Here is a 60,948-nt window from a genome sequence, read left to right as displayed (position 1 = left end):
CTTTTCATCCTTTGCAAGTTAAAAAAATCGCTCCCGAAATCTCAATTTAATAGGGTAAAGAGTATTGTAATTGATGATCAATTACTTACCGTGCGATTAGATGAAATGCAGGAGAAATGCAGGGATCCAGGTTACCCCAAAAAGTTGTTGCAGGAGCAACGTAAGGAGGTAGAGAGAATTGAGACTAACAAAAAAAACAGGAAGTCGTGATAAATAACTGATTGATCGTATTCCCTTTGTTTCCAAATTTAATACCCTTAGCTACAATGTGTCAGCTATTGTCAAGAAACATTTTGAGAGAAGGTCTCCCAAATGTAACTAGTTTTAAAGAACTGCCAATTATGTTGTATAAGAGAAACAAAACCGTAGCTTCAACACTGGTTAAGTCAGATTTGGGCAGTCAGAAAATGAAAGAGTGTGTTACGGACTGTTATAAATGGTACTTTCCCTTGTCTAGGCTGCAACTGTTGCTCTAATTGCCAGAAGGGGGATACTGTACATTATCCCCGTGAGGGGACCCCCATTAAAATACGTGGGCCTCTAATTTTGTTGTATACACTAGAAAATGCCCGTGTGGCCTGATATACGTTGGACAAACCTCACGCCCCATTAGAGACAGGATTAGAGAGCACAAATCTGCAATTAGGACCAACAAAACAGATCAAGCAGTTGCATCCCATTTTTTAGAAGCCGGTCACGGAGTGCATCAATTGAAATTTCAGATAGTTGACCATGTTCCTATTCCTAGACGAGGAGGAGATCAAATTAAATTATTACTCAAAGAGGCACACTGGGGACACTTGCCCCATATGGGTTGAACATGGACTGCGATCTTCAAGCCATTTTTCGTTGGAATATGTTTTTAAATATTCTTTTAATTTGTTTTTAATGTTATGACTTACAGATACTGTGAATAGGCGACAAAGGGTTAACAAGTACAATAATTATCTATATTGACATTTTTATTGACATTATAACATTATGCATGCAAATTGTTTCTAATACTGACATGTGGCCAATAGGTGGCGAAAAAGTTGTTCTATAAAAGGGCTGTATGAGGCAGTAAATAGTTAGCTTGAAAAAAGGCCATGGAAGGCCTGAAACATTGCGGACCAGGTCATTTTGCCACCTCAACAACTTATGCCATAAAATTGTCATTTAACATGTTTATAAGCTTGTTCCCATTAACTAACCTGGAAGTACTGTTGCTCCAGTCAATATCTGGGTAATTAAAATCCCCCATTATCATTACTTTCCCCAAATGAACAGCCTTTTTCTATTTGCATCAGGAGCCTCCTCCTCTTCACTTACATTAGGGGGTCTTTAGCGACTCCTACAATTTACTTTCTGGAGCCTTTACAATCGGTGAAGAACTCCACCCATAAGACTTCTGACCAGTCATGTGACTCATTCAGCCATGTTTCGGCCACAACAATCACATCATATTTTCCGTCCCACACCAGCACCTCCAGCTCTCCCATTTTACCAGTCAGACTCCTTGCATTTGCAAACATACATTTAATACTGGTACCATACTGGTACCACATGTGCTCCTCCCTATCCTTAACAGTAACCCCAAGAAGATCGAGCCAACAAAGTGATTGAGATGACATATTTAGTGTTTTTGTCTAAGTGTTCCAAGTCTGTGTCTGTTCTTCAAGCTGACAGATTTTGTACAAGAAGCTTAATTTGTTTGCAAAGAGACATATTGGGCTGTATACTGGTAGTAAAATGAAAAATTTGTCAGGAAGACTTAGCTTTCACCTTTAAATATATGCACAATATATCCACTGAAAATGCTAAAATTCCTTCATTGAGCAGAGAGTAGCAGAACAATGTAAATGCGATGGAAAACATGTTTTTGTACCTATTTTATGTTGACAATTTATACACTTACTGTTCCAAAAGATAGACCCGGGAGAGAAATACTTATATAAAACATAAGTCATTTATTATGGGCAATAGATAAAACAAAAGTCAAATGTGGGCGGTACCATGGCCCAGTAATATAAATTCTAAACTTGGATATAAAAACAAATAATAAAAAAAGTTCGTAAAACAAAATATAAGGCCTGCCCTGGCGGAACTCCTTCATGATACAGGCACTTAGTGTGAGGGTTACTGGTTATACAAGGGGCCGGCTGCATTGCTCTATTAAGGAAAACTGGATCACTGGGGGAATTCCAGCAAGTTGTGCCCCATTCATCCCTATGGCAACGGGGAGCAAATCTCACACCAGTATCTGAGCTATCAATCAATATGTAGCCGTGTGCCATAGGAATTATGGGCCATTTCATTGCTGTGACGTCAGTCAAAAAAGGCAGCGATCCCCCATAGTGTACTTGCCCATAACAAACAGCAGCCTTAGGCAACATCAACAATACAAATAAGAATGGTAACAAAATGTGACAGCAACATGGTGGAGTACAACCCTGGGAGTGGGGGACAAAAGGACAGAGGGCCTCAGTAGAAACAGAAGGACAGAGGGAACGGAAGAAGAACAGACATTACATCTCTACTCCAGGCCTGGAAAAAGAGTGAGAGTTACCAAGAGAGACAGAGGGCCCGGGGGGAGAGAGACAGAGGGACAGAGAGGAGAGAGACAGAGAGGAGGCTTGAGAGGAGAGAGACACAGAGTGCCCCGTAGGAGAAAGACAGAGGGCCCGGGAGGAGAGAGACAGAGGTCCCGGGAGGAGAAGAGACATAGGGCCAGAGAGGAGAGGCAAAGGGGAAAGACACAGAGTGCCCCGTAGGAGAAAGACAGAGGGCCCGGGAGGAGACTTGAGAGGAGAAAGACAGAGGGCTTGAGAAGAGAGAGTCAGAAGGCCCGGGAGGCGAGAGTCAGAGGGCCTGGGAGGAGAGAGACAGAAGGACAGAGTTGCCTGGGAGGAGAAGAGAAATTCTCTCTCTACTCTTGGAGCAAACAGAAATAGTGGTGAAAAAGAAAGTGCTAAATCTCTTGAATTTTGTCCTCTACAGGGCAAGAATGGATTTAACATTTTAAATGCCTGGAAATGTAGCATCTACTAGTAGATTTTACAGTTCCAGGTTGCACAGTTATCTCTACATGGGCCACTTTGCCCACCTTCTTTCAGTAAAAAATGTCTCTCATGGACTCATCTCTTGCCATGGATAAAGGCCATGGATAAAGGCCCCCCATGGACCCATCTGCCTCCAGGGATCAAGGTCCTCCATGAAACCATTTACTGCCAGGATCAAGGTCCTCCACTGACCCATAGCCTTCCAGCTCAAAGTCTCAGCTATAAATGATTTCTCATAAAGCAGCTGTACTCTCAAAGGGCTGTACTCCCTTGTACCGACAAAGTAACATGATAGAGACTATATAAATATGGGGGTGAAACATACAATTAGTGTTAATGACCTGCTTCTTCTCTATGTACGTACAGACGTAAAAGGGGGTGAGAGGGCAAACATGCGGTCATGGTGCTTTTAGTGTGTTCCACAATTGGAAGGAATGAAGTAGAGTCGCCAGAAGTTCATATCAACCCACCTGATTATAAGCCTCTGATTTGCTGCCGGGATTATGTCCATTTATATCTCAGCATATAGGGATTGTGTGGCCAAATGTCCATCTGTCATTATTGTGTTAACATCTCCTGAGGCAAACGCTGTGCTTATTCGGTATCAGAGAGATCCCAAGGCTCACCCTTGAGTCTTTTTGCTGGAAGATAAATCCCCCAGTGTGTTGACTATTTCACTAAAGGAAGGTCGGTCCTTGGGGCTGGGGGCCCAGCAGCGCTGCATGAGTCTGTAGACCCTAGAGGAACATCCCTCTGGGGCCGGAAGCTTTAGGGAGCCATTCTGTAAACCTAGGGAGCAATAGACAGCACATTCCATTAGGACTTGGAATAAATAAGGTGCTAAAGGATGGGAGTAGTGAAGGAAATACTGGACCTGGAGCCAGCCCCTCCCACTGCAAGGTGAAACATAAAAGAGCTTTGGGACCTGGAGTCAGTCCCTCCCACTGCAGGGTAAAACATAAAGGAGCTATGGCACATGGAGCCAGTCCCTCCCACTGCAAGTTGAAACATAAAGGAACTATGGGACATGGAACCAGCCCCTCCCACTGCAGAGTGAAACATAAAGGAGCTATATGACATGGAGCCAGACCCTCCCACTGCAAGATGAAACATAAAGGAGCTATGGAACATGGAGCCAGCCCCTCCCACATACTCACTCCGCCAGTTACCTACCAGCAAGCACCTCCTCATCAGGCAGGGAGGTATAAGGCAGCTCCCCCAGGGTAAAGACCTCCCACATTAGCACCCCAAAGGACCAGACGTCTGATTTGGTGGAGAAGTCATCATCCTGAACTGCCTCGGGAGGCATCCAGCGGAGGGGCACCTTGGCCTGTCGAAGGGGGTGGTACTCGCTTGGAGGGAAGAAGTAAGAGTCAATATAAGATTACCATTCACTCAATACGGGGTAGAGGGGGTATTACTCAGTGCAAGAGAAGCAGTTCCAGTCAGCATTACATTCCCAGGCATCAAACACAGGGGGAGTGGGGCACACATGTGGTTAAAGGAACAGTAACACCAAAAAATGTAAGTGCTTTAACGTAATGAAAATATCATGTAGTGTTGCCCTGCACTAGTAAAACGGATCTGTTTGCTTCAGAAACACTACTATAGTTCATATAAACAAGCTGCTGTGGAGCAATGGCGGAAATTGAAAAACGGCTATATGGCACAGGTAAACTAATGGATAACGGATAACACCATTAGACAGACAGAGCTTATTTGCTATCTGCTGTGTAACCTGAACCTTTTCTCCTTTGAATGGCTGCCCCCATTGCTACACAGCAGCTTATTTATATAAACAATAGTAGTGTTTCTGAAGCAAACACACCAGTTTTACCAGTGCAGGGCAACACTACATTATATTTTCATTACTTTAAAACACTTATTTTTTGATGTGACTGTTCCTTTAACACTAATGGGTACAGGACCCCCCCTATTTACTCCCACAAGTATAAATTAGAAGCACAGCAGCCAGAAATTAAGAGCCCCCCCCCACCCACCGTGTTCAAGTCCCACCTGCTGTACACATCCTTGCTCAAGCCCAGGGCAGAAACCTTCACCAACCGCTGGGCACTGACGAGGCAGTTCCGGGCTGCAAGGTCCTTGTGTACAAAGCGACTGTTAGACAGGTGCTCCATCCCCAGCGCCACCTGAGAACAGAGAGATACCTGCACACAAATAGGGGTTATACAAGGGGGTTATACATGGGGTAGATGCTTGGGTTACAGGTAATGGTCTGAGTCCACACACAAGTACACTGGCACAAGCATCTGAGCATTGGTATGAATAGAATAAAAGAAAAATGTGTTCCACTCCATCCAATAATAAATCTGCCTGTCTCAATAAGTTTTACAGGGTGTCACCTACAGAGCATAAACCATGGCTAATGCCCTCACATCTCTTTGCTTGAGGCACCCATACCCCCCCCCCACCTTCTTAATGGGAAGGGAGCTGCTGCTGAGCCTCATGGGAAGGAAAGCTGCAAGGACAGGACAGAGCCCAGTGTTGCAGAGGCTCATGGGAAGGGAGGCTGCAGGGACAGGACAGAGCCCCGTGTTGTGGAGGCTCATGGGAAGGGAGGCTGCAGGGACAGAACACAGCCCAGTGTTGCTGGGGCTCATGGGTAAGGGGGGAGAAACAGGAGAGTGGAAGGGGTGGGGGTGCTGTGCATGTGGGAGAAGTGAAATCACCTTGTGCTTGGAGCTTAAGGGCTTCGGCTTCTCATCTTGGCTCCTGGAAATCCGCAGAAACTGTTTCAGATCCCCCTGCAATATAAGAATGTGGGTCACTCCTTACATATTAACTAGCACCACTAAGCACAAAAGAAAGTGGGGGTCACTGCTCCCTACAGCACCCAAAGTTTAGTACCAATGGCACGTACTAGCAAACCCAAAGCAAATGGGGTCAGTGCTCCTTACAGCACCCACAGGTTAGTAGCACTGGCATGTACCATAGGAAAAAAGTAAATGGGGGTCAATGCTCCTTATAGCACCCAAAAGTTAGTACCATTGGTCTGTAGTCAGATAATTACCACTGGCACTTACCATGGAGCACAAGGTGGAAGCAGGGTACTAACATGACATTTACGGAGAAGCAGAAAACAAAAGATTGGATACATGGGCAAAATCAGAACCCAAAACCTGCTCACCAGGTCAACATATTCCAGGACAATGTAGTGTGGTTCTGCCTCTCGGCACTGCCCAAGCAGGCGCACCACATTAGCGTGGTTCAGTTTGGAGAACATGTCTAATTCCCTCCTGAAATCCATCTGAAGCTGTTCATTCCGGGTCTGAAGTGCCTTCACCAGAACCACCAACTCCCCTGCAGCTGAATCCGCACTGGGAGCCTTAGCCAGGAACACCTCCCCAAATTCACCCCGACCTGCAAGAGGCAACACAGAGCGTTCATTTAATACACTAATACACAGTACAAGGAGTACAGCCCCCAATATTAATAGCAAATACAGAAAGCATGTGAAATGCAGGGGCACAGTACCATCTAGGAGAATACAAGGTTCTGGGTTCTATAGAGTACAAATTAAGGAGACACAGTACCATACAGGGGAGTATAAGGTTAATGCAGAACTTAACCCTAAAAATGAATATGGCTAAAAATGCCATATTTTATATAGTGAACTTATTGCACGAGGCTAAAGTTTCAGTCAATATGAGCAATGATCCAGGACTTCAAACTTGTCACAGGGGGTCACCATCTTGGAAAGTGTCTGTGACACTCACATGCTCAGTGGGCTCTGATTGGCTGTTGAGAAGCTAAGCTTAGGGCTCGTCACTAATTATCCAGCAGAAAATGAGCTTCCCTGGCTGTAATATAAGCTGATGCTACAGGTTTGCTGATTATTCAATTCTGATGCTAATTGCACTGGTTTCTGTGCTGCCATGTAGTAATTATGTGTATTAATTATCAGCCTTATATTGTGACATTTCTATTCTATATGTACTGTATATTGTGAGTGGGTCCCTTAGCTCAGTAAGTGACAGCAGCACAGAGCATGTGCAGTGAATCAGCAGAAAAGAAGATGGGGAGCTACTGGGGCATCTTTGGAGACACAGATCTTTACTGCTAAATGGCTGTGGTTGCCTTGGGCTGGTACAGAAGCACAAAACATAATGTACAATATTTCTAGCTATTTCTTTATTTAGGCTTTAGTTCTCTTTTAAAGGGACAAAGCAATAGAGAAATACAAAATTAAAGGGTCACGGTCTATACAGGGGTGCAAAAAGTTTATGGGGACACAGTACCAGGGTCAGGAGGATTTTGGAGACATAGCTTTGGAGTTAAGGAGAGAGAATGCCCAAAAGGCTAGTAGCCACACTCATTTGCATTCCATACCGAGGGTTGTGATTGGGTGTAGGCTGGCACGAGGGAAAGTGATCTTGTCGCCAGAGCTGTGTCTCTTGTTGCTCAGTGTGGTGAGTGGAATCTCTTCAGGGATTTCAGCCGTGGTCTGGCCATTCTGCAGCAATGTAACACCTGGGGAGAGACTGGGTCAGCTAACTGTGCCAATATAGCAAGTACCACCCCTGCTGCCCAATGATTGGGTGACAATACAGCAACTAGACATGATGAGTGTTGTAGTTCAGGAATGCCTAAGTAAATAGAAGCTCACCATTCAGGCACTCCATTTCTGGCTCATCTCCCTCATGCTTGTCAAGTCTCCGAGACTTTCTGCGCTTCTTGCAGTACAACATGAGCCCCAAAACTATGATCATGTAAGTGACAGCAGCAACAACAGAGAGAACAATTGTCTGGATCAGTTTGTATGGGGAATCTGGCTCACTGGCTCCCCCTGGTGGCTTGTCTGTGAGTAGATTGGATTGAAAAAAGACCAAAAGCCATCACAAAACACAAATCCAAACTAACTCAATGCATTCATGTATGTAAACTATAGACAGACCAATCTATACTAATTGTACATGAAAGTGTCACTATAGCTTTGGATATTATACTTGTTCAAGAAATCATCCAAACCCCTCTTAGGGCAGAGACACAAGGTCAGATTCGGGGAGATTAGTCGCCCGGCGACAAATCTCCTCTTCTTCGGGGCGACTAATCTTCCCGAACTGCCTTCCCACCGACTAGAATGCAGGATGGCAATTGGAGCGCTTCGTTGTCCAAAGTCGGAAAACGAAGCGCCCCGAGTGCCATCCTGCCGGCGATTTTCATTCTAGCCGGAGGGAAGGCAGTTTTTGGAGATTAGTCGCATTATAGTCAATGGGCTTCTTTTGTATGTGTGTTTTGTCGCAGTGAATGTTTCTGCCGGGAATTTTCGTTGCAGTTTCACGAATTCCGCACATGGTGAAATTTGGAATTTTGCCACGAAGAATCCATTTGTTCATCACTACTTCTCATAAAAGGCAATTATTAGTCTGGCAAGATCTGTTACCATGCTGGCTAAAACCCATAGTGATTTTCAATGTAGTCCAGTATCTTATCCCTTTTTCCCCCTTCCAAAAGCTTTCCTACCACTGATGTCAAACTAAGTCCTATAGTTTTCACTCTAAGAACAGGATCCCTTCGGGTTCTATTAACAAGTAAGCCTTTATTAAAGGAAAACTATACCCAAACAATGTAGGTCTCTATAAAAAGATATTGCATAAAACAGCTCATATGTAAAATCCTGCTTCATGTAAATAGAAAGATTTTAGACTTACCGGAAAATCTTTTTCTAGTAGGCCCGAACTGTCAGTGCAGACGTCAGGGTTTTGTCTTCATTCACCTCTGGAGGCAGGACAGAAACTTGATCTTTTGCTCTCATGGTCCCTCCCACTGTATATATGGCTTGTCTCCACCTCCACATCTCAGTTCCGTTGTAAAGCTCAGCCGGTGGAGATAGTACAGATAGAAGGAAGATGAAGAGACACAGATAGAAGATAGCGAGAAAGAAATCCCAATGCCCATACTAAAATCAGCCTGGGTGGGACTTACTGCACTGACAGTTCGGGCCTACTAGAAAAAGATTTTCCGGTAAGTCTAAAATCTTTCTTTCTCTAGTCGGCCCTCCTGTCAGTGCAGACGTCAGGGGACGTCCAAAAGCTTTTCCATATCCAGGGTGGGCACGTACACTTGTGAACTGATTTTAGTCCTATTGTGCAACTGCAGCCTGCAAAACTTTGCGGCCAAACGTGGCCGATGTAGAAGCATGAACATTTAACTTATAAAACTTGATGAACGTATTCGGAGAAACCCAAGTAGCTGCCTGGCAGATCTGTTCCGCTGTAGCCAGATTCTGTAACGCCCACGAAGTGCTTTGTGCCCTTGTGGAGTGGGCTTTGACTGAAAACGGTCTTCCACTACCGCTGTCATCATAAACTTTGTTAATAGTATCAACGAGCCAACGTGCTATAGTCCTCTTAGACACAGGGCGTCCCTTGTGTGCGGTAGCATACGAAACAAGCAAGGAATCGGAATGCCTAAAGGTCTCTGACCTCCTGAGATAAATACGAAGTGCCCTAACGACATCCAACGTATGCAGTTTTGCTTCCTTATCATTCGATGGGTTCGGGCAAAAAGAAGGTAAAATGATATCTTGGTTCATGTGTCGTTCGGAAACTACCTTTGGAAGAAAACCAGGGGTGGTCCTGAGGACCGCTTTATCTTGGTGTAACGTGAGCCATGGCTCCCTGCAGGAAAGGGCTGCTAACTCAGAAACCCGTTTTGCAGATGTAATCGCAATTAAGAAGGCAACTTTTAGTGATAACCACTTCAGCTCGCACGTCGATAACGGTTCAAAGGGTGGTCGTTGTAGTCCCGTGAGAACCAAGGGTAGACTCCAAGTAGCCAAGGGTTCCCGAAGGGGAGGTCGGGCTCTAGTTACTCCTTTTATGAAATGTTGTACAGTAGGATAATTTGCCCATCTCCGATGAGTCAGAGCAGTCAGCGCGGAAATCTGAGTCTTCAGTGTACGGAGAGCGAGTCCCTTTTGGAACCCGTCTGCTAAAAATTCGATAACTTGAGTGGAATTAACAGAATCCCAAGGAATATCCCTGTGAGTGCACCAGGTAATAAAAGTCCTCCAGGTCTTATAGTACACCTTTGAGGTGGACGGCTTTCTAGCTTGCAATAAAATGTTCACTGCCGTCCGTGAGAAACCGCGCTGTAAATACCAGTTGGTTTCAAGAGCCACGCAGTCAATCTGAGCATTGCTACATTCGGATGTTTGATTGGCCCTTGTGTTAGTAAGTCTGGACGTAGAGGCAATCGCCACGGAGGGGCTATGGATAGTGTGATGAGATCTGAGTACCAAACTCTGTTTGGCCAGTCTGGTGCAATTAAAATGGTAGTTGTGTTGGATTGTTTTAGTTTTCTGATTACCCTGGGTAGAATCGCCAAGGGTGGGAAAGCATACACGAGGTTGAAGTCCCATGGCACCACTAGGGCGTCTATTAGGAACGCCTTTGGGTCTTTCGTTCTGGTGCAGTAAAGGGGAAGTTTTTTGTTGATTCTGGAAGCGAACATGTCCACCTCCGGGGTTCCCCACCTTCGGGTCAGCTGCTGAAAGAGTCCGTCGTGCAAGGACCACTCTCCCTGGTCCATGGATATCCTGCTCAGGTAATCCGCTTCCCAGTTCTGTACCCCTGGGATGAATACTGCGGAGATGTTGGTCACCGTGCTTTCCGCCCAGGTGAGTATGCGGGAGACTTCCTGCATGGCTGCCCTGCTGCGTGTGCCGCCCTGTCTGTTGACATATGCTACGGCTGTTGCATTGTCTGACTGCACTCGTACTGCCCGGGACTGCAAGATTGACGACCATCCCTCCAGGGCTAGAGCAATAGCTCGCAATTCCAGCACATTGATGGGTAACTTGCTTTCTTGAGTTGACCAAATCCCTTGGAGAGTCAGTCCGTGGTAAACTGCACCCCAGCCCCTGAGGCTCGCATCCGTCGTCACTACTTCCCAGGAAGTGGTCTGGAGGCTTCTCCCTTGTAGGAGATTTGGCAGAACTGTCCACCAAAGGAGCTCCTTCCTCGTCGCTTGGCAGAGAGGGATAATCTGTTCCAGAAATTGATGATTTCTGTTCCAGTGTCTGAGAAAGTTGTGCTGCAGGGGTCTGAGATGAAACCTGGCAAAGGGAATGGCTTCCAGCGCCGCCACCATCAGTCCCAGGAGACGCAAGCAGTCCTCTGCCGAGGTCTCCTCCTGTTGGAGAACTGATAGAGTGGTCTGTTGTAACTTGAGGGCCTTGTCGCGTGTCAAGTACACCTTTTGGACAGCGGAGTTGAATTGCAGGCCGAGAAAAACAATCGTCTGACTTGGGGTGAGCGAACTCTTTTTGTGGTTGATCAGCCAACCATGTTGTGTGAGCACCTGCAGACACAAGCTGGTGTCTTTGTGTGCTTGTTGAGCTGTGGGTGCCTTTATCAAGAAATCGTCGAGATATGGGATAATGTTGACTCCCAGAGACCGGAGGTAGGCCACAATGGGTACGAGGACCTTCGTGAAGACGCGTGGAGCTGTACAAAGACCAAATGGCAGCGCCGTAAATTGATAATGAGCTTCTCCTATGGCGAATCTGAGATACTTTCTTGAAAAAGGAGAAATGGGTATGTGCAAGTAGGCGTCTTGTAGATCTATGGACGTCATGAAGATGTCCGGTTCCATGTTTGCAATCACCGACCGTATTGATTCCATCCTGAATCTTTGTATCAGTATCATAGGGTTTAGGGGCTTTAGATTCAGCACAGGTCGGAAGGAACCTTCCTTTTTGCGAACTAGAAATAGATTTGAGTAGAACCCCTTGTACCTTTGTGACGTGGGAACCTGCTCGATTACCCCTGTGAGAAGTAGCGTGTCCACAGCCCGTTGGAGTAAGTGGAGCTTGTGAGGAGCAGTGGTCGATGGAGTGAACCTCCCTAGAGGAAGGCAAGGGGAAAAAGGGATCTTGTATCCTTGTCTGATTATGGATAGCACCCAATCGTCTGTCACATGTGTTTCCCATATCCCGATGAATTCTTGAAGCCGGCCCCCCACGTGTTGTGTTCCGACTCGTTGTGGTGAGTCAGGCAGAGTTAGGTTTGGTAGAGATAGGCTTTCTGGTATTGCGTGCCTGTTGCTGCCAGTTTTGCCTTCCTCGTCTGGCGGTCTGCTCTGTTGAGGGATTTTTGTTGTAGGTGCGAAAGGAACGAAAAGGTCTCGATTGAGAGGACCAGGATCTCTTGCCTGTGTATCTATTATTTGGTTCAGATCTGGGTCTTTTACCCGTGGGCAGGAAGGTACTCTTACCTCCAGTTACTTCAGATATGATTTGTTTTAAATCAGGACCGAAAAGCGAGTCACCAGTAAACTTTAGTGACAAAAGTCTCAGTTTTGATGCGGTATCGCCTGTCCAGTGTCTGAGCCACAGGGCTCTGCGAGCAACTACCACATTTGCTGTAGTTTTTGCAGCAAGCTTTGTGACCTCCATTGATGCGTCTGCCAAAAAGGCTATGGCAGTAGACAGTCTTTCCACCTCCCCCTGTAACTGTTGTTTGGTTTCCGGGGGATGTCGTGCTAGCTCCTGTGCCCAATGTTTAGCCGTGCGGGCTAGGCCTGCTGAAGCTGCTGCAGGTCGAAGCATTGCGGCTGCCTGTGTGTAGGATTTCTTTAGGATAGATTCCATACGTCTGTCTAAGGGATCCTTGAAAGCCGCTTCCTCCGCCGGTAATGCGGTGTAGCGAGATAAGCGAGCAACCGCTGAATCCACCTTTGGGGCCTTATCCCATTTCTTTTGGTGCTCTTCTGGTACCGGATACGTTTTAAAGAATCTCTGTGTAAGTGCAATACGGCGGTCTGGTTGTGACCACTCAGTCTCAATTGCTTGTGTGATGGAATGAAATATAGGAAAGGTTAATTTAGATTTTTTGTGAACACCTAGTAGCCTGTCTGCCTTTGAGAGGACAGTTGTTTCATCCTTGATTTCCAAGGTCTGCATCATCTCTCTTAATAGTCGCTTTGCGATCTCTGGAGTGGCTGCGGGTGTAGGATTTTCATTCTCAGAGTCTGACTCAGAATGTAGCTGTGAGTGATCAGAGCTATCTGATTCCTGACATAGTTCCTCTCCTTCTGTATCAGAGGCTTGTCCCTCCTCAGATTCTGAGGAGTGAGATAATGTGACATGTGCTTTACGCTTGCTAGTTGTAGATTTTTTGGGTTCCCTGTGAGTAGGGGGTGGTTGTACTGTTTTCATAATCCATTGGAGAAATTCTCCAATTTGAGCTGGCCCCTGATCAGATGTCTGGGCAACAGGTTCATTGTCCCAGACTATTGGGATGGGACTCTGAGAGTGTCTCTGAGGCGTAGTTTGAGAGGGAGTATGTGGTGCTGAGGTAGCTTCTTGCGGAGGTAGTGACTGAATGATCTGTGGGGATAATACAGGAGGATCGGTTGGTAAGGAAGGTTTGGGGCTGGGTTTGCAGTCAGAGCAATAGTTGCGCTCAGTTTTTCTGAGGGAATGTTTGCATACCTTGCATTTAGGTAGCTTTTCAGGTCGCTTCTTCTTAACTGACTTAACCACCTCTCTGAGCTCTTGAAGAGAGTCCGTTTCCTCCATAATGACGATCGTTATGTTTTACCGCCAACTATGTAGAGTTCCGTCTCTCACCGCAGTTTCTACAGTATGCGCTGTGCGTAGCGCGCGCTGACGTCAGCACGCTCCCTTCTATGGCGCGAAGAGAACTGCTGCGCGCCTATCTGGCGCGTTGCTTAGCAACCGGCGGCTCTCCCGCCTAAGAATTCTCGGCAGTAGCCGTCCATTTACTCACATGCTGTTCAGTTAAGGTCAGTAGAACGGCAATATCGTCTTTCTAAACTATAGAAGGAGACGCCAGGTCCTTGAGTCCTTCCCTCAGGGTATCCCCATAAACAATACGGTTCTGTGCGTCACACCCAAATAAAACAAGGCCCATTGCAGTAATAGCTGCAGCTCTGCGTGTCATATGTGCCTCTAGTTATGGCAGCTCTGCGTGCCGTATGGGGACCTCAAAAAGGCAGCTCTGCGTGCCGTATGGGGACCTCAAAAAGGCAGCTCTGCTTGCCAAGAGTCATCCCTGGAAACGGAAGCAGGCAGCTCCGTATGCAACCTGAGTAGAAGAAGGGCAGCTCTGCGTGCCCTAATGTAGAAAAAGGTGGGCAGCTCTGCGTGCCACATGATAAATAAAGAGGTGCAGCTCTGTGCACCCGAAGTGTATAAAGGGCAGCTCTGCGTACCCTAACACTGTAGTAGAGCGACAGCTCTGCGTGTCACCAATTCCAGACAAGGTAGCTTTGCGTACCTGAATAATAGAAGTTGAATAAGTAACTGAAAACAATAAATAATAAATAAAATAAAAAACAAAATAAAAAATAATAATAATGATGTCCTTAACCTCCGAGGCAGGACAAAGAACTGAGATGTGGAGGTGGAGACAAGCCATATATACAGTGGGAGGGACCATGAGAGCAAAAGATCAAGTTTCTGTCCTGCCTCCAGAGGTGAATGAAGACAAAACCCTGACGTCTGCACTGACAGGAGGGCCGACTAGAGAAAAACCATTTTCATAATAATATACTTTTCTAGTAGTATGTGCCATTGGGTAATCATAAATAGAAAATTGCCATTTTAAAAAATAAGGGCCGCCCCCTGGGATCGTAGGATTCACTGTACTCACAAACATACCAACAAACCATACATGTTAGGTCACATGAGCCAATTAACAGACAGAGTTGTGTCTTTTGCTTCAACATTTCTTCCTGTTACAGTTAGAGCTGCAGTATTTCTGGTCAGGTGATCTCTTCCTGTTACAGTTAGAGCTGCAGTATTTCTGGTCAGGTGATCTCTTCCTGTTACAGTTAGAGCTGCAGTATTTCTGGTCAGCTGATCTCTGAGGCAGCACACAGACCATCATGAAATGGTGGCTCAAGGCAAGAGATGTAAAAGGGCAAGATTTACTTAAATATATATTCCAGTTTGGTAAGATTCTTTAATATGCCACTTAATATGATATGAACTATCTGTTGCTTAAGTGTTCATTTTGGGGGTATAGTTTTCTTTTAAGCTGGTAATACAACTGTAATAACAGCCCATTTCCCCAGCACTTAGGCTGCTCTCTTACCCACAACATATAGAAACGTGTCTCGGTGCTTGATGTCACAGGCATTTCCAGCAATGCAAGCGTATTTGCCAGCATCCTCATTGGTCACATGGTAAATGACTAGTGAGCCATTTGGCATAATCTGTATTCTGAAGAGAGAGAGAGACTGTTGTTAGAAGCAGGGCAGTAGGGGGCCCAGCAGGTGGTACAATGGGCAGAGACAAGAGGGAATAGCAGGTGAGTTCCAGTGAAATAGGAGGGCAGTGAAGGTGAGTTCCAGGTATTGGGAAAGAGTGGACAAGCTCTAGGGAACTGTTGATCCCAAGGAATTGCATTCTTCCAGGCTGGCATTTTATTTGCTACAAACATGGCTCTCACCGTGGGTAATGCTTGATATCCACCATGACGTCTCTACTTTGCCACTGGATGTGTGGGGTAGGGTCGCCTCCTGCTTGGCAGTGCAGTACCGCTGTGTGGCCCTGATACACAGTCGTGTTCTCTGGTTCTATCTTGAAGCTGATCAGGACTGGAAAAAGAAGGAGGAGTTAGACACTAACACAAGTAACTCAACTTGCCTTTTATAGGTACAGAGACTAACCTGCTACAGTCAGGTGCACGGCTGCTTGTATCTTCCCCTGCTGGCTGTTAGAAGCAATACATGTGTAATTCCCAGCATCCCTCCGGGTCACAGGCTGGAAGTGAAGGAGGCCTGCATTAGACTCCACGTGTGCAGGGAGGTCACTTCCATCTGGTGCAAAACAGGAAAAGAATGTGCTAAAACATTTAAGGGCCCACCTACAAGTTAAAGAAAAGAAAATTGGTGGCCACGGAGGACCCCCTACAAGTTATTAAAACATTAGTGGCCAGGACCCCCCCTACAAGTTATAAAAAAAAAAAACACATTAGTGCCCGGGTCCCAACAAATTATTAAAAATAATAAAAATACAAGTTTTATTAAAAAACTGGTGGCAAGGGCCCTGATGGTATTTTTTGTAGTACCATTTTGACTTTGTGTAAGACAAAACTCAGTAAAGGAAAACCTTTAGAAATAGTCAGGCAATTTATTCTCACATAATACAACATAACAGTTTTGTCTGGGTAAGCTGTTGGAGTAACACACAGAATGTCAGCCAAGGACTTACCAAAGACACACCTCTTGGTCCAGGCATTATATAGCTTTCAGAAGGCTTTTACAATAAGTGTGACAAGGGTTTCACGGAAATACCATACATAGTCTGTCTCCTCCTTGTACAATTAATGTCCAAATGATTTACTTAGTCTTACATGTTATCAAAGGAATGTTGTAACATACTGTGCCTAGCTCCAACAGTCCACAGTAGACCATTCGCCATAATAGTCCATCCTGCCTTGGGCCATATAGCGTTATGGCGTCATAGAGGGTGGGGGTGACAAATATCAACCCTCTGACACTAGCCATTCGTCCGTCATAGGAATTGGACCGTTCCAGATATTTTTATATTTACAGCCCCTATAAGTTATATAAAATAAAAATCAGTGGCCAGGGCCTCTACCTCAGCTGGAGAGTTCGGGTGAGCTCAGGTGTCTGTCTTCAGCTTTCCTGTGCTCTGATTTGCCAGTGAAGTGTAAGTCCCGGTAATGCAGTATGGTGATTGCATAAGCTGGAGGGGAGGTTCAAACTTCACCCATCCAATCACTATGCGGCTTAACCGCGACTTACAATTTACTGGCAAATCAGAGCAGTTAGAAGATGCAGGCTCCCACCCACTCTCCCTTCTGAAGTCTCCAGCTCAGTGACAGCGGGGCCAACTATCCATGGCCGAGCCCCCCTTAAAGGGATTCTGTCATGATTTTTATGATTTCTAATTACACTGTTTACATTACAAATAATTCAATCTACAATATAAAATTTAATTCCTGAACCAGCAAGTGTATTTAGTTGTAATATTGGTGTGTAGGTGCATCTCAGGTCATTTTGCCTGGTCATGTGATTTCAGAAAGAGCCAGCACTTTAGGATGGAACTGCCTCCTGGCAGGCTGTTGTTTCTTCTACTCAATGTAACTGAATGTGTCTCAGTGGGACTTGGCTTTTACTATTGAGTGTTGTTCTTAGATATACCAGGCAGCTGTTATCTTGTGTTAGGGAGCTGCTATCTGGTTACCTTCCCATTGTTCTGTTGTTAGGCTGCTGGGGGGGAAAGGAGGGGGTGATATTACTCCAACTTGCAGTACGGCAGTAAAGAGTGACTGAAGTTTATCAGAGCACAAGTCACATGACTGGGGGCAGCTGGTAAACTGACAATATGTCTAACCCCATGTCAGATTTCAAAATTAAATATAAAAAAAAAATCTTTTCTCTTTTGAGAAATGGATTTCAGTGCAGAATTCTGCTGGAGCAGCACTATTAACTGATGCGTTTTGAAAAAAACATTTTTTCCCATGACCGTATCCCTTTAAGACAGGGATCCCCAACCTTTTTTTACCTGTGAACCACATTCAAATGTAAAAAGAGTTGGGGAGCAAAACAAGCATGAAAAAGTCCCTTGGGTGCCAAATAAGGGCTGTGATTGGCAATTTGGTAGCCTCTATGTGGACTGGCAGCCTACAGGAGACTCTACTTGGCACTATACTTAGTTTTTATGCAATTAAACTTGCCTCCAAGCCTGGAATTCAAAAATATGCAGCTGCTTTGAGGCCATTGGGATCGACATCCAAGGGGTTGGAGAGCAACATGTTGCTCACAAGCTACTGGTTGCAGATCACTGGATTAAGACCTAAAACCCTAGGGGCCCGGGACAACGCACCCCCCTGATAGCGGCCCTGGGTAGCACAGCAGATAAGGCGTAAGGGCAACAAGGTTTAGATGAGGTGGTGGAGAACAGGTACAAATATGCAGCTTATGGTAACGTGTCAGTGAAAATGAAGTGAAATGTGATGATGTTGGGATTTTATTTGAGGGTTTATGTGGGTGAAGCCAAATAGCAAATCAAGCAGTTCTGTAGATTATGGGGTTGCAGATAATGCCGACTTGCATATAGCAGGTGAGCGACATTCCTTTCTGCGCTTACATGGTTTTGGGGGAAAGGGCGGCACTTATGTGCTGATGGACCAAAGGGGTGCCAAGTCAGTACCTACCACCTTTAATCCACTGTATAGTGGGCTTCTCACGTCCTGTGGCAGAACAATGCACTGTTATCGCCTTATCCAGCTCCATGCACTGTTGTGGGCGGGGGATTGGAGTGAACTTCAGATTTTCTGCAGGATAGGAGGTGGGTGGAAGAGAGAAGAAGGCAGCTATTAGCAAGAAACACAGCAGGTGGTGCTATACGATATATTATATTAATAGAATGTTAATATTTGCTCATGCTTTGCTTACCTTGCACTTGCACCCGGGCCTGGGCATGAATAGAGCCGGCAGGGGTACTGCTCACACATCTGTACACGGTTCCATCATACACCTCTACCTGCAAGATCTTTAGCGTCCCATTAGGAAATACCTCAAAGCGAGAATCCTACGGTATGAGATGCAATTTCATTATATACAGCACAGTGATATAAACCCACCCCAGGAACAGGCTGGGCAACCAACCACTGATGGGCACTGCCACCTGTACCCACAAACACTGGGATACAAGGGAATCATGATAAATGTGCATAGGATGTAGCTCTATTTACCTTGCTGATGGGGTTGCTGTTACGGTACCAGGTTATGTTGGGTTTAAGAGACGCTTTGCTTAGACAATGCAGAAATCCGGGTTTGCCCTCCTCCATCAAACTGTCTGTCGGTCTCTCCAGCCACTCTGGAACCGCTACGAGGGATTGCAAGCATGTGGCTCAGTAAATGGAAATGGATTATGTGCATTCCCTTTATCAGCTTAGTTACTTTTTCCTGTACTTCCTTTCTTTCATTAATGTGCTTTATATATTTATATATAATGATCTTATACCTCCTAATCTGCCTCTTCTCCAGTGTAACCAATTCCGGCCTTTCCCCTTAGAGAACTAAACCCTAAAAATGAATATGGCTAAAAATGGCATATTTTATTTTATATACTGAACTTATTGCACCAGCTTAAAGTTTCAGCTTGTCAATAGTAGCAATGATCCAGGACTTCAAACTTGTCACAGGGGGTCACCATCTTGGAAAGTGTCTGTGACACTCACATGCTCAGTGGGCTCTGATTGGCTGTTGAGAAGCTAAGCTTAGGGCTCGTCACTAATTATCCAGCAGAAAATGAGCTTCCCTGGCTGTAATATAAGCTGATGCTACAGGTTTGCTGATTATTAAATTCTGATGCTAATTGCACTGGTTTCTGTGCTGCCATGTAGTAATTATGTGTATTAATTACTAATCAGCCTTATATTGTGACATTTCTATTCTATGTGTACTGTATATTGTGAGTGGCTCCCTAAGCTCAGTAAGTGACAGCAGCACAGAGCATGTGCAGTGAATCAGCAGAAAAGAAGATGGGGAGCTACTCGGGCATCTTTGGAGACACAGATCTTTACTGCTTAAGGACTGTGGTTGCCTTGGGCTGATACAGTAGCACAAAACATAATGTACAACATTTCTACCTACTTCTGCTTTAGTTCTCCTTTAACGGAGCCCTTCCAGTCACCTTTTCTATTTCATTAATATTTCCTTTGAACATTGGAACCGAAAACTACACGGCGTATTCTAGATGGACCATAACCAAAGCTGTGTAAAGGGCAAGAATGACTCTCTCTTCCAGAGAAGCTATACCCCATTTAGAACAGGACGATACGTTGTTGACCCCTGCAAATGCCGATTGGCTCTGCTTGCTACAGCCATTTATTACCCCACAAGTACCCCCGGGTCCTTCTCCATCAAGGACACATGAATGAAAGTGTTTTTGGGGAAGGTACGTATGGTTATAAGGCTAAATGCTAGCACGGAATTGCTAAGCGATAGTCCTTAAATGCTATGGTTCTCTAATATGTGGAGCAGCATTACTCTTTATGAACAACTAGATATAGAAAATATAATTCTGGATCAAGTGCCTTTGTTGCTTCTCAAAAACAACCTCACGTACAGCTACAGAGCTCATGACAAGACCCCACCCAGGCAAAGCCTTGGATTCTGGCTACTCTGAGGAGTCCTGGAGCCCAAGCCTGGGGAAGAGAACATTGCTAGGAAAGGGAAGGATATTATGTAGACTCTTAAAAGAGAAAGAAAGCTACTGAAGACATTACATGCCCTTTAAGAAATAGAAGGAACCAGATATTTGAAATAAAGGCCTCAAAAAATAATCTGTGGAGAGGATGCCAGGACCTACGAGGACCACTAGAACGAAGTACCCAATGGGCAGCCAAGATGAACCAACTGCCACCAGATTCTCTCTCTATGACTAGGTTAAGTGCATAGAAAGGGCATAAATACCAACCAGAGGGGTGCAATAGTTTGGGAAGGGCAGAGAACCTAGTATTATCCAAGCTCAAAACCCTGGGACTCTACAAAAACATGCCAACAGCCCCAGTAGGGACACTTAAACACAAAGGATTAAGCACTTACTCGCAACAGTGATTTGCAGTTCTTGTCTGCGTTCACCAGCCTTGTTGGCAGCATGACATATGTATTGGCCGGAATCCTCCTCAATAATGGGCTTGAATACCAACTCCATGCCATCCTGATAAACTCTGCCCTCAGCAGCGACTCGCTTTCCATCTCTCTCCCACCAGACGCTAGGTGGGGGTATTCCTTGTGGACGATCGCAGGCAATGCGCTGAACCAGGTCTGCTGTTAAAACTCGTGGGGGGAGGGGCCGCATTTCATCTATATCTGCAAAGTAAACGGGACGAACACAATAGAGAAATCACTGATAGGAGAAGGGCTAAGAGACCAAGTGGAGACACATGGGAGCACTAGTGGGACTCATACGGTGTTCAGGAGTAGTAGGGACACAGCACAATGTAAACAAAGTGAGATAAAGAACAAATGGGCAGGGGAGGCAAGAGATCAGAGCACAAGTCACATGACTGGGGGCAGCTGGGAAACTGACAATATGTCTACCCCCATGTCAGATTTCAAAATGAAAATATATAAAAACGTGTTTGCTCTTTTGAGAAATGGATATCAGTGCAGAGCAGCACTATTAACTGATGCATTTTGAAAAATCAGGGGGCACCGTTAAAGGGGACGAGGCTACAAGATTTTACCTGCCAGATGCAGAGAGGCCTTGAGAACAGCTTTCTTGCCGCTATACCCTGTGCCCACGCAGCTATAGACCCCACTGCTACGTGGCCTCACCGAGCTGATGAGCAGGGAACCATTCTGGAACACAGTGATGCTGCATGAAAGGAAAGGACGGGAATGAGATGGGATAATGGGGAACACCAATGATGATTGGAAGGGTCTATGGGAAAAAAAGCAGGCAGAACTGGGGTAATGGGGAACCTCAGTGTTTATATAACGACTGGTAGGGTCTATGGAAAGTAAAGGAGGTAAGATATGGGATAATGGGGATTATCAATGTGAATGTGCTGGTTGGTACGGTATATGGAAAGGAAAAAGCAAGATGAGATGGGAAAATGGTTACATTAGTTTGTATATGCCAATTGGTACATTCCACACTCACATATACAGGTATTGGGGAGAGTACCATTTCACACAGCCAGAGGGGAGTGTTGGACTTTACCTGAATTAAGAGCAGACGGCTGCATTCCACAACGAATACCCGATTCTCTGACCCCCACCTTCTACACTGTTATACTGCTATCCTGGATCACCCCTAACATTTCAGTTGGCTTCCACAAGAGAAAAGCTCAGGGAGCTGGGGCAGAACTCAAGAAGGCACCATGCAAGAGAGCTACCCTAAGGGGCAGATGTATCAAGGGTTAAATTAGACTCGGAATTGTTAAAATTTGATTTGTGTTTTTTTTTTTAAAAAATTCGAATTTCGAGATTTATCAAACTCTGACCCTTTAAGAACTCAAATTCGACTATTCGCCACCTAAAACCTGCCGAATTGCTGTTTTAGTCAATGGGAGATATCCTGGGATGAATTTGGAGTTGTTTGCTGCCTTCCTGACATTCAAGGTTTTTTTTAGGGAAAAAAAAAACTTGAATCGAGTTTTCGGTTCGATTCTATTCACCTGAGTTTAGAAAATTAGATTTTAAAAACATTTTGATTTTGAGTTCAAGGGTGTTTTAAAAAACTCGAAGAATCATGGGCCCATGATTAAATGCCCTGGTGGGTACGAAACGCGTATGGTGGATGGAGATGCAAGTATACAATTTTTAACTTTGTAAAATAGATATATTTTTTAACTTAAACTTTTCTGGTCCTGTGGATCAATTTGAGTGCCGGACAGCCCTGTTCTTTCTTCGAATTTTCTGGCGTGCTGCTCCCTAAAGCTGGGGGTCTGGGGCCAGAGGGTTCTCATCCAGTCACAGACCAGAATCCTACCAGGTACCCACCGACTCTTGTTGCTAAGAGGAACCTGATCTTCAAAGAACCATTCCTGGCTAGGGGGTGGCGTGGCACTGAACTGACAGTGAAACATGGCGTCCTCGTTCTTATTCACAACCTGATCCTCTGGAATCACCACGGCCTGTGGGAAGCTCTCGTCTGGGAAGAAAGAGTGTCAGTTACCCACTTACCGGATTTAGTAGGAAACACAGTGACACTACTGTTTATAGAAACCCACAACACAACTTGGCTCTCACCTATAATACTCAGGGTGAAGTTGCGATTGCTGCAGACAGACCCAGCTGCATTGTGGGCGCAGCAGTAATACTCCCCGCTATCATCTGCTCCTGCGCTGTGCAGAGTGAGTGTGCGCTCCTTGTTACTCAACGAGGTGGCCTGCCCATCATCCGCTAATGGGGTCCCATCTCGGAACCAGTGACAGATTGGACTGTGAAAGAGAAACAGGAAAGAGAAATGGGTTACTAAGCATGCAGTGCAGATCTGACTACTGGTGGTGCCACTTACTTGCCTTGTGCAACTTATTTAAAGGAGAAATTTACCCCCAAAATGAATATTTAGTTTATATTATATTAAGTGACATATTAAAGGAAAAGGAAAGTTGCTTCCTCTTGGGGGTGCTGGTGCTCCTATCAGCAGAAAACTGCACCGGCCCGGGGTTATACCAGTGAGCACCACAGAGCGATCCTCTTCTGGCTTCTTCTTTCTTCAAATTTCCCGGGGCAAACACATGCGCCGTTGAACGAAATAGGCGACTTTTTTGTTAAAGTTCGGCTTTTGGTTCTACTGCACAAGGGCAGCCGTGCAGAGAAAGCAGAAGCCAGAAGAGGATCGCTCGTGGTGCTCACTTATATAACCCCCAGGCCGGTGCAGTTTTCTGCCGATAGGAGCACCTGCCTGGGGTTTTAGGTAAGTCAATACAATCACTTGGGGGTGTCTAACATTTGGCAGCCCCAAGTGCTCAACTACTTTCCTTTTCCTTTAAAGAACCTTACCAAACTGGAATATATATTTAAGTAAATGTTGTCCTTTTACATCTCTTGCCTTGAACCACCATTTCGTGATGGTCTGTGTGCTGCCTCAGAGATCACCTGACCAGAAATACTGCAGCTCTAACTATAACAGGAAGAGATCACCTGACCAGAAATACTGCAGCTCTAATTGTAACAGGAAGAGATCGCCTGACCAGAAATACTGCAGCTCTAAAGCTGGCCATAGACGCAAAGATCTCATCATACGAATCAAGGATTCGTACGATTTTCGGAAGGTGTGTGTGGAGAGTCCCGACTTTTTTCGCCGGCGGAGATCAGTCGTTTGGTCGTTCGGACAGGTAAGAAAATTTCTGGCGGCTGCGGGTAATATCTCTGCGTGTATTGCCGATCGTACAATTTTTTTAGTGGGAGACTGTCACTAGCTTTGTCTATCGTACGATTGCTGTCAGGGGCAGAACATCGGCTGATCTGTTCTTTTACTACTTTATTTGGTCGGAATGATAAGACTTTGATACAAATGGTTAGTGGCAGGTCGGGAGATGGGAAAGTCCGATCGTACATTGATTCGTACGATCGGATCTTTGCGCCTGTGGCCAGCTTTACTGTAACAGGAAGAGACCACCTGACCAGAATTACTGCAGTTCTAACTAACAGGAAGAGATCACGTGACCAGAAATACTGCAGCTCTAACTGTAACAGGATGTGATCACCTGACCAGAATTACTGCAGTTCTAACTGTAACAGGAAGAGATCACGTGACCAGAAATACTGCAGCTCTAACTGTAACAGAAAGAGATCACGTGACCAGAAATACTGCAGCTCTTAAGGTGGTCATTCACGGAGAGATCCGCTTGTTTGGCGATGTCGCCAAACGAGCGGATCTCTCCCCGATATGCCCACCTTGAGGTGGGCAATATCGAGCTGATCCGATTGTGGACCCTAGGGCCCAACGATCGGATCCTAACGGTGGCTTTACGGGAGGTCGGATCACGGGACGGCATCAACGAACAGATGCCGCGATCCGATGGGATTTTTAGTCCCATCTGATAGAGATCTGGCTGACGTTCGGCCAGATCTCGATCGGGGGGCGCCATACAGAAAAGGCCACGGTCCATCGTGCGTCGCTCGATTTCTCCTCCCTGGCTATCTCCTATAAGGAAAGCAGGGAGGAGAAATCGCGCCCTGCACAATGGATCGCTTTTCTGAAGAGGAGTACAAGCGGAGTTTCGGTAAGTTATTTCTTAATAAAGACTTAACGATTTAAAAGTTTAATTTGTCATTGTGGTTTTTTTTTTCTTTCTATACTAACGAAATTTAAAAAAAAAAAAATTATGTTACTGATCCTTTAAGTATATGAGCTTTTACATGGGTTTATTATTGGGTCCCTGTCTGATTTCCAGTGTAATGCAATGGACTCCTTTGTATGTATGCACAGTATAGCAGGCCAACGATTACTCATATTCTCAGACTACTGGTGTTAGGTATTAGGGGCAACTTAGACTCATGCATAGCACACAGTGCCCTAATGGGAATCCACGAATGGTACAAATATCCTCCGTAACTGTAACGTGGCAAGTACTTACCGTGGGTGTCCATCTATGTGGCATCTCAATGTGACCCGAGAGGAGCTCTGGATGTCGCTGGCACTAGCCGGATCCTGCAGCGTGACACGGCCGCTCTCTATCCCTGTATGAGAAACACACGTGTAAGGGAATTAGCATGTGGGTGGAGCTGGATGGCTGAAAATGGATGGATGGTGCTTTTCACAGATTAAAAAGAGTCCAGCAAATTAATTGCAGGGATCAATATAGACCCCCTAATGTAAGTGAAGAGGAGGAGGCTGAGCTCCTGTTGCAAATAGAAAAGGCTTCTAGGGGCAAGTAATGATAATGGGGATTTTAATTAACCAGATATTCACAGGAGCAACAGTACTGCGGGGGCAGAAACTATTTTCCTTTTTTTTTTAAAAAAAAAAAACACATCAGTTAATAGTGCTGCTCCAGCAGAATTCTGCACTGAAATCCATATCTCAAAAGAGCAAACAGATTTATTTAAATTTAATTTTGAATTCTGACATGGGGCTAGACATATTGTCAGTTTCCCAGCTGCCCCAGTCATGTGAAACCTGACTGTATGCAGTGAAATTCTCCCTTCGTTTACTGCTGTGGATAGGAATTGTCAGACGGTCCCTAACTGCTGAGCAGGGAAACAATCATACTTATGAACAGCAGGGGGAGCCCCCGCCTTACTTCCCAGCCATGCAGAACTCAAGCAGCTTTGTTTGTGATGACCCCTAAGCAGCCCAGACCACACTGAGCATGTGCACAGTCTTGGTCTTGCAAAGATGTATAATAAAGTTACAAGATGACAGCCCCCTGTGGCCAACTTTGAAAGCATAAATCATTTGTTTGATTAGGCTTGTGGTGCAGTAAGTTCATGTTTATATTTAGTATACAAAATACAGAATTTCTCGTCTTATTCTATTTTAGACTTTACATGCCCTTTAAACAAGTAGTGTTTCAGGCTGATTTATTGAATATTTCTGCAAAAACCCTAATAATTCCTCCTTTACCTTCCACTTCCTGATCCCTGAATTCCCAGGCTGTGCAGGGGAGCCGGCGGCTCTCAGCACTGTAGGACAGGAACCAATCAGCAGCTAGCATGACCTGATAGGGAACTGAAGTCGGTCTGTGCTTGTGTGACTGCAGGGCTGTGATTGGCTGCCCCCCTCCTACTGTGCTTCTGGCAGGGACCGTTAGGACACGCCCACCCCTCATTTGAAACACAGAAAGGGACCAGAGAACATCCATAGGGAGCTCCAATAAAGGGGTGATTTTTAAGGATAATATTAATTTTTAGCACCATGTAAAAGCAACACCATATATTATTTATAATTGCCTACAAAATTAGGGTTTATTCATTTATCCTATATGTCTCCTTTAAGTCATTAAAGGAGAACTCCGGCTTACAAACCAAAATCCAATAAAGAGGCCACATAACACAGAAACCCCTAATATACCCATAACAGTTACCTGTTTCTTTAAAAGTATGAATAAATGGCATTTTCTATGCTGAAATCCAGCTGTGTAACAGTTCTTCTCTTTCTGCATCATTTGAAATCCTGGCAGGGAAGGAGGGACTAAACACTGATGTTACAAATTGTAACAACTTCTCCACAGCTTACAGACAGCATGCAGGAACTACATAACCCACAATGCATTGCACTGGGATGTTCCTTTCCTTATTGAAATCACATGTGCAGGGAATTGTGGGGTTTGGAGGATGCAAGCTGAGGACAGATGGGATACAAAGTATCAGTAGTCAGACAGATCAGCAGGAGAGCAGGGGGCTGGGCTTAGGGAACTGGGCTTAGGGAACTGTTCCAAACCACCAAAAATCATGAAAAGTCTGCATATTTTTTTAATTGATGTATATTGCAAAGTTGCTTGAAATTATGTTTACTTTTCAAAAAGCTTAAGTTATGTTTTTGTGGAGTTCCCCGTTAATGAACAAGTTAAAAAAGTGGACCCAATAGTGAGGGGCCTCACTAAGAACCCTACTCCGAGTAGAGCATGTTCCAACCATGAGCATGTGCTAGCTTGAGTGCCCTGGTTTGTAAAGGTGTTGGTAGATAGTGCATAATTAGAACCATAGGTTACTTTGGTTCACTAAACGGAGAGTCATGGACAATTAATTTGCACATAGTTGTAATTGTTGTCCAACTTCTCTGACTGCAATGTACAAGAACTATAGCGGCACTCACACTTGATGTTGAAGGAAGCGATGTTGCTCCTCCCCTCTTCCCCTGTGGACGGGTTACGGACAACGCACTGGAAGGTCCCGCCATCTTGTTTTCTGTCCACAGCCGTGAATGTCAGACTCCCGCCATCTTGGTATCGCCTCTCCGTGTCACGTACTGGCACCCCATTCTGCAGCCACTCAAACTGCAATGCCACAGGCTCTTCGACTTCACAGCGCAGTATGGCACTCCTTCCATGCAATGCATCCTGGGAGGACGGCTCTTTAGTAAATATGATAGCCGCTCTGGCGCTCACCACTGTAGAGAGAAAGAAATCTGGATTAGAAGGGTCCCTGTGTGCAACTCTCACATTAGTGTACAAACACACACACTGACAAAATATTTACCACAGAAAAACTCACCTAATTCCTAGTCATTCCTATGGCATTTTTAGAAGTGTATTTATCAAATGGATCAGATATACTGGCCGTATTGTATCTTTGGCCAGGAAGCTCTTCCCCAGCTTGTATTGGGCAATGCCCCACTGATCAGAAAAACTACCAGGTCTGCTGGGGCCCACAAGGTGGCTGGGGGGGGGGGGCTTTGGTTAAAGGAACAGGAACACCAAAAAATGAAAGTGTTTTAAAGTAATAAATATATAATGCAGCGTTGCCCTGCACTGGTAAAACTGCTGTGTTTGCTTCAGAAACACTACTATAGTTTATATAAACAAGTTGCTGTGTAGCCAGGGGGGCAGCCATTCAAGCAAAGGATACACAGTAGATAACAGATAAGTACTACTATAGTTTATATAAACAAGCTGCTGTGTAGCCATGGGGGCAGCCATTCAAGCACAGGATACACAGTAGATAACAGATAAGTACTACTATAGTTTATATAAACAAGCTGCTGTGTAGCCATGGGGGCAGCCATTCAAGCACAGGATACACAGTAGATAACGGATAAGTACTACTATAGTTTATATAAACAAGCTGCTGTGTAGCCATGGGGGCAGCCATTCAAGCACAGGATACACAGTAGATAACAGATAAGTACTACTATAGTTTATATAAACAAGCTGCTGTGTAGCCATGGGGGCAGCCATTCAAGCACAGGATACACAGTAGATAACAGATAAGTACTACTATAGTTTATATAAACAAGCTGCTGTGTAGCCATGGGGGCAGCCATTCAAGCACAGGATACACAGTAGATAACAGATAATCTCTGTAGAACATAATGGCGTTATCTGTTATCCACTATTTAACCTGTGCCATAAAGCTTTTTTTTCAATTTCTATAAATAAATTGCTACACAGCAGCTTGTTTAAAAAAAAATATAGTAGTACTTATCTGTTATCTACTGTGGCTATACAGCAGCTTGTTTATATAAACTATAGTAGTACTTATCTGTTATGTACTGTGTATCCTGTGCTTGAATGGCTGCCCCCATGGCTACACAGCAGCTTGTTTATATAAACTATAGTAGTGTTTCTAAAGCAAACACACCAGCTTTACCAGTGCAGGGCAACACTACATGATATTTTCATTACTTTAAAACACTTTAATTTTTTGGCATTACTGTGATTAGAAGTGAATCAGAAGTGGGTAATGCAATGAGGGGCTGATAATGGAAGGGAAATCACACTGATCAATAGAAACAACTCCCAGCGCTGGGCCACAAAGATTTCCTGTAGAATTGAAATAAGAGCCAGGGGGCTGGAGGGGAGAGAAACAACAGGTAAAGGACGGAATGTCAAGATCAATCCCTACCATTAACTCTTTCTCTGCCAAACCAGGCCACTGACAGACATGCATGCAATTAACACGGTCATTGCCACACACCCCAAGTAACCCTTTCTCTGCCATGCTAGGGCCTGGCCCATCTATTATTCCTTTCAAGGTCATAAAAATGCTGAACTACTAACCCCTTCCCTGCCAGAAAACTATCATGACCAACAGTCATACAGAGAATAGTAGGTGTATATGTATAGTCTGTGTATATAATGCTATTTGTACAAGAAGCTTTTTGAATTTTCTGCCTCACGCACCAAAAGAAAGAGGCCCCTTCTCTACTCAAATAATTAGTACCTCCCACCGGCTGCTCTAGAAATGCCACCAAGTAGTATTAACTCCTTCAATCCCTCAAACCACACAGCAGCACATAATCTCGTCTCCCAAAAGACAAGGCGGTCACTAGGTGAGCAGTAGTTATCCCATTCACTACAAGTAAACTATAAAGGACGGCAGAAGACTAGAAGCCATAGGCCAAGCACCAACTTGGAGCCAGAATCTGGCCAATGATGTCACACATTGCCCAAACTCAGTAGGACAGGAGCCAGAATCAGGCCAGTGATGTCACACATTGCCCAAGCCCAGTAGGTCAGGAGCCAGAATCTGGCCAATGATGTCACACATTGCCCAAACCCAGTAGGTCAGGAGCCAGAATCTGGCCAATGATGTCACACATTGCCCAAACCCAGTAGGTCAGGAGCCAGAATCTGGCCAATGATGTCACACATTGCCCAAGCCCAGTAGGTCAGGAGCCAGAATCTGGCCAATGATGTCACACATTGCCCAAACCCAGTAGGTCAGGAGCCAGAATCTGGCCAATGATGTCACACATTGCCCAAGCCCAGTAGGTCAGGAGCCAGAATCTGGCCAATGATGTCACACATTGCCCAAACCCAGTAGGTCAGGAGCCAGAATCAGGCCAGTGATGTCACACATTGCCCAAACCCAGTAGGTAAGGAGCCAGAATAAGGCCAGTGATGTCACATATTGTCCAAACTCAGTAGGTCAGGAGCCAGAATCTGCCAATGGTTATATACAGTAACATGGACGCAGGCAAGCCAAGACAACACAAAATACGGAAAAAGAAAGCACGAGTTAATTCCCAGCATGTCTTCCTATACAGCAATGTCAGTAAGAAAGGCTCAGACAAATAACAAGGAAACCCATAGAGGCCACAACACGTTGATTTGCCATGAGAGGTCACTGCCAATTTAAATCTCATTATATGGCAATTGTGGGATTAAAGTGCAGCATTTCTCTAGTTTAGCAGCAAAAAGAGGGGTCAGTAGCTCCCATTATAACCCAATAAATGGGCCCCGCTCCCCTCTCATGGGGCCAGATGCAGTGAATCGGTGCTCTATTTATACCTTTTATTTACTTACAGGTAACTGATCCCATTACTGGTCCTACCGGCCCAGCCCTTCCTCCTTGCATGGTAGTGTGCTGCTGCCTAGTAACCCTCCCATATGAACAACGGTACAGGCTTGTCTGCTCTCCCACCGACTCCCAGCCCCTTGTACAGAGGGAACCTCCTTTAGTACTGAGCCAGGAGAGCAAAACACGAGATACGGCCCCTGGGCCTCCTATACTGGGGGACTTTCCTTTAGTATTGAGCCAGGAGAGCAAGACCAGAGATACGGCCCCTGGGCCTCCTATACTGGGGGATTTTCCTTTAGTACTGAGCCAGGAGAGCAGAGCATTGTACAAGATGAAGACCCAATAAGCCCTTGGGCCACAGTGGCTGCAGGCAACTGTTTAAGAAATTTCCTTTCATTAATGGTACAAAAGAGAGCAAACTCTCAGTCCAGTTGCCCCAGGGGCAGTAAGATTAATAAAGAAGGGCGGCTGTGCAGGACAGTAAAACGCTGGGCAGATTGCAGCCATTAAAGCAGAACAGGAAGCTCTCTCTTTAGATGAAAGGGGAAATGGGCGGGGCAGAGGAAGGGAGGGAGGGATTAAAGCTGCAGTAAGTATAAGGTAAGTAGAAGCACAAGGATATAGCCTCCAGTATCCCCTGTACACTGACTCAATACCTCACACACAACTTTACCCACTCTCTTAACTTTAATTCCCTCGGTCCGGCATTCGCATCACCTGGGGAATTAGAAATGCACTGTAAGTTACCCACAAGGACAGCGGCCCGGGGGGTCATTTTCTGAGGCCACGTGTAGGAGAAGGCTCCACTGATCAGTGATGAGCAGCAGCTCAGTGCACAAGCACCAATAATGGCCTGAACTTACCCAGATACAAATTGGGCCACCATAATAATAATAATGTTACACCTCAGCAAAATACAGATAAACTGCACCACAGAGCTAACAGTCTAACAGTAATAGAAGCCAACACAGATACAGTAGGGCCTGAACCTACAATGGAAATTAAGAAGTGGAGAGAATATGGGGGTGAATTCTATGCCGGGAGGTTGCTTCTATTAAGATAACCATGTAGGGAAGATGCTTTACTGATATATAAAGTGAGGGCACTGCCATACAACTCTCCCCAGGGCTAAGAGGAAGGCACAAGACAGTCGGTGCAATGATACATCTGCTCCTATACACCCCATGGTCACTGCTCTCCAGTCATATGAACCCACTGCCCCCCTGAAGAGAGCACTGAATTGTGTGTAGTACAGCTCAGTGGCATTCCCAGAAGGGAATAGTACAGCTCAGTGGCAGACCCAGAAGGGAATGGTACAGCTGAGCGGCAGTCCCAGAAGGGAATAGTACAGCTCAGAGACAGTCCCAGAAGGGAATAGTACAGCACAGCGCAGTCCCAGAAGGGAATAGTACAGTTCAGAGACAGTCCCAGAAGGGATGGTACAGCTGAGCGGCAGTCCCAGAAGGGAATAGTAAAGCTCAGAGACAGTTTCAGAAGGGAATAGTACAGCTCAGCGCAGTCCCAGAAGGAAATAGTACAGCTCAGAGACCGTTTCAGAAGGGAATAGTATAGCTGAGAGGCAGTCCTAGAAAAGGAATAGTACAGCTCAGCGCAGTCCATGAAGGGAACCCAGTGGTTGCTCCACAGTATTCAATGTACCAAGCTTCCCATCGGTACATATCCATAGGATTGAAGGGTCCATATTTTTTTTGCAGCAATAATCCTATTGAGAACCCTGAGAGAGGGGAGGGTAGGGGAAGGGGTAAAAGAGAGAACCCCTGCAGTGGAAGCAGAGGATAGAGCAGCAGGAAGATAGAGGTTTCTAAAAAACCAAAACAAACTCTCAGCCTTTTGTCCCACCCCTTTCTCACACCTGTCATGGCCCTGTAATGTTCTTCATACCTGTCCAGTGCTTGTGCAGAATTGGGAGCCAGCCCCTGTTGGGCCCCTCAAACTCCAGGTGGGTGGGAAGAGAGCCCTAAGCAAACAGCATTTACATCCACAACTTGTGTGTAGGAGTCTCTCCCTTTTTGTTGTCACACAGCAACGTCCACTATTAAATTACGTTCCTCACCCCTCAGAACATTAATAGGAAAAGGTTTCATATTTGTAACTGGAAATGTCTTCTCTTTAGGCTAATAGAAATTATTTTTTTATACATAGATGTAAGTGGCAAAACAAGGGAGGGCAGAGCTCCTTCCTGTACTTTCTCTTCCCAATCCCTCCTTGCCCTGCTCCACCAACTTCCTTCTCCCTACATCCTCTGCACCATCTCCACAATCCTCCCTTCTTTCTCTAGAGTTTACCTTTAGTAACCAAGGGACTGCATTCAGCTTAAATACTCACCAACAGAGCTCACACTCAGTAACCAAAGGACAGCATTCAGCTTCTATGCTAACCCACAGAGCTCGTACTCAGTAACCAAGAGCCTGCATTCAGCTTCTATACTGAACCACACAGCTAACACTCAGTAACCAGGGACTGCATTCAACTTCTATACTGACCCACAGGGCTTGCAGTCAGTAACCAAGGCTCCGCATTCAGCTTATATACTGACCAACAGAGCTTTAGTAACGAGTTACTTATGTGGGCCATATAACCAGGACTAGTTGAGTAAGCACTGATATATATCCATACGCACATGCCGGAGAGAGCAAACACTCATATATACCCACAGACAGTGATGGAACACTCACACAGACAGATAGGGACAGAGATACAGACACAGGCCCTTGTACATAAGAAATAATTCCCAACTTGCAGTAAGAAGAACATTGACTAGAGCGGCCGTGTGCTTTATTATAGTACTCACAACAAGTTTGTTCCCAAGATGCCTAGTGTTCCCAATAAGTTGCACCATATGATACCAGCATGAGATAGGAGTGCGGGAGTAAAGGGAGAGAGCTGGGGGAAGTGCATGAGTCTGAAGGTAACCAGATTCCCCAGAGCCCTGTGGCTATGAGCCTGCTGGAGAAAGGAAGAATCTGCATAATAAAGGCAACCAGTGTCTGTATTGTCTAGCCAGCCAAGCCCCTATCCCCCATCATAAGGTTCTTACATTCCACCTCCCCAAAACAACCCTAAGTACCCCCCACATGGCCAAAACCTCCACCTGGTACCTCAGTTCACCTACTACCTCTCCAATCCTTCAATCCCCTGCCCAACTCCTGACCCCTCTGCTTAAAATACTGCACCCCGACCTACCTACTAGCTCTCTGCCTCCAACCCTGCGCCCTGCATCTTTAAATTAACTGTTAGTAGGATGTAGAGTGTGATATTCTGAGCCAATTTGCAATTGGTTTTCATTTTTTATTATTTGTGGGAGTTATTTAGCTTTTAATTCGGCCGCTCTCCAGTTTGCAATTTCAGCCATCTAGTTGCTAAGGTCCAAATTACCCTAACAACCATGCACTGATTTGAATAATAGACTTATATATATATAAAAATAATGAAGACCAATTGAAAAGTTACTTAGAATTGGCCATTCTATAAGTTATTAAATATAACTTAAAGGGGTGGTTCAGACTAGTTGTTTTCAGATAGATCACCAGAAATAATGACTTTTTCCAACGACTTTCTATTTTCTGTGTGACTGTTTTTCTAATATTTTTTTATTTTTTTTTCTATAAGGTGTTTTACCGGCTAGGACGGTAAAATACCGGCAGGGTGGCAACCCTACTTGTCATCCAATCACTTGTCTCACTCTCCTTCCCTTTCCTGACTCCATATCTATCCAATCCCATAGCCCAAATTTCATCTCTTTGCAACCAACCTCCTGCCATTCCATCCTGCAACCCAGATCCTTCCTGCCACCCCGTTACAGTTTCACCTTTCCAAAGACCACCTTCCCTTTCCCTGGGTAACGCCTCCCCCTGCCCCTGGGCAACACTAGTAAATAACACAGGGCATTACAAATAAGGGAACCCCATCAATATAAGGGTAAGGGCACACACGAAGATTCGGGGAGATTTAGTCGCCCAGCTACATCTCTTCTATCGGGCAATTTATCTCCCTGAAAAGCCTTCCCGCTGGCTATAATCTAAATCACTAGACGGATGCCACTCAAAGTGCTTCGCCCCAAGTTGCCTCACGAGAAAAATTCGGACAACTTCGGAAAACGAGTGGCATCCTGCCAGCGATTTCGATTCTAGTCGGCGGGAAGGCTTTTCGGGGAGGTTAGTCGCCAGAAGAAGAGGCGATGTAGATGGGTGACTAATTCCCCCTGAATCTTAGCAGGTGCCCTTACCCTAAGACAAGCTGTGAAGTAACACTTGAGATGCTTTGGTTTGTCCCCGGGAAGGGGGGTGTATAGACCCTCTGTTGACTAATTCTGCCATTCAAGCTGCAATGCACTGGAATCCTAGTCACTCAATCCAGCAGAACATACAGCAGAACATACAGGCAAATTAATGGTGGCCATAGACGCAACAATTACGATCTTTCCTGAAAAAGATGTTTCCAAGAAAGATCGTGCGTTTCAATACACACGTGTAGAGCTGAATGGTCAGATATACATATAGAAACAATAGAATTCAATAGAATGGGTTCATTCAAAGGCGTCCAATCAAAATTTTCCATCCAGCCCAACCGACGAGCCGACCGATATCCAAGTCTTCTGCCAATATCGGTCGGCTCTTTTTCCACCATACACACACTGAATATCGTATGGAAAATGAGTTTCTTACGACATTATCTGCGTGTTTATGGCCACCTTTACGGACACATATATATTGGCTAGGTGTGGGATCCATTCTGCAGAAACCCTTTATCCAGAATCTTCAGAATTACTGTAAAGGAAGGCAGTCTCTCCAGAGTCAAATATAATTAAATTACATTTTCTTTCTAAAAATTATTGTCTTTTTCTCTGTAATAAAAAAACAGGACATTTTACTTGATCACAACTAAGATATAATATTAATTACTGGAGGCAAAACAATCCTATCAGATTTAAGATTTACATTATTTTTAATTAGACACACTGGTAAATCTGCCGTTTCTGCTTCAGAAACACTAATATAGTTCATATAAACAAGCTGCTGTGTAGCCATGGGGGCAGCCATTCAAGCACAGGATACAGAGTAGATAACAGATAAGTACTACTATAGTTTATATAAACAAGCTGCTGTGTAGTCATGGGGGCAGCCATTCAAGCACAGGATACACATCCTTTATGAATGGGAAGGTTTGGTGACTCAATATTCCAGCACCGAATACAATTGTGTATAGAAGATCAGCTGCCTGGCAGGACCCCAATACAGTGATATTGTCCCTCCTGTACAATTACTACAATACAGAGATTCTGTTCCTCGCACACAAATGCCCAAATACAAACAGAATCTCCCCACACACAGGGTGACATTATATCTGCCCTATCCCGGGTACCCACCGACCAGCAGGATGAGCGCAGAGAGCACAATCGGCCCCATATTCCTGCCCCGGATCCTCTCAGTGCATCGCGGCCTCTCCCCTCACAGGGCTCCCAGGAACCCGCAACAACTTCTAGTTTTTCCCACAATCCCCCAGTCCCGAAGGCGTAGCCTAAGCAGGAGGCGTCACTGAATTCTGGGGCGGAAACTGAAGGCAAAAACCCCAAAGCAGCCATCTTTCTCCAGGGAACCTCTCAGCCGTCCTGCTTTACGTAGTGCGTGCCTCCAACTATCGTCATCTTTATTCTGGGAAAGCCAGGATTGGTCAGTGAGAAATGGGTCACGCCCTATCCTGACTATGTGATTGGTTTCAGCCAGAGTGGGGAGCGCTGTACTATTGGCCATTCACACGCTTGTCTGCAACCTCAGATGAACCTGAGTCTGACACTTGATCAACCTTAGACTGTAAGCTCTGTGAGCATGAGCAGGCCTTTTTTGTACCAGTCATCTGCTTCACTGCGATAGGCAGGGTTGCCAGGTCTAATTTTCAAAGTCAGCTGCAATACCAGCCAAGAGGCACCTCAAAAGTAGCCCCGACAATAGCACAATATGTGCAGTGAAAAAAATAAATATATATATATGCTAAAAAATGCTTTTTTTAAATTTTCACTGTTTGCTAATTTTTCCATGAAGTAAAATGGGACGGATTTTCCCATCACGAGGGACGTAACTACAGAGGGGGGCCCAGGAGGTATAGGGGCCCCATAAGGCCTAATACATATATAATTCAATAAATATTGGTAAAACAGCTCAACCTATAGACATTTTGGTGGCTGGTAGAGTTTTGCCCCAAAATTGTCTGAAATTGAGTAAAGTCACGGGAAAATGCGAGAATGCTTAAGAGGGAGAGGAGACTGGGGTACAGAGCCCAAAATTTGGTAACTCTTGACTTCTACACAAGTCAGTCCCATTGCATGCTGGGTATTGTAGTCTTACATTAAACTTGACAGTCGGCAAATTGTTAAACAAATACTACATTACCCAACATGCATTGGGAGACACAGGCTTGGCACATTAGGGCAAGAAAAAACTCAGGCTCATTTACAAAGTATAAACTAGCTAAAGGCCCAAAAAGTAGCCCAAAACCGTACCTTGGCTAGTTTGTACTTTCAAAACCTGCCTGGGCATTAAATTAGTAGTCCAATATGGCTGGAAAACTGCCAACCTGGCAACCCTGGCTATAGGCAATGCAGGGCCCCCAAGTGAAAAGGCAGGGGAAAATGACACAAATCGGGGATCCCAGATGTTTATCCTGTGCCCTCCTGCTGTCACTGGTGAAGGGCAATCAATCAACCTGACCTTCCTGCTATATATTCTACTTCTCTATTGGTGCCTCTAATGATGTGAGGCCCAATCTGACACCCACGGGACCTGAAGGTTTAGCTGCGAGTTTGTTGCGACATCCACACAATTTTTGCAGGACTTGGATGGAATTTTGACCACGCCCATTTTATGGCCACCCCCCCCTAATTACCATGTCCATTAAACTGCTAGTTCTCCCAAGAGACTTGCTTATTTTAAAAGCTTACAATATAATCTTTACTTATCTTAAATTGTTACACATATATCTAAGTGCAGGTGCTGAGTGTTCTGGGCTCTCTGCCAAAAAGCCTCTTATTTTAATTGTTTCAGGAACTTTGTATCTTTTTCTGGTGTCAGTGCAGGAGATCAAAGAGAAACGCTGGACTTTTTAATAAAAATCCTGGACTGTGGGCTGAGCTGTCAAAATCAGGACTGTGCACAGAACACGCCCACTCTCACTCCATGTTGTGGAGGCTTATTTGGGTCCCTCCTTGTACAACCGTTACCCGCCACTCAATGTTGTGTGTGTGCGCTGTTGCCATTATAGAGAGTGGCACAAGGAGAGTGGTACACAGTAAGACAAGAGAGTGGCACACAAGGAGAGAGGATTTACCCTATTGTTTGCCATAATCCAACACATTTACAGAATAGCAGCCCCATTACCTACCACCATCAAAAGAAAAATAAACCCTAAAAATTAATAGGGCTAAAAATGCCATAATTTATATAATTAATTTATTGTACCAGCCTAAAGTTTCAGCTTGTCAATAGCAGCAATGATCCAGGACTTCAAACTTGTCACAGGGGGTCACCATCTTGGAAAGTGTCTGTGACACTCACATGCTCAGTGGGCTCTGAGCAACTGTTGAGAAGCTAAGCTTAGGGCTCGTCACTAATTATCCAGCAGAAAATGAGCTTCAGGTTTGCTGATTATATAATTCTGAAGCTAATTGCACTGGTTTCTATGCTGCCATGTAGTAATTATGTGTATTAATTACTAATCAGCCTTATATTGTGACATTTCTATTCTATGTGTACTGTATATTGTGAGTGGGTCCCTAAGCTCAGTAAGTGACAGCAGCACAGAGCATGTGAAGTGAATCAGCAGAAAAGAAGATGGGGAGCTACTGGGGCATCTTTGGAGACACAGATCTTTACTGCTAAAGGGATGTGGTTGCCCTGGGCTGGAACAGAAGCATAATAATTTCTTTAGTTAGGCTTTAGTTCTCCTTTAGAGGGGCTGATGGAGAGTAGCTGTGCTGATCTATTTTAGGGGCTGCTGGCTAAAAAAAGGTGTGCAGATCTTGTACAGGTGCTATTAGGGGGAAAGATAGGTTGATCCATTATAGGTTGATCCATGCTAGATATGAAACTGTGCTGACCAATTATAGGGACAGATTGCAAGAATCTGGGATGAACCATTTCAAGTGGAGTCAGAACAGAGCTGTGCTTCTCAATTACAGGGGCTGATAGAGAGAAACTGGGCTGAACCATTACAAGAAGTGTCAGGGAGCTGTGCTGACCAATTACAGGGGCAGATGGAACCACTGGGGCATATGTGAATCATTTCAGGAGCTGCCAGATGGGGAGCTGTGCTGATGTCCATGATTTCATAAAATACTGTATTTTCACTGCACTGACTTCCTCTGTCCTTTGTCTTAGTTCATTTATGATCTAAAGTTGCATTGGGACCCTAAGTTTCTAATGACCCAGTCATTTCAGTCTGTGTGAGAGAGATCTCCCTCCTTCAAAGGACATTCTTTTGCCCTTTGAGCCTGCTGAACCCCTTGATGGTTTATTCCACCAGAGAGTGATGGGCTCGTGTGAGGGTATGTTAGGCTGCTTGGCATGGGTGGCTGTGAAATACAGATAGTGGTACAGGGCAATACCAGGTAGATGCAGATGTTCCTTTATTAGGCTGTATAGTTACTTAACATTCCTGCAAGTGGGGGCAGAGGGGGGATTGGGTGTCGTAGATGCACATGGAAATGTTTAACCTTGGGTGGTCTAGCCATGTTATTAAAAGGAATAGTGTTGATACCAGTAAGAGAATGATCTGTCCCTGTGTTCTTGTGCCAGAGGAACCTTCCAAAGAGATGTATTTGCAGTTAAGACTACGGAGATGAAAGTATGTGGGTCGGTTCCAAGACATCACTTTCCTCGGATAAAGAGCTTCTAGGTCCAGCACGGAATGATCTTCTAAGTCCTTATGGCGCTTTCACAGACTGAGTCGGCCCAGCACCAGACATCAGAACAAGCCACCAGCTTAAAGGGGAACCATCTGCAAAATGTATAATTTTGGGCACCATAAGGACCCAGCAAGTATCTGCAGTGCTGTTGATCACAGAACAGCATGAATGCGGTGACAACCATCTAAGAGGGTTGTCTCCATCTTGCCCAACAGTCTCTATTTTGTTCTACTGTCTCCATCTTGTCCTGTTGTCTTTATCTAATCCTACTTTCGCTATATTGCTCTCCTGCCTCAGTCTTGCCCTACTGTCTCCATCTCATCCTATTGTCGTCCTAGCATCTCTATCTTGTCCAACAGTGTGTGGTAGGTATCCTACATGTCTCTTCTTGCTACAGTTCCACCAAGGGAGACCCCTATATCTGGGGTCCAGGGTAGTAGCTCTGTCTACACACACACACTCACACACACACACTCACACGCACACTCACACACACACTCACACGCACAAGCACACTCACACACTCACACCCATATTATACAGCAGGTCTTAAAAAAAAGTTTGAAAAACTCAACCAATAAAGGTGCCACAAAGCCTCTTTCCTGCAAAACTTCCTACTCAATCATTTTACAAGTATTTGTATCTAACAGGAGACTCTGATTTATTACTGACCTGAAGTCACAATGTCATAACAAGCTGCTGTGTAGCCATGGGGGCAGCCATTCAAAGAAAACTGAGAAAAGGCATAAGATACACAGCAGATAACAGATAAACCCTGTAGCATACAATGGGATTCTTTAGAATTTATGGATTCTTAACAACTTATGTTATCTACTGTGTATCCTGTGCTTGAATGGCTGCCCCCACAGCAGCTTGTTTATATAAACTATAGTAGTACTTATCTGTTATCTACTGTGTACTGCTTGAATGGCTGCCCCCATGGCTACACAGCAGCTTGTTTATATAAACTATAGTAGTACTTATCTGTTATCTACTGTGTATCATGTGCTTGAATGGCTGCCCCCATGGCTACACAGCAGCTTGTTTATATAAACTATAGTAGTACTTATCTGTTATCTACTGTGTATCATGTGCTTGAATGGCTGCCCCCATGGCTACACAGCAGCTTGTTTATATAAACTATAGTAGTACTTATCTGTTATCTACTGTGTATCCTGTGCTTGAATGGCTGTCCCCATGGCTACACAGCAGCTTGTTTATATAAACTATAGTAGTACTTATCTGTTATCTACTGTGTATCCTGTGCTTGAATGGCTGCCCCCATGGCTACACAGCAGCTTGTTTATATAAACTATAGTAGTACTTATCTGTTATCTACTGTGTATCCTGTGCTTGAATGGCTGCCCCCACAGCAGCTTGTTTATATAAACTATAGTAGTACTTATCTGTTATCTGCTGTGTATCCTGTGCTTGAATGGCTGCCCCCATGGCTACACAGCAGCTTGTTTATATAAACTATAGTAGTACTTATCTTATATCTACTGTGTGTACTGTGCTTGAATGGCTGCCCCCATAGCTACACAGCAGCTTGTTTATATAAACTATAGTAGTACTTATCTGTTATCTACTGTGTATCCTGTGCTTGAATGGCCACCCCCAGCCACCCCCATGGCTACACAGCAGCTTGTTTATATAAACTATAGTAGTACTTATCTGTTATCTACTGTGTACTGCTTGAATGGCTGCCCCCATGGCTACACAGCAGCTTGTTTATATAAACTATAGTAGTACTTATCTGTTATCTACTGTGTATCATGTGCTTGAATGGCTGCCCCCATGGCTACACAGCAGCTTGTTTATATAAACTATAGTAGTACTTATCTGTTATCTACTGTGTATACTGTGCTTGAATGGCTGCCCCCATAGCTACACAGCAGCTTGTTTATATAAACTATAGTAGTACTTATCTGTTATCTACTGTGTATCCTGTTCTTGAATGGCTGCCCCCATAGCTACACAGCAGCTTGTTTATATAAACTATAGTAGTACTTATCTGTTATCTACTGTGTATCCGGTGCTTAAATGGCTGCCCCCATGGCTACACAGCAGCTTGTTTATATAAACTATAGTAGTACTTATCTGTTATCTACTGTGTATCCTGTGCTTAAATGGCTGCCCCCATGGCTGCACAGCAGCTTGTTTATATAAACTATAGAAGTACTTATCTGTTATCTACTGTGTACTGCTTGAATGGCTGCCCCCATGGCTACACAGCAGCTTGTTTATATAAACTATAGTAGTACTTATCTGTTATCTACTGTGTATCATGTGCTTGAATGGCTGCCCCCATGGCTACACAGCAGCTTGTTTATATAAACTATAGTAGTACTTATCTGTTATCTACTGTGTATCCTGTGCTTGAATGGCTGCCCCCATAGCTACACAGCAGCTTGTTTATATAAACTATAGTAGTACTTATCTGTTATCTACTGTGTATCCTGTTCTTGAATGGCTGCCCCCATGGCTACACAGCAGCTTGTTTATATAAACTATAGTAGTACTTATCTGTTATCTACTGTGTATCCGGTGCTTAAATGGCTGCCCCCATGGCTACACAGCAGCTTGTTTATATAAACTATAGTAGTACTTATCTGTTATCTACTGTGTATCCTGTGCTTAAATGGCTGCCCCCATGGCTACACAGCAGCTTGTTTATATAAACTATAGTAGTAATTATCTGTTATCTACTGTGTATCCTGTGCTTGAATGGCTGCCCCCATGGCTACACAGCAGCTTGATTCCATGTGTTTACAGAGTCACATCTTCTGGTTTATGTGATACTCTATATTTGTGAGGTTCCTCGTAGTTTATTGGTCAGCTGAGGGATAAAAGCATTTGGGTACAACGTGTTAATAAACAGCAATAGGAAAAGGAGCCATTAGTACAAGGCTACGAGCCGCCAGGGAGGGAAATCCGATCCTTTCCTAAATAATAGAACGGGCCTCACAGCTGGAAGTTGATGTTTGTTTTAGGGTGAAATCACTTGATTTGCTTTGTGGGAAGTTTCCTAATCCTTCATTTTGGGACTATATTTACCCTTTGTGTATGGGGCGGGGGGACAGATCTAAAAAGCACTCTGTGTAAATAAGAAATGGGTGATGGAAGGGTTAACCCTGAAAGCTTGTGAGTTCTCAGGGTCTCAGTTCATATACAGCACTGACCTGCAGGGGGCACTGTTGCCCCACACTGAGTTAGGCAGCGGCAGTCTCACAAGGTAACTACAGGTCATTGCCGTGAGCCATCTGGCAGGTGTAGGGGATTGAAGGGTATTTAGGAGAACTGCCTGTGTTTTATGTTCACACCTGGGTCAATTGAGGAAAGGAAAATTGTCAAGGTTGTGATGGGGGGAGAAAGATACACACAATTAATTTATACTCCTTTCCCTACTCACAGGGACATTTACCCACATTGGTATCTTCTTTATATGTTCAGTGCCTGAGGCTGGGGGGTGCCACTGACACGGGAGGGGGGGGGGTGTACATACTAGGGGGTTTCACCTTATCATATCCTACACTCAGACTCAGTACTAAGGGTTATCAGTATATTGTATCTGTGTTCTGTATGAGAGGGTGTCATTATATCATTAACTGCACTCAGTACTAGTTGGTTATAGTATATCATATCCTGCACTCAGTACTAGCTGGTACCAGTATATCATATCCTGCACTCAGTACTAGGTGGTACGAGTATATCATATCCTGCACTCAGTACTAGGTGGTACGAGTATATCATATCCTGCACTCAGTACTAGGTGGTACCAGTATATCATATCCTGCACTCAGTTCTAGGTGGTACCAGTATATCATATCCTACACTCAGTTCTAGGTGGTACCAGTATATCATATCCTGCACTCAGTTCTAGGTGGTACGAGTATATCATATCCTGCACTCAGTTCTAGGTGGTACGAGTATATCATATCCTGCACTCAGTTCTAGGTGGTACCAGTATATCATATCCTGCACTCAGTTCTAGGTGGTACGAGTATATCATATCCTGCACTCAGTACTATGTGGTACCAGTATATCATATCCTGCACTCAGTTCTAGGTGGTACGAGTATATCATATCCTGCACTCAGTTCTAGGTGGTACCAGTATATCATATCCTGCACTCAGTTCTAGGTGGTACCAGTATATCATATCCTACACTCAGTTCTAGGTGGTACCAGTATATCATATCCTGCACTCAGTTCTAGGTGGTACCAGTATATCATATCCTACACTCAGTTCTAGGTGGTACCAGTATATCATATCCTACACTCAGTTCTAGGTGGTACCAGTATATCATATCCTACACTCAGTTCTAGGTGGTACCAGTATATCATATCCTACACTCAGTTCTAGGTGGTACCAGTATATCATATCCTACACTCAGTTCTAGGTGGTACCAGTATATCATATCCTACACTCAGTTCTAGGTGGTACCAGTATATCATATCCTACACTCAGTTCTAGGTGGTACCAGTATATCATATCCTACACTCAGTACGGCTTGCAAGAGCGTATTAAATGGCATATCAAACAGGGAGTACATGGATATATTGGTTTTATTATGGTTTATAGGGAATATAGAAAAGCAGTGCCAAATTCCTGGTTTCTTCCCTCCCTTCGGGGCAAATTCACTAAGCGCCGAAGCACCTAACGCTAGCGTGAATTCGCCAGCGTTGGGCATTTTCGTTACTTCACTAATGGACGCTGTCGTAACTTCGCTAGTGTTACTTCACACCCTTACGCCTGGCGAATTTGCGCAACGGACGTAACTACGCAAATTCACTAACGTGCGCATTGTTCCGAACGCTACCTTTTACGCTAGACTTCCTTCGACACCTCAGACCAGGTGAGTGAGGGGTAATGGAAGTTGTCTGAAAAGAGGAAAGTTATATAGTGGGAAATCCTTTTGTTCCTTTGTCCCCCCCCCCTTCCCTAATTATGTACATGGCCAAGAACTCCTCCCTAATCCTAGTGCTCTGTATTCCTCCCTAATCCTAGTGCTCTGCACTCCTCCCTAATCCTAGTGCTCTGTACTCCTCCCTAATCCTAGTGCTCTGTACTCCTCCCTAATCCTAGTGTTCTGTACTTCTCCCTAACCCTAGTGTTCTGTACTTCTCCCTAACTATAGTGCTCTGTACTTCTCCCTAACTATAGTGCTCCGTACTTCTCCCTAATCCTAGTGCTCTGTACTCCTCCCTAACCCTAGTGCTCTGTACTCCTCCCTAACCCTAGTGCTCTGTACTCCTCCCTAATCCTAGTGCTCTGTACTTCTCCCTAATCCTAGTGCTCTGTACTTCTCCCTAATCCTAGTGCTCTGTACTCCTCCCTAATCCTAGTGCTCTGTACTTCTCCCTAATCCTAGTGCTCTGTACTTCTCCCTAACTATAGTGCTCTGTACTTCTCCCTAATCCTAGTGCTCTGTACTTCTCCCTAACTATAGTGCTCTGTACTTCTCCCTAACTATAGTGCTCTGTACTTCTCCCTAACTATAGTGCTCTGTACTTCTCCCTAATCCTAGTGCTCTGTACTTCTCCCTAACTATAGTGCTCTGTACTCCTCCCTAACCCTAGTGCTCTGTACTTCTCCCTAACTATAGTGCTCTGTACTCCTCCCTAACCCTAGTGCTCTGTACTCCTCCCTAACCCTAGTGCTCTGTACTTCTCCCTAACTATAGTGCTCTGTACTTCTCCCTAACCCTAGTGCTCTGTACTCCTCCCTAACCCTAGTCAGGGCTGGATTTCACGTTGCGGTGCCCCAAGGCCTCATGGTCCTAGCGCCGGCTGAGCATGCACGAGCAATCGCAATTTTAAGCACCGGAGCACTTGGGAGCTTCGAGTCCCCTGTGCTCCTTTGCCGCCCTAGGCCCAGGACTCGCCACAAATCCGGGCCTGCCAGTTGTTTTAGAATTACTTATACTAGACAAACTAGCAGATCTTTCCCCGATATACCCACCAACGGCAGGGCGATGTTAGGTTAAAGCCTAGGGCCGAACTATCGGATTACAACGAAGAGAATGGGCCCCGACAGGTCATAGGACAGTATCAACTAGCCGATGTGGTCTTCAATTGCCAGAGAAATCAAACCTGCCTGATAGATATCTGGCCAATTTTTTGCCTGATATCCATCGGGGAGACCCTTCGGTAGCCCCATACAATGGCAGATAAACTGCCGAATCAGTCTAAATAATATCGGCATCTTTAATCTGTCTGTGTATGGCCACCTTTAGTAAAAGTTAATCCAGGGACTGGCAGCATGAAACCGGGTGGTCCGTGGCCCACTGGGGCTACTGTCTATTCCCCAGCCATGAGGTCCACCCAGTCTTGCAACCCCCCTCCGCCTCCTTGGTCTCTGTTTTTGTGGCTGGGGGGAGATCAGGCGGCAGAACCCAGGGCTTCAGCAGGTCTGAGTCAGCAGGGTCCACAAGTAGTGATGGGCGAATTTGCGCCGTTTCGCTTCGCCGATAAATTCGCGAATTTCGCGCGAAATTCGCGAAACAGTGAAAAATTCGCGAAATCGCGCCGGGGTCTCGTTTTTGGCGCCGGCGCCCGTTTTTTCGACGCCGGCGCCCGTTTTTTCGTAAATAATTTTTTGACGCCTGCAAATTTTTGCCGCGAATTTTCGTGGGCGTTTCGCGAATTTATTTGCTGGCGACGAATCGCGCGAATTCGCGCCTGGCGAATAAATTCGCCCATCACTATCCACAAGTGCCAAGGGCCACTGGATTTTTTCCTGGTGTTCCACCAGCCCAGTCTGACCTTGGGGACTGGTCTAAGTCCCCCCCCCCCCCAGGGCAAATTAAAAATCCCTTCCTCTGGATCAGTTGAGCAGGTTTTATACAGGTGGACTTGTGTCTTTTTTTTCAACCTAACTTACAATATATGATGTTGTTACGATATCTCGTTTTTGGTGAAAATATCCAAATTTTCCAATTTCTATTAAAACAGAAAATTCATTTTTAGGAATAAAATAGATTTTTAACAGACAAAATAAATGTTGAGAGTGCAAATCACAAAGCTGTTACTGTTTCAGTTTGCAGTCGTGCGGGGAGTTGCGGGTTCCTTGTATCCATAAAGTGTTGACTAAAGGATTTTTTTGACTGTAAAATTGGTTAATACAATTCAGTGCTTGAAGTTTGAGTTTTCCAAGTCCATTTCATGTTGCAAGTATCCCAAGTGCAGAATCCCCCCACACGAGGAGCACCCCTCCCCTCCAGCAGCTGCACGGGATGGGGGGAAGAGTTAACAAGCCGTTATTTGGAGTAGGACATATGGGAAGGGTTAAGGTTAATTCATTCCAGGCCTGAAGTAACAGTTGCCAAAATGCCGATAGGTTTTACATTAAGGGAAACTTTGTGTATTGATATGAAAGTACAGATTGCTTTAACTCATGGGCCACAGGTAGAGATAATGTGCTTGTCCATAGCATTCAGATAACTGCAGAGAATCAAGTCTGATTTTATTAGGACCCTGTTTTCTGCCACTGAAAACAAAAGCAGTCCCCCCAGTGGGGTATTAGTCAAATCAGCTACAACAGATTATAAATAAATTCCATACAGCGGCAAAAAAAGAAACAAGATTCCTCTTGATCAACAGCTTTGGACACTTCCAGAAGCTAAAAACCCATCAAGTTATCTTTATCCACATTCCTAACCCCTTAGGCAAGGATTTCTACATCTTTATTGGCATTATTGTCATGAACCTCTTTCTTTGCTGTTGCTTAAATCTCCTTTCCTCAGTATATATCAGGCAAGGGGTAACAAAATATCAGATAAAACTGTGCCTTGCATTTGCCACCAATCAGCAAGTACCATTTACTGCTCTACCTCTAATTGTTTACCAGCTTTCCACCTGCTATTAGGCCATCCCCTGATATCCAACCCCCTGCCCCTTATAAAGGTGGCCATAGACACACAGATAATTTTGTACGAAAAAATTTACGTACGATATTCAGTGCATGTATGGTGGGGAAAGAGCCGACCTTTATTGGTAGAAGTCTTGGATACAGGTAGAATTCTATTGTTTCTATATGTATGTCTGACCATTCAGCTCTACACGTGTGTATTGAAACGAACGATCTTTCCTGGAAACATCTTTTCCAAGAAAGATCGTACTTGTTACGTCTCTGGCCACCTTTAGCCCCTTCTATCCTCCAAACTGCAACAAATCCTGACAATTTCTCTGTATCGGTGCAATGTGTCTTTGTTCTTGCTGCCACCTATCACTGTTTTCATTTTATTATTCCTGCCAGTCTCACGGAAGAGTTTGTTTGAGATGCTCAAATATCTCCTGCCATTGGCACCAGTAAAGCAATACCAATGAAAGTTTGGCACAGAGAGGGGCAACTGCAAACTGAGCCAAAATATATTTATGGCTACAGGGGGGAACCCATAATTGTATAAATATGACTGTAAACACATTGTACTGCCAAATAGGGATGCCTTTACAAAAATGATAGACCCTCCATAATGATAGATGCCCCTACTAATGATAAATACCCCTTGCTTATACTAGACCCCCTATGCTAATGATTGACCCCCATACTAATGGTAGACACCAAATGTTAATGATAGATCCTCATACTAAAGACAGATCAACAGATCAACTATCCTTATAATACACAAAAGCTATGAATATCTTGTAAATTATATCCTTATAAACGGTGAGTTCTGATGTCATCAGTTATAAACGGTGAGTTCTGATGTCATCAGTTATAAACGGTGAGTTCTGATGTCATTTCTGTCACATGACTCAATGAAATTTGTGTATTATAATAAATAAAGTACACCCAGTTGTAAAATATGAGGATATTAGAAGTCACCTCGGAGTTCCATGACCTGTATAACAGCCTTCGGCCTCGTGTTTTTATATGGTCATGAAACTCCTCGGTAACTTATCATATCCTTATAATTTACAACAGGGGTACTTTATTCACTATATAAACGGTTTGTTCTGATGTCATTTCTGTCATGACTGAAATTTGTGTATTATAATAAATAAAGTACCCTCAGTTGTAAAATATGAGGATATTAGAAGTTACCTCGGAGTTTCATGACCCGTATAAAAGCACTCGGCCTTCGGCCTCGTACTTTTATATGGTCATGAAACTCCTAGGTAACTTACAATATCCTTATATTTTACAAGAGGGGGTACTTTATTCACTATATAATACACAAAAGCCATGAATGTCTTGTAAATTCTATTCTTATAAACGGTGACTAGTGATGTCATCGGTTATAAATGGTGAGTAGTGATGTCATTTTTGTCACATGACTCACTAAAACTTGTGTATTATAATAAATAAAGTACCCTTGTTGCAAAATATGAGGATATTGTGTTTTTATATGGTCATGGAACTTATCGGTGACTTATAATATCCTTATATTTTACAATAGGGGGTACTTTATTCACTATATAAATTATGTGCCCCGTTGGTCTGGATGTGGTGGGTCAGTGCTGGAGCAGAGCATGTAAAGGAAAGAAAAACACAGTAACTATACATCTAGGCCCCTAAACTACTTATTTCCAGCATTATACTGAATTCCACTGCTCCTCCTCTCTGACCTTGGGTTGGCAACCAATGTGGTAGGCAAGTGTAGAGAGAAATCAATGGTGGCCCAATGATAGGACTATTCCAATTTTGTGTTGTGAAGCAGAGGCTCCTTCTGCAGGGGGGTCCCCTTTGGGGTTTGTCTCTGTGTTCCCCTTTAAAAGGAGTCTCTCATATTTTTATGGTGTAGTTTTTATTTCTAAATAACACTATTTACATTACAAATAATTCACTCTACCATATAAAATATTATTCCTAAACAAAGAAATGTATTGTTTTTAGGTGTTCCTTCACCATGGAACTGCTTTTCAAAAAAAAAATCTGTTTGCTCTTTAAAAAATGGATTCAGTGTAGGATTTTGCTGAAGCAGCACTATTAACGGATGTGTTTTGAAAAAACAGAAACCCTTTTATGCTATAACATATAATATTACAGTTTCTAATATATAATAGTGGGGTGCATATTATTTGAGTTGGGAAGCTGAGTCCCCGCGGATACTGGCTCCTCAATGAAATGTTTCCTGGTGCAGAGGACAATGTGGGGATCTGGCAGCAGCAGTCAGGAGAGGAATGGGTCAATTCCAGTGAGAAAGGGCAGCTCTGTGTGAATTACTGTTCTCAATTTATTCCCTTAAGGAGTAAATGTAGAAGCTCTAAGAATCATGAAAGGAATTCAGCATTCACTCTAGCAAGGGCTGCTCTCCTGCCCCATGGCCCTGCTGTAAAGTAGAACTAGTCTCACACAGTCAGGGAGAGTGATCAGCCCTTGCTTGGTGGGGGAGATGTTTCACACTACATGGGCCTTGTTCTCTAGGCAGTGCCTGCCCTTACTCACGCAGGGAACAAACGTGACCCAATAAATCTGTCAGTTACAGGGCCCATAATCATCAATCTTCATTCCTCCTCCATTCTTCCACTCAACCTCTTTCTTGGGATATGTGCTTTACTCCCTCTTGTCTAATTACAAGATGAGGTACATACCAGAACCATGCTAATTTGTACCAACAAATGCCCTACACTCCCAACTGATGCTGCAATGTAGCTTGAATGGCTACCCAGTGGGTTCTAGACCATTAGAGGTCACTAAACAGGTGCGGTAAATAACCAGGTTCTCATGGAACACCATCAGATTGGATACTTTGGATCATAAGAGAGGGAAGAGAAGTGCAGCAGAAAGTTGGAGAGGAGGAGCAGTAGAGGACAGTATAATGATGGGAATAAGTAGTTTAGGGGCCCAGATGTATAGTTACTGTGTTATTCTTTCCCTTCCGTGCTCTGGTGCTTGTGTATATAAGGCTGAGGGGGAGATCTGTCATTTTGATGCATGTTCTTGGCTGGTGTTGGACCTTCTCCGTTTGAGAATTAGCTCCATGGTTTGAGAAGAGTAAGGAACAAAGGGGCTTACTCAAAGCAGTGGCCCAACCCAATATCTTCTCCTCCTATGAGGACACTCAGCCAGAATACTTGTGAGTAGATCAGACTCTTGCTAAGGCTTTTGGCAAGAAGAACCCCCAGCCCACAATAAGGTGGGGTTCTGATCCATCCCATATGGGACACTGAGTAATTAGTGGGCTGCAGACCGGAGCAGAACCATGAAATGGGCCAAGTGGATGCACTGGACACAATGGATATAAGGCAGAAACAGAGAGAAGGGGCCATTCTGTGGGAGGAGTCACAGGGCCTTTGTGTTACACTATATCAGTTGTAGTGCCCAGGTCCCAGACCATATCAACTTACAGGGTGCTTATGCGATATATACACTTATCTATAAATATATTAGCTGGTAAATGTGTAATTACCTTTTATTCTGCGCCCCACCTATTTAAGACCAGATCCTCCCCAATATTGCTCCCATTGCAGTCATCTCACCCTTTCTCTGCCCCAATTTTACTCTTTTCTTCATCACAGGCTCAGCTGAGAAAGAGAGTCTTAAATAACATTTCCTCTATTTCTAAATCACTTTCATTTGTCCGCCCTTCCAGGGTCTTGCACTGGCAGTTATACAGAGAGAATAGGGTTCATCTAGTTTGTGCAGCTAATGAGTTCAGCCACGGTTGAATGAGTGATAGTTTTTGCAAATATACCCTGCCCATAAAGATGGGAAGGTGAGTGGTAATTACAGAATGAAGAACCACAGATGGACCCTGCCCAGACAGAAAGAAAGGTGAATGGTACATATGGAATAAGGAACTGCAGATGGACCCTGCCCAGACAAAGGGAATGGTGAGGGGTACATATATAATGAGGAACCACAGATGGACCCTTCCCAGATAGGGAAAAAGGTGGGGGGTACATACAGAATGAGGAACCACAGATGAACCCTGCTCAGACAAAGAGAAAGATGAGTGGTACCTAGAGAATGAGGAACCACAGATGGAACCTGCCCAGACAGAGGGAAATGTGAGTTGTACATACAAAATGAGAAACCATAGATGGACCCAGCCCAGACAGAGAGAAAGGTAAGTGGAAGGTATGAGGAACTACAGATGGAACTTGCCCAGACAAAAGAAACGGCTGGGTACATACAGAATTAGGAACCACAGATGGACCCTGCCCAGGCAAAGAGAAAGATAAGTGGTACCTAGAGAATGGGGAACCACAGATGGACCCTGCCCAGACAGGGGGAAAGGCGAGTGGTACATACAGAACGAGAAACCACAGACCTTACCCAGACAAAGGGATGGTGAGGGATACATAAATCATGAGGAACCACAGATGGACCCTGCACAGACAAAGGGACGGTGAGGGGTACATACATAATGTGGAACCACAGATGGACTCTGCCCAGACAGGGAAAAAGGTGTGGGGGTACATACAGAGTAAGGAACCACAGATTAACCCTGCTGAAACAAAGAAAAAGATGAGTGGTACCTAGAGAATGAGGAACCACAGATGGACCCTACCCAGACATAGGGAAAGGTGAATAGTACATACATACTGAGTAAACACAGATGGACCCTACCAAGACAAAAGGAATGTTATGGGGTACAGAGACAAAGAGGAACCTCAGATGGACTCTGCCCAGACAGTTGAAAGTGGGTGGTATTTAGAGAGATTATTGGTTGATCCATACAACATGCTATCTGCAGGCCTGTAGTTGTTGTGTAATGTTGCATACATCAGCTCCTCCAGGGCCAACGTTGTGCTGTTCATATTACAATGCTCTGACCCAAGAAAGGGCAATCATTTCTCTGCCCAGAAAATTATTTGTTGAAATTCATGTTCAGCCTTTCACACATACCCTAAGGGATCTCATGTCTGGAAAAAATCCCTTTATGACTGAGCCAATGCTGAGTGCGGCCAAGAATTGATTTAGCAGCTATAATATACATATACCTCCCAAGCGCTTCCCACCTTCCTCTTTCCCAAATATTCTCCGTTCCCATAATAATAATAAATGTCTCCTGTCCGGCTCCTTCCCCTGCTGCTGCCTGAGAGACAGAACCCTTCATGTCTGCTTAGTCTCCAGCAGTTCCGCCCCAATGGGTGAGCGCTCCCAACCTGGAACCATGAGACTGAATAGCACAGAGACCCTCACCCCCATTTAACCATTGTTGTACTAATTTAGTTCACAGGGAGTTATTTTCACTGATAAAGTTGCCCTGTAACTGTGACACCACTGCAATACCAGCAGGTTGCTGCCCATTCTGTAAATAATAACTAATACCCAGCTGATTTGATCCTGCTCCCCATAATATCTGATTGTGAAGCCTGTTCCAATGACATGTAGTAAAGGCAGAAAATGGATTTAATTCCCATGAGTAAATCTGTGCCAATCTCCTCCTGTTCAACTCTGTATCAACCCTGGGGGCTGAGGAACGTCAACTCTCTATGGCAGAACACCCTGGGAACTTGCTCACTTGGGCAACTCTAATTCTTTATTCCAGAACCACCCCTTCCTCTGGGCTGAACCAACTGATACACATCTTTCATATTTTTAAATCCCCTGTAATGAATTTTCCCAGGTATTGGCTAGGGACAAAATACAAAGGCACATCAGGAGAGAAAATCTCAGGAAGGGGAAAAGGCAGATCAGATGTTAATAAAATAACTGGAAGGAAAGAAGGCAAACCAGGAGTTAAAAGAATGGCTAGTAGGGGCAAATGGAGATCAGGGGTTAACAGAATGGTAGAAAGGTGAGAAGGCAGATCAGGAGTTAATAGAATGACAGGAAAGGGAAACAGCAGATTAGGGGTTGATAAGATAGCTAGAAGGCAAATCAGTAGATACCCAGAAGGGGGGAAGGTAGATCAGGGATTAAGTAGCAGAGGGCAAACCAGGGGTTAATAAAATGGCAGGAGATGGAGAAGGAAGAGCAGGGGTTACTAAAATGGCAGGGGGGAAAGCAGATCAGGGTGTAATAAAATAGCCAGAAGAGGAGATGGCAGATCAGGGTTAAAATGGCAGGAAGGGGAAAAGTTAGATCAGGGGTTAATAGAATATTTGGAGTAAGAGTTAGTGGAGTGTTTGGGTGGGAGGGAACACAAAGAGAAGGAAAAGGTTAATTCTGAGTATCTATTAAGTGCACTTGACCTGGAGCCAAACCAAGCAGCTTCCAACAGGGAAGTTTCAGCTTTCGGCTCTTTCACAGAGTGGCTGCTCCCCCTTTTCCCAACTCTGGGAAGAGCTGAATGTGAGACTGGGAGGATGGAATTGGAAAAAGTTATTTTATATTGTTTTCAACAACAAAAAACCCAATAACATAAAAGTAAAATACAAGTACAGAAAAATGAGAATAATAGGTGGGTAATCAAAAGACAGTGCCATTTTCTATTTACATATATATATATATATATATATATATATATATATATATATATATATATATATATATATATATATATATATATATATATATATATATATATATATATATATATAACAAACAAGGGAAAGTTGTGCTCACCACTATTTTTTAAAACCATTAGGCGGGGGTGCAATGAGGCTGTGACCACAAAATACATATAGTCAAATACAAGAGTCCTCTGCACTCAACCCATTATCAATATATTTAAGACAGCGACATTTTGTGCATACTGCTACTAAAAAATGCCTTACCCTTTAAACAAAACAGGGATTGTTTGTCCATATATTGCAATATATTTAAGCTGGCCAACTACGTCAAAGTCATCCCATATCTGGCCAGTCCTATGCTCAATTTTATCTGATTCATTAAGAATTCTATTGCTTCATTATACATTTTACAAAGGGACTAGGTATTACCTGCAACTTAACTTGCTGCTTTCAAAGTAAACCTCCATACTTGGCTGCCCTTTTATTAGACACCAGTGGGATCACCTGACTATAGCTGGGAAGGGTGGGAGCTACAACATGGAGCTGGTCACTGCTCCTGTATAAACTATAACAAACAAGGGAAAGTTGTGCTCACCACTATTTTTTAAAACCATTAGGCGGGGGTGCAATGAGGCTGTGACCACAAAATACATATAGTCAAATACAAGAGTCCTCTGCACTCAACCCATTATCAATATATTTAAGACAGCGACATTTTGTGCATACTGCTACTAAAAAATGCCTTACCCTTTAAACAAAACAGGGATTGTTTGTCCATATATTGCAATATATTTAAGCTGGCCAACTACGTCAAAGTCATCCCATATCTGGCCAGTCCTATGCTCAATTTTATCTGATTCATTAAGAATTCTATTGCTTCATTATACATTTTACAAAGGGACTAGGTATTACCTGCAACTTAACTTGCTGCTTTCAAAGTAAACCTCCATACTTGGCTGCCCTTTTATTAGACACCAGTGGGATCACCTGACTATAGCTGGGAAGGGTGGGAGCTACAACATGGAGCTGGTCACTGCTCCTGTATAAACTATAACAAACAAGGGAAAGTTGTGCTCACCACTATTTTTTAAAACCATTAGGCGGGGGTGCAATGAGGCTGTGACCACAAAATACATATAGTCAAATACAAGAGTCCTCTGCACTCAACCCATTATCAATATATTTAAGACAGCGACATTTTGTGCATACTGCTACTAAAAAATGCCTTACCCTTTAAACAAAACAGGGATTGTTTGTCCATATATTGCAATATATTTAAGCTGGCCAACTACGTCAAAGTCATCCCATATCTGGCCAGTCCTATGCTCAATTTTATCTGATTCATTAAGAATTCTATTGCTTCATTATACATTTTACAAAGGGACTAGGTATTACCTGCAACTTAACTTGCTGCTTTCAAAGTAAACCTCCATACTTGGCTGCCCTTTTATTAGACACCAGTGGGATCACCTGACTATAGCTGGGAAGGGTGGGAGCTATATATATATATATTTAACAAATAAATACAGGGGGCTGGGAGAGTGTGGAGGGGGCATGGGGCTTGCGTGCCAACATGGCATGAGTTTGGGAACAACCACCCTGATACATTTATATTTTGGGCCTGGGTGTCATTGTGCCGTTATGGCAGGGGCATGTGCAGGTTGAACTTAAGGGGAACTGCCCATAAGGCTCCTCTGTACAGCTTGACCCCAGCTACACCCTCGCCTGCTGCTTTTGCCGTTGAGACAGTGCTGGGACTAGGAGTAGGCAGGATAGGTAACTGCCAAGAGGTGCTACCCCCTTCCACCAAAAATAACACCATAATAGACTCTGCCCCCATCCTGACTAGTTTTAAATGAAATATGTGCTTAAAAAAGTATTGTTTTGGATTGATTTATTGAAAATGCCTGCAAAAACCCTAAAAGTCCAGTCCATCTGTTCCAATTCCTGCTGCCTCCTTTCCCAGGCTGTGCAGGGGAGCCGGCGGCACTCTGCACTGTTGGACAGGAACCAATCAGCAACTAGCAGGACCTGATAGGGAACTCAGGTTTTTTTTCTTTGCTTGTGTGACTGCAGAGCTGTGATTGTCTGTCCCCCTCCTACTGTACTTCTAGCCCCTCATTTGAAATGACAGAGACCTTAGCAGATCTAGAGATGTAGAGCTCCAATTAAAGGAACAGTAACTCCAAAAAAATAAAAGCGTTTTAAAGAAATGGCAATATAATGTAATGTTGCCCTGCACTAGTAGACCTGCACTGGTGTGATTGCCTTTGAAACACTACTATAGTTTATATAAACAAGCTGCAGTGTAGCCTGTGCTTGAATGGCTGTCCCCATGGTTACACAGAAGTATTCCTGTGCTTGAATGGCTGCCCCTATGGCTACGCAGCAGCTTGTTTATATAAACTATAGTAGTACTTATCTGTTATCTACTGTGTATCCTGTGCTTGAATGACTGCCCCTATGGCTACACAGCAGCTTGTTTATATAAACTATAGTAGTACTTATCTGTTATCTACTGTGTATCCTGTGCTTGAATGGCTGCCCCCATGGCTACACAGCAGCTTGTTTATATAAACTATAGTAGTACTTATCTGTTATCTACTGTGTATCCTGTGCTTGAATGGCTGCCCCCATGGCTACACAGCAGCTTGTTTATATAAACTATAGTAGTACTTATCTGTTATCTACTGTGTATCCTGTGCTTGAATGGCTGCCCCCATGGCTACACAGCAGCTTGTTTATATAAACTATAGTAGTACTTATCTGTTATGTACTGTGTATCCTGTGCTTGAATGGCTGCCCCCATGGCTACACAGCAGCTTGTTTATATAAACTATAGTAGTACTTATCTGTTATCTACTGTGTATCCTGTGCTTGAATGGCTGCCCCCATGGCTACACAGCAGCTTGTTTATATAAACTATAGTAGTACTTATCTGTTATCTACTGTGTATCCTGTGCTTGAATGGCTGCCCCCATGGCTACACAGCAGCTTGTTTATATAAACTATAGTAGTACTTATCTGTTATGTACTGTGTATCCTGTGCTTGAATGGCTGCCCCCATGGCTACACACCAGCTTGTTTATATAAACTATAGTAGTACTTATCTGTTATCTACTGTGTATCCTGTGCTTGAATAGCTGCCCACATGGCTACACAGAGACCAATCAGAGACATTAGGGGGGAGGATTTTCAGGTGCGGGTATAGCCGCGGGTTGTGGGTCTGCAGGTCGGGTTGTGGGTCTCATCTAAATTTCTTATCTTATGTAATATTTTCTATATTTTACTCCTTTTAAAGTTTTACAAAACTTGTTTCTGTTCATATCGCAGGCTGCGGGTTCAGGTCAGGTCCGGGTCTTAGAAATTGGTTCCGCGCAGGACTCTACCCTAGAGTGCTGGGTGCAGGCCACTGGGTCTTATAATTGGCTACCAGGTATGCACGTTACACATTGGCTACCAGGAAATTGCCCACTAGGTAGTCTGTGTCTCATGACTGAATGCCAGGCTGGCAATGTTTGCCCAAAGAGTGGATACCAGATAGACCCTTATGTGTAGTGTCCATATGTGAGACTTGCCCTGGGGCAGCTTAAAAGGCACAAGCATATCATTATGGGATGTAATTTCCAAGAAACATTTCCTGTTGGTGTGCTGCTCGGGCTGTGTGTACACTGGCACCCGTGTTGTGTTTGTCTTGGCTCCTGCTGCCGCACTTATTGCTTCATACACAAGCTACACAATTCTCCCCCCGGCCCATTAGCAGATGTTTCACACTTGTTATTTGTTTGGAGAAGCCGCTACTTGGAAATGGCCTTTCCTGTCTGGATACGGATGGGAGTCCAGCTGGCTGGGGCTGATACACGCACACACAACACATGTAATACACACACATATATACAGTATATACAGGGCCACCATCAGAAATCCCAGGGCCCTATACAGCAACATTTTCTGGGCCTCCTGGTCCCCATCCACTTTAGCCCGGCCCCCAAGCCCCACCCCAGATCCCGCCCCCATATAGACATCAGCGCTAAAAAACGGTAACCCCCACCCACGAGTTATAAAAAGCCATTAGTGGTCAGGGCCCCTTATAAGTTAAAATAAAATTGTCAGCCAGGGTCAAACATAAAAGTTTTTTTTTAAAAAAAACATTGGTGGTCAGGTTCCCCCTGCAAGTTAAAAAAAAAATATTGATGTTCAGGGACCCCCTATAAATGAAAAAAAATTACATTGGCGCTAGGGCCCCCCATCAAAGTTTTTTTTAAAAACATTGGTGGTCAGGGCCCTCCTACAAGTAAAAAAGAAATCATTGGTGGTCATAAAATATTAAAAAAAAATTGGTGGTCAGGGGTTTAATAAAATTAAAAAAAAACACATTGGTGTTCAGTGGAACTCGCCTTAGGTTCTTCTTCGGCTCCTTTGGCTGCTTTTGTGGCTTAGTGTTTTTTTGCAGCTTCCGGACTTCAGCTTCGGCTACTTTCTTGGCTTCTAGTCTTTTCGCTGCTTCAGGACTTCAACTTAGGGTATTTTTCGTGGCTTTGAGTCTATTCGCGGCTTCGGCTCAGTTTGTGGCTTCAGCTCTTCAGCAGTTCGGAAATTCAGGACTTTGGCTATTTGGGACTTTGGCAATACGGGACTTTGGCTCTTTGGGACTTTGGCAATCCGGGACTTTGGCAATTCAGAATTTCGGCTCTTTCGGCGGAGCAACACTTCCTCACTGGTAAGGGGGCTAATTTGAAAAGTGCAGCACAGCCAGGCTCCCCTTGAGGCTGTACCCCCTGTATACTCACACACACATATCTTTACACACTTATATACGTACATATATACAGAAGAGGAAGTTCCTCCTGCACAGACATTTGGGAGTTGCCAGTGCTAGTACTTTTGGGATCGCCCTGCATTGCCCTGTGTAGATAGATTCCCTATAAATCCCAGCATTCCCTTCTCTGAGAAGTTTCCCTACCCCTGGCACCCCAAGACATAAATTAGTTGCTTAGGACAACCTGATTGTATTGCTTGCAGTTGGTCACACACAATGCAGATATTATAAGAGTATCGCTTCATAATATGTAGAACACTCACTGTGCTCCACTGGTACTGTTCTTTGTAGGATGTACACAAAATCTATAATAATGTATTAACTGGGAGTAATATGCACAGATCTTGCCTGTTTGGGGTTACAGGCTTCACCCTGTTGCAGTGGATTTCTGAGGTGCCTCCTGTATTATGTCTGAGACTGACTGAACTGGGGTAATATGGACAAAGCCCCTGTGCTGGTTTGCTGGCTTCTCTAGGACAATATCCACATAGGGGCAGATTCACTAAAGGGCGAAGTGGCTAAAGCTAGCGACATTTCTCCAGAAATCCCATCTGTAGGGACATCGCCAGTTTACTAAGAGGAGTAGGCGACAATTCGCTAGCGAACGGGACCGTCGCTAGTGTTTATTCACACTCTATCGCCAGGCGACTTTTGGCACTAGCGAAGTTCAATAAGATGCAAATCTTACTCAATGTTACCTCTTTCGTCAGAGTTTCCTTCACCACCTCAGACCAGGGAAGCTGATAAAATGAAGCTTCCTCAATCTTATGTCAGTGACATCATATCCTGTCTGCCGGAAATGCATTAAAGTTGTAAAAACGCTGGCGACTTGTCCTTTTTTTTTTTTAAGCAGGATTGCCTGCAAAAGTCCTAACTATTAAACTTTTTTGGGTTAATATTTTTCCCCAGACATTTCAGGGGAACATTTGTTTTAGGGTGGGCTCATGTGTAGGACATTAGAGGATCTCTTTTGTCTTTATTCAGGTTCCTTGGACATTTGTAATAAAAAGTGGCCACTTCAAGCATTTGCACCAGTTTCTCTGATAAAGACGTCCATACCACTTTAATGTACCCGCCCTATTCAAATTGACCTAAGCGTAAAAAGACTAATGAAGATTTCTAGGCAGAAGAGTCTTTTCACTTTAAAACAAAGTAATGCTAGCAAAAAGTCAACAGTGTTCAGTGCCCAGGACGCGACGTCACATTTTTGTGAATTAGCGTAGTGGTAACGAGAAGTGTGGAAAAGCGTTTGCTGGCGACAATTTGCCCTTTAGTGAATTTGCCCTTTAGCCTCTTGTTTCATATTGCTGCTGATCTTGCCTAGGTGACACAAAGTTCATTGCACTGTCTGGATTGGACGTAATTACTGCCCTGGCAGGTTTATTGTTATCTGACTCCCCTTTATGGGCAGAGATATGTAGGAATGTGTAAAAAAGCCACCCCTAGTCAGGGCCGGACTGGGAGAAAAAAAGCAGCCCTGGCAAAAAAAATCAAAGCAGCCCACTTCGGGTATGGGATAGGTTATCTGGAAACCCATTATCCAGAAAGCACCAAATTATAGAAATGCCATCTCCCATATAGACTCCATTATAATCAAACAATCCAAATGTTTAAAATTGATTTCATTTTCTCTGTAATAATAAAACAGAACCTTGTACTTGAGCCAAACTAATATAGAATTAGTCTTTATTGGGAGCAAAATCAGATTATTGGGTTTATTTAATGTTTACATAATTTTCTAGTAGACTATGAAGATCCAAATTTTGGAAAGATCAGTTTTCCGCAAAACCCCAGGTCTTGAGCATTCTGAATAACAGGTCCCAAACAAGCAAACTTAGGGGCTGTTCCTGCTGAATTGTGCTTAGTACAGGGGAATACCTATACCTAGGCAGTGGCCCAATGGGCATTAGCCCAAATTAACAGATGGCCAGTCAGGGCCTGCCCCAAGTTAAGCAGGCAGGCAAATCCTTAGTGTTCTAGACACCTAAATGGGTCATAATGGGGACTTGTGTCAATGCTCTGCTTTAAGCTATGCCCCTGTAGCAGTGCTCTCAAGGTCCATCTTGTGCTGGCTCTGGCCTGAGCAGGCAGGCAGAGCTCAAGTGGAACCTAGAGAGGTCAGTTCTAGAAAGGATAGGCTACTCACCCTAAGAGGTCACTCTAGGAGTGACAGATAGATAGGTTATTTAGCTAAGCAGCTCAAGGCTCCGACAAGGAGAGCCAGAGGGATTAAGATCCTGGGTACTAATTGCCCAGAAGTAGGGACTAAGTGCCTAGGGATGTAGTGATTTCCCTAGGTTCCACTTAGGGAAAAGGCTGAAACCTTCATTGCTGCTGTGTATGTTCTCTTCCCTGTGGGGACTAATACTGACCAAAGGTGCTGCGAGTATATTCCTATCCACTGTTCTGTATGATCCTGTTTGCTCTA

At 44.3% G+C, this 60,948-nt stretch overlaps 2 protein-coding genes across 3 annotated transcripts; both read right to left on the bottom strand.

Moving 5' to 3' along the window:
* Positions 1 to 1,929: 1,929 nt before the first annotated feature.
* On the bottom strand, positions 1,930 to 35,891 carry ptk7.S (protein tyrosine kinase 7 (inactive) S homeolog). Its single transcript, NM_001099913.1, is given in 20 exon segments — positions 1,930 to 3,830; positions 4,215 to 4,393; positions 5,058 to 5,209; positions 5,732 to 5,806; positions 6,190 to 6,422; positions 7,392 to 7,532; positions 7,669 to 7,860; positions 15,128 to 15,255; positions 15,485 to 15,632; positions 15,705 to 15,854; positions 18,221 to 18,340; positions 18,462 to 18,597; positions 18,761 to 18,894; positions 20,619 to 20,885; positions 21,263 to 21,393; positions 22,524 to 22,674; positions 22,773 to 22,963; positions 25,109 to 25,211; positions 27,289 to 27,582; positions 35,821 to 35,891. Coding segments are annotated over 20 exon segments (3,132 nt in total). The 5' UTR covers positions 35,861 to 35,891; the 3' UTR covers positions 1,930 to 3,663.
* On the bottom strand, positions 7,850 to 14,572 carry LOC121394150. Of its 2 annotated transcripts, none has more exons than XM_041564190.1 (2): positions 13,501 to 14,572; positions 7,850 to 13,395 (listed from the first exon to the last, which is right to left on the bottom strand). In XM_041564190.1, exon 2 carries the CDS (start codon positions 11,995 to 11,997, stop codon positions 9,145 to 9,147), a length of 2,853 nt encoding a protein of 950 aa, XP_041420124.1. In that variant the 5' UTR covers positions 11,998 to 13,395; positions 13,501 to 14,572; the 3' UTR covers positions 7,850 to 9,144. The 2 variants fall into 2 exon arrangements, with proteins under 2 accessions (XP_041420124.1, XP_041420125.1); XM_041564191.1 differs by having other exon boundaries at positions 12,016 to 13,395; positions 13,501 to 14,569.
* Positions 35,892 to 60,948: the final 25,057 nt, after the last annotated feature.

This window comes from Xenopus laevis, chromosome 5S, assembly GCF_017654675.1.
Source record: "Xenopus laevis strain J_2021 chromosome 5S, Xenopus_laevis_v10.1, whole genome shotgun sequence".
Lineage (NCBI taxonomy): Eukaryota > Metazoa > Chordata > Amphibia > Anura > Pipidae > Xenopus > Xenopus laevis.
This window is presented reverse-complemented; position numbering and strand designations above follow the sequence as displayed.

Coding starts and splice junctions, on each gene's coding strand:
- LOC121394150 (XM_041564190.1), bottom strand. CDS start 11,997: ATGGGAAACACATGTGACAGACGATTGGGTGCTATCCATAATCAGACA.